Genomic DNA, 72,089 nt, shown 5'->3' with positions numbered 1-72,089 from the left:
GTGATAAAGAGCTAGTCGTAAATGGTTACGTCGATGCAAGCTTTGACACTGATCCGGACGATTCTAAATCGCAAACCGGATACGTATTTTTATTAAACGGTGGAGCTGTAAGTTGGTGCAGTTCTAAACAAAGCGTCGTGGCGGGATCTACATGTGAAGCGGAGTACATAGCTGCTTCGGAAGCAGCAAATGAAGGAGTCTGGATGAAGGAGTTCATTTCCGATCTAGGTGTTATACCTAGTGCATCAGGACCAATGAAGATCTTCTGTGACAATACTGGTGCAATTGCCTTGGCAAAGGAATCCAGATTTCACAAGAGGACCAACCACATCAAGAGACGCTTCAATTCCATTCGGGACCAAGTCCAAGTGGGAGACATAGAGATTTGCAAGGTACATACGGATCTGAATGTTGCAGACCCGTTGACTAAGCCTCTCTCACGAGCAAAACATGATCAGCACCAAGACTCCATGGGTGTTAGAATCATTACTATGTCATCTAGATTATTGACTCTAGTGCAAGTGGGAGACTGAAGGAAATATGCCCTAGAGGCAGTTATTATTTATTTCCTCATATCATGATAAATGTTTATTATTCATGCTAGAATTGTATTAACCGGAAACATGATACATGTGTGAATACATAGACAAACATAGTGTCACTAGTATGCCTCTACTTGACTAGCTCATTGATCAAAGATGGTTATGTTTCCTGACCATAGACATGTGTTGTCATTTGATTAATGGGATCACATCATTAGGAGAATGATGTGATTGACTTGACCCATTCCGTTAGCTTAGCACTTGATCGTTTAGTAAGTTGCTATTGCTTTCTTCATGACTTATACAAAGTTCCTACAACTATGAGATTGTGCAACTCCCGTTTACGGAGGAACACTTTGTGTGCTACCAAACGTCACAACGTAACTGGGTGATTATAAAGGTGCTCTACAGGTGTCTCCAAAGGTACATGTTGAGTTGGCATAATTCGAGATTAGGTTTTGTCACTCCGATTGTCGGAGAGGTATCTCTGGGCCCTCTCGGTAATACTCATCACTTAAGCCTTGCAAGCATTGTAACTAATGAGTTAGTTACGAAATGATGTATTACGGAACGAGTAAAGAGACTTGCCGGTAACGAGATTGAACTAGGTATTGGATACCGACGATCGAATCTCGGGCAAGTAACATACCGATGACAAAGGGAACAACGTATGTTGTTATGCGGTTTGACCGATAAAGATCTTCGTAGAATATGTAGGAACCAATATGAACATCCAGGTTCCACTATTGGTTATTGACCGAGAATAGTTCTAGGTCATGTCTACATAGTTCTCGAACCCGTAGGGTCCGCACGCTTAACGTTACGATGACAGTTTTATTATGAGTTTATAAGTTTTGATGTACCGAAGTTTGTTCGGAGTCCCAGATGTGATCACGGACATGACGAGGAGTCTCGAAATGGCCGAGACATAAAGATTGATATATTGGACGACTATATTCGGACACTGGAAGTGTTCCGGGTGATTTCGGAGAAAACCGGAGTGCCGGAGGGTTACCGGAACCCCCCCGGGAGAAGTTAATGGGCCACATGGGCCTTAGTGGAAAAAGAGAGGGGCGGCCAGGGTGGGCCACGCGCCCCCTCTCCCTCTGATCCGAATTGGACTAAGAGGGGGGGCGCCCCCCTCTTTCCTTCCCCCTCTCCCCCTTCCTTTCCCCCTCCTAGTAGGAGTAGGAAAGGGGGAGTCCTACTCCTACTAGGAGGAGGACTCCTCCTCCTTGGCGCGCCCACAAGGGCCATCCGGCCTCCCCCCTTGCTCCTTTATATACGGGGGCAGGGGGCACCCTAGAGACACACAAGTTGATCTACGGATCGTTCCTTAGCCATGTGCGGTGCCCCCCTCCACCATATTCCACCTCGGTCATACCGTCGCGGAGTTTAGGCGAAGCCCTGCGCCGGTAGAACATCATCATCGTCACCACGCCGTCGTGCTGACGGAACTCATCCCCGACGCTTTGCTGGATTGGAGCCCGGGGAATGTCATCGAGCTGGACGTGTGCTGAACACGGAGGTGCCGTACGTTCGGTGCTTGGATCGGTCGGATCATGAAGACGTACGACTACATCAACCGCGTTGTCATAACGCTTCCGCTTAACAGTCTACGAGGGTACGTAGACAACACTCTCCCCTCTCGTTGCTATGCCATCGCCATGATCTTGCGTGTGCGTAGGATTTTTTTTGAAATTACTACATTCCCCAACCAAACTTTCAAGTGGGCCTTCCAGCAATGGATGTTTGCAATGAATAATGAGCATCCGTTGAACATTAGGACTGATCAAGACCAGGCAATGGCTACAACCATCTCAATGGTATTTCCAGATTCAACACACAGATGTTGCAAGTGGCACGTCTTCCGGGTTGCAAGGACAAAACTAGGGAAGATGCTGGGCAAGGATGAGCCTTTTGCAGAAGCATTCTATGGTTGCATTAATGGTTCAGATGTCGTTGAGGAGTTTGAAGAACGGTGGAAGCAGATGGTTGAGTTATTTGGTGTGGCTGATAAGAAACACCTCAAAAATATGTGGAACAGCAGGGAGATGTGGGCTCCTGTGTACTTTAGGAATAAGTTCTTCCCATTCACAGGAACAACCGGGCGCTCCAAGGGCCTGAATTCCTACTTCAAGACTTTAAATCATCATGGAGACTCGGTTTGGACATTTGTGCAACAGTTTGAGCTTTGCCAAGAGCTAATGCTTGATCGTGAAGACAATGCTGGCTTCATCAATGAAGCGACGAGGCCGCCACTCTGGGCCAAGTAAGTCCAAAGTCATGTAGCATTTTTTTAGTTTTCCAGTACAATTTGGTTGCAGCATTTCTTTGAAACATATGTAGCAATTCTTATTGATGTTGGAAGCTTTTTTTTGGAGTTACAACATTGAAAAGCAGGCTGCAGATTTCTATACCAGAGAGGTATTTTCCAAGTTTCAAAAACTATTGGCTAAATCAACAGGCTATGGGCTGCAATACCAGCTGCAAGGGAATGTCATTTGGTTTCGCCTTGTTGCAAATGTTAGCATCAACCCTAGAGTGTGCATGGTGTGTGTTGCCCCTGAAGATCAGACGTACATGTGTAGCTACAACATGTTTGAGATGTGTGGGCTGATCTGCCCACATATCATCCGTGTCATGGTGCACCTGGACGTGCAAACGATACCTGCGAATTACATGCTTCCAAGATGGTCTAAGAGAGCAACCGACCTTGCTCCTGAACCGGGCGATGGGCATAGAGCTATGCATTTCGGCGTCCCCATGACAAACACCCTAAAGTTTAACTCTCTCTGCCGGAAGTTTGGGAAACTCGCTTCTGATGCATGCTTCAATGATGAAGCTTATAGTTTTGTCTTTGGGCTAATTGACCAGGGCAGTGTTGGGGTTGCTGCAATAAAAGCTAGAGCGACCAATGGGGTTGCAGGAGACGAAGAAGCCCAAGGTCATGCATCAAATGAACAAGTCTCAGGGGGTCCAAGTATAGGGCAGCAGGATCCACCCCCCGTAGGACTACGAAACCCACCAAATTTAAAGTCAGCAAAGAAGGGGAGGCCAAAAGAAAAAGAGAAGCGAAGGAAGCCACTAGTTGAGCTTCGAGAAGATGAAATGAAGAAGAAAGCAAAGAAGGACGCAGCGAAAATGAAGAAAGCTCCAAAGCCAAGGGAAAAGAAGACTCCATGCAAATATTGCGAAGATGAGGATCACAACGTGAAGAACAACCAACTCCTTGCCACTTTTCTTGCTGCGAGTGTGAGCGCGAAAGCTCCAGGTGTCGGCCCAATCCTTACACTTTAGGATGTTTCATGACGAAAAAAATGATGAATTACCTTGTAACACCCCATGACTTATGATAAAAAGTTGTGTTGTATAGTTGTGAATTTTTTTATTGTGGGATTGCAACATATTACTACATGCGTGGTTTGAAAAAGCAGAATGTTGGTTTCTAGTATGATGGTGCCAACTTCTAATTTTTTTGTAAAATAGTACTCAATGGTTGTTGTTACCACATCTTGATCCATTTTTAAAAAAGAAACATGATTTAAGCTTTTGAAAAGCATGGTTGCAGCTTTTGAAAAACATGTTTGAAGCTTTAAGGAAACATGGTTGCAGCTTTGGAAAAACATGGTTGAATCTTCTTGAAAACATGTTTTAAAGCTTTCTGAAAAGCATGGTTGCAACATTTTAAAAACATGGTTGAAGCTTCTGTAAACATGGTTGAAGCTTGTAGGAAACATGGTTGAAGCTTTTGGAAAACATGGTTGTATCTTTTTGAAAATATGGTTGCAGCTTTTAGGAAACATGGTTGAAGCTTTTTCGAACAATGGTTGAAGCTTTTTTAAACATCGTTGAAGCAAAATAACAAGTTTGAAAAGGAAAAGCCTTGAATGATTTAAAGTGTTGATTTTGCTATGCAGCAAGAGTTGGGAAAGGAAGCTTATTTACATTATGCTTCCAGCAAAAATATTGTAGGGATGTAGCTAATTTGCAGGTAAAATGTATATTTTGGCCCTGCAACAAATCTAACAGAAGGTTGTAGCTATTTTCTGTTAGCTTCCAACAATTTGGGTGTGACAATGCAGCATCCACATATTGTTTTCATGAAAAAGGTTTCGAGGGGAAAAATGCACAGAGATTCCCTTGAAACTTCGATGGATGAAGCTCAGAACCAACAAAACAATAAACAATTGTCAATGCATGATCATGTTGGCAAGCAGAAGAACACATCCATTAAAAACAGAAGAAGTGCTTCATCCAAAAGATCAAGTTATCATCGGTTTACATACCAAAAGAACACATATGTTTACCGAAGGTATCATCAGTTTACATATGAACGTGCACTACTCTAATCCTATCAGAATGCTACCACCTCATACATGATTCTAGACCTAACGAAAGAAATGAGCTTGTTCATCTTGAACCCTCCAGCAAATTAAGCCGCCAACTCTTCCCTGAATGCCCGCTCCATTGGGGCATTGTTCATTGGGTGAATGCAGAGGTTGTGCGCCACATCCATGCGGTATCGCGCCATGTCTTCCTATAAAAATGAATGCAAAAAGTAAGCAAGTATGATATTAATTATTCTTGTGTTGCATGAGTATTGAAAACAAAGAAATTAGATTGCAACAAAATGACAAGAAAAATAAAATGTGTACCTGCTTGAACTCTCTCATTGACTTCCCATCATAGTTCTCCACATATTTGAGCCCGAAAAGGCCACAATCACATCTGTAAGATAAAAAAAGTTCTTCTTCATAGTTCCCATGCATAGTTGAAACAACAAAATGTTGAAATGGAACACATGATTGAAGCAAAATTCAAAAAGAAAACTCACAGGGTATCTTGCTTTGGGTAATCCTCTAGGTCAACACAGGCGAAGGATCCAACATGACATTGAATTCGTTGTACTCTTGTGCGAGGGCTGCAAAGTTTGTGATCTACCACCAAAAAACACACACAAAGTTTGAAAAAGTAGGATGAGGTGTGTGAAGATGACAACAGGGCATTTATGTTGATGAATCAAAGGGAAAACATAAATTAAAAAAAAAGAGCATGAGCCTACCAGGTTATTGGCCTGCTTCTTCAAAGGAGATTGTTTTCCTTTTGAATGGATTGAGTCAAATACATTCCACTGCTTGTATAGCAAGATTGTGCAAACAATTATCCAATGCTTTTCATGAACAATTGTGAAAAAAGCTAGAAAAAACAAAAGAAAGGCAAAAAAGGTACTCAGAACATGTAAAAAATGTTACAGCCTAGTAGGTATGAACATATGCTTTCCAATGTTGTAACTACAAAAAAAAGCTTCCAACATCAATTAGAATTGCTACATATGTTTCAAAGAGATGTTGTCAACATCAATAAGAATTGCTACATATGTTTCGAAAGAAATGCTACATCATTGGATCATATTTTGAAAGTATTTGTGGTGTGAAACAAAAGTAGGCTCTCGGGAAACTTACGAGGTCATATTTTTGAACCTTGAACTTTGTCACAGCCCTTTCAAGCTCGGATATGAGTTTTGCTGGTTGGAAGGTTGATGGGTCTTGTTTTAGTAGGATCTACTTGAAAGATACAACAAAATGGTAAGTGTGTGTTGCAACAAAAAATGTGAAGAAAAAAGGAATGAAGCATTGCTTGTTTTTGCAAAAACTTACCCCCGCGTGGACTGAGAACATGTATTTCTTCAGATTCGTACCACTTGCTGCACGGGATGCGAGGTTGTTCATCTCGATATGTAGGGACATAACCTCATCATTCATATCCCCACGAGGCTTGAAGCATACAAGGAATTTCTTGTATCCAACGTAAAATCCACCTATATTGATGAAAGGTGTCCTGTCACCATAGATGCAATAGAATGAATCATTTGTTTCGAGCAGAAAAAAAATAAAAAACAGAAAGCAAAAAGAGATAGGGCTTAGGTAGCTCACACTTGTTCATTGGCTTGTGATCTCCTCAATGGTTTCCCATGCTTTACATACTTCTCATACGTAGCTGCAGCTGCATCGACCTTTTGCTTCTTGGCCTTGGTATTTTTTATGGTTGGAACTTTGGCCATCCTCTTCTTCCTAGTGTTCTTGTCATGTGTGCTAGGGCCACTGCTTGCATCAACAAATTGCTCTTCTGTAGCGACCATCTTAGGAGCTGTAGCAAGCAATAAATGGATGAGTTTGCAAGGGATTGTACAAAAGAGAATTTGCTGCAATCACACAAACTGCTAAAAAATGACATGGAGAAAAACAAAAAGAAATGATGCAGGAGGAAGTAGGCATACTTGGGCTGTCATCATCGCCTGAAACAGGGAACATGGGGATGTTTTAAAAGATGGGGCTGACTGTGCTCTTCTTGATTGTAGGCTCATATGTGCAATGCATCATCTCGTAGTCTTCGGAGCCCTTTGGGAACAACTCAAAGGATGGTTCGTCGTCCCAAATGTCGGCTGTCGCACTCCTGGGTGCATCATAGAAGAGTGGGGGGCTGTGAGGTGAGACGTTGCCTTCCATCTCGAAACTCACTCTTTGTTGCTCACGAGTTTCAGCAGCCTCGGTTGCAACTTGTAGGTTCAATCCGGTGACTTCATCCTTGTTAATGCTAGGTGTTGTACCTTCAACTTGAGCTTGAGCACCAATGCCAGCATTTGCAGCTTTAGCATCATTCTCTTTTCCGTGACATTCGTCCATGATAGGTGCTTCAAAGGGAAGTTGGGCTCACTGGTAGCTGTGATGGCGTCTCCAACATCATGAAGGAGAGCAGCCATCCGGTTGCACTGCAATCCCTTTAAACATTTTCCAAACTTGCCTACTACATCATCCACCTCCACCGCAAAAATACCCTTGTGCTTGTTGTACAACATTTGAACTGAGTTGGTACCTACAAGAAGGCAAGTGTTGAACATTTTAGTCATATGTATGGATGTAAAAAAACACAAATGTGGGTGTAGCACATTAGAGGTATGGATGAAGCGAGAAAACAAGTAGGTATGCTGCTAGACATATGGATGTAGGTAGCAAATTAATGATATGGATGTAGCAAAACTATGACATGGATGAAGCAAAAACAGAATGTAGTTGTAGCACACTAGACATATGGATGTAGCAAAAAAGCCTAGTAGGTATGAACTTAAACCACATATGAAGCAAAAACAGAACATGGTTGTAGCACATCAAAATGAAGGATGCGGCAAAATAAATATACACTTGCAACTGGGTATAATAAATAATGTGAAGCCAAAGGTAAATAGGAAATGAATACAATGAAAAAGATAATGTACCCTTAGATCTTGCATGCTAGGGAATGATTGTTGCAGCCAATCATTAAACGATGATGATAGGTGTGGTTCAACATCAACATTTTGTTGAGCCTCGTTTGATTGAGAGTCCTTTGATTGAATTTCAGCACCTTGAATTTGGCTTCCTTGGCCACTAGTTCCTTGGCTACTAGGTGCTTCAGCACCAACTCCCTGCTCACTGGCTGCTTCAGCACCAACTTCCTGTCCCACAAGTTGTGCTGCATAGGGGGTGTCGTGGAATTGTCACGTCAGATGTCCTAGTGAATGGACTTAGTCATGGAGCCATCGCAACTAGGAAGCTTAAAGGAGTTAATCGGGACAAAGGACACGGGATTTATACTGGTTCGGCCCCTTATAGTGAAGGTAAAAGCCTACGATCTAGTTTTGAGTGGGATTGGTTATGTCTCAATTACCAGGGAGCGAATCCGCTTGACCTAGTTCTCGATCTGATGTTACTTTCCTTGAACCGCCGCTGAGTCGTCCCTTTATATACAGAGGTCGACACACAACGGCTCTCAGAGTTCCGGCCGACTCATAAACAGTGTCCGGTTCGGTCTCTCTCTATTCCTGCCTTTACAATACAAGTTATATACACATGGAGGTTTATCTCTACAGGCCTTAAGTCGCCTTTGGGCTTTGGGCCCTTAATTGAAACACCATCTTCAAGCTTTGTCTTGGGCTTCATGAATCGTCATAGGTATAACCCGGCCCCTCCTGGGCAGGTCATACCTAATAGTTATATCCTCAACATTAGGCCCTAGATTGATTTGAGCTGGTTCATGTCAATCTTCAACATTTCATAAAATCTTCTGCTCTTCATTACGCAAGGATTTGTAACCCGCCATGACGTCATCCTCTAGATCTATGGTAACCCGCCATGACGTCATCTGTCTTTAATTCACACTTTGTCCAAAGTATCTCAATGGATCCTTATCTTAATGACCATCCCAAGAATCGAGGCGTCCTAATAGATGGATAACCATATTTTCGGCATCCTCGTTTTTCGCGCCCACTTAAGAGTCTTTCCTTATAAATAGGCCCGTCTGGTCTTTCCTCATTCTTCTCCTTTCCAGCATCTTCTTCCTCTCGCAACCCTTCTGTCGCTCGAGCTCTGCCACCGCCGCCGCAGCGCACCTTGTCTTCCTCAACCTCGGCCGCTGCATCAACCTGAGTCGATCCAGAGAACAGCGGCGACCTTCTGCAGTAGATCTGCAGCTGTAAGTTCCTACTTTCCCGCACCTTAGATCTGCATTAGGGTTTCTACCTGTTCTTCGTGTTCCTCACTGTTTCTTCGTAGTTCCTCCACTTCAGCCTCTTTTGATCCAAAAGTAATATAGAACTAATGTGGCAGTTGTTTTGCGTCCATTTTTTATACTAGCGGATCCCTTTTTTCTATAAAGAGGCCTCATTAGAACTCGCGAACTCATCTGTACTAGTTTTTTAGGTCTAGAATATTTTCTTTTCTTGAACAGTTGTTGATCCAAAATAATAGCTGCAACCTGTGAAACTTGTTTGTGTAACACTTAGGCAAAAACTATATTTTGTTAGATCCACCTAGCCATGGCGACTCTTACCACCGGCTTAAAATTTTAATGATCAATTGATAATCTTAACCACTCACGGCGGTTTAGATAACTTGACTGCTCATGGAACTCATGGCGGCTTAAATAACTTGACATAATTAGCCACATACCATTAGGCCCCTTTATAAGGCGCCATCTTGAATATACACTGTAATGCTTCTCTCTGGCTTATTTGAACAAGAAATTTTACTCTTTGTTAGCCTTCCTTCACAATGCCGCTCAAACAACCCACTTCATGCAATTGGGTCAAGTCCATCGTCATAGACAGTATGCTTGAAGACTTTGTGAAGACTGGCTATCTGCCAAAGAAGGAAGTCATGTCATATCGTGCTCCTGACCCCATCGAAGAAAAACCTCAACCCAAAGAGGGGGAGGTCATCGTCTTTACTGACCATATGAACCGGGGTTTTTCACCACCCGGCTCAAAATTCTTCAGAGACGTCCTGCACTTTTTTGACCTCCATCCTCAAGACATTGGACCCAACTCCGTGTATAATATTTGCAATTTTCAAGTGTTCAGCGAGGTCTATCTTGGAGAAGAGCCCAACCTACTACTCTTCAGAGAGTTATTTTATTTGAACCGCCAGAATGAATGTGCCAATGGACCTAGCTTGGAGCTTGTCGGGGTTTCAATTCAACGACGAAGAGACATCATTTTTCCGTATGCGAATCCATCAAGTCACCCCAAAGATTGGAAGCAGACATAGTTCTATTGTCAAGACACTTCTCCGGCTGATGAGAACCCTCTGCCCGGTTTTTGTGCTCTGCGTCTTGACTCCAATCATCCGCTTCCTGATAAGGTGAAAACCGCCGAACGCCAGACGCTCGCCCCCTCCATGGCTAAAATCAAGGCTCTTTGGGGGAATGGGCTAAATGGTATCGACTTGGTCCGGGTTTGTCTTGCCTGGCGGGTCATTCCATTGAGTCGCTGCTCCGGTCTGATGTGCACTTACACGGGAAAGAAGAATGACCCTCTGCGGCACAACTCTGATGATTTACCTGACCACATCATTGATGACATGACAAAGTCACTTTTGAATGAAAGCCTGGCAGATTGCGGTAAGGTGGGCTTAAGCCCCTTCCGCGAAGCTAACCAGGCTCCAGCGATAAGCCGCCAACCTGAATAAATTACCTTCATCCTTTGATGTTTTGTCTGTACTCAAACGTTTGCTGATTTTCGTAGGCTGATGATAAATTCTGGAAGGCTAAGTATGATCATGAGGCTGCGAAGAGAGCCAGGAAGGCCAAAAGAGCCGCCAGGAAAGAGGCCGCGAAGAAAAGAGGGAAAAAGTCTAGCACTTCTGAGTTGTTTCAACTGGAGGACTCTTCTGAGTCAGAGGTAGCCCTTGACTCTCTTGGCTCATTTTTAATCATCTTATTGATACCGATTATAATCAGGATGACATGGGAACGAGTCATGGGGTAGATGAAGAGGTAACATTATTTCCTCCGACTCAGAGCCTTTGCCAAGGCAAAAAGTCCGAAGAGTAACCTGGAAAGTAAGTTTCACATCCCTTAGCTTATCAAGATCCTCAATTTCTTTTGAAGCGACAAATTCATGAGAGCCGGAGGCAGACCCGGACCAGCAAAAACGCGGAACTCTCCTCTGGCTTACCAAATACACCAAAGAAGCACCGGAACGAGGTCACTTCCCATTTAAATCCCTTTTATCCTTTGGTGGGTCTCACTCGTCAACCACTCAACTCTTCTGACTCGAATTAACAGGAAACTTCACCTTCTTCCGGCGACTCAATCCAGTCCAACTTGCCGGCTTTCAAGACCGCTCTAGGGTAATGATGACTTACTTATCCTGTATTCATTTCAATTCTTTATATTTGTACTGATCTTTTGATCTTATGCAGCGGAAAAGCAAAACCCAACAAAAAGTCAAAGAAAAACAAGCCGGCCAAAGAGCCGATCTTCAAAGAGCCGGAATATGGGACGGCCGCGCCTGAGGCCTCTGTTCATGAGATGCCACCTGAACCAGCTCATGACACGCCAACGCCAACCGCTGACCCGCCTGCCGAGCAAGCCGTCGATGGCTCTGAAAACCCGGAAATCTCTAGCCCGGCCAAGACAGACGATCCCCAAGACACTGATGTTGAGATTAGCAAGACCGGTTACATTGAGCCGAGGAGGCCTACTGTGCTGGCCAAGTGTTCTGCCAAGGAGGAGCACCTGGAACGCCGCAAGGTCAGGTTTGATGTTGCTAATTATACTCACATGAGTATTGGGGAAGTTTTTTCTGGCTATCTTAGCCAAGTACACAGCAGCCGTGACGTCGAGATTGATATGGTGAAGCAAATGCACCCGAAGTTTGAGGTATACTCTCTTCCCTTCATTAAATTATCCTCACTATGCTAGCCCCGAAGTCTATTGCTTATGATGAATATGTCGTAGACTTAGAACATATATGTAAGCATTAGTAATATCCTTTGGCCAAACCTGTAAAAATGCGGCTTAATTCGTAGTCCCCAAGGGCTGGTTTAATCAACATGAATAAGCCGGTCCTTCGCCTGCTGGTGTAGAATAGAGTACTTGTGTAGATTGAACAACAATATGCATTAGCCCCCAAGTGCCAAGTACTCTTGCTTGCAAGGTGCTTGGGACTTACTCTCAGGAATCACCACTTAGACGAAATTATTTGGTAGACATTAGCCCCCAAGTGCCATGTGTTGTTGCTTGCAAAAAGGCTTGGGACTTAACATTGTATGCTAACAGTCATGATTTTGACCCGATATTTGTACATGCCACCTCCACTCAACTTCAATCAGAAGTGTCTGACTTGAAGAACCGCCTGGAAGCACAGGAGACTGAAACCCAAATAGCCAACTCCAAATTTGAATTCAGTGTATCTGAACAAGAGCAACTGGAAAAAGACTTTGAAGCAGAGAAAAAGGCCTGGGCTGAAGAGAAAATCGCCTTGACCAGCCGAGCTGAGAAGGTAGAGGTGGCTCTTGAAGAGGTGACTGCCGAATTATCCGGCTTAAAATGCCATGTATCTTAGATGGTCTCAGCAATCTTTGGTAAGTCGCCCTACAAGTGTCAAATATTTGAATCGATCTAGAGATCATATGAATTGTCATTAACTCACCTGACATTGTTATGTAGGCCCAGGAGTTCAAATCCTAACCAAGACATGCTGATAAAGCTGAAGGCGGTTTACACGCTGGTGGAACAACTCTACACCCGGTCTCAGCGTGCCTTAGCCACAGTGGCCCTGTCAAATGAAGTCCCCACACTCCTAGTGGATGTGTTGAAGAAGCTTTTTGTGCTGCCCCAGCGATTTACTGAACTAAGGCGATCGTTTGTAAGAGCCGGAGCCGTAGCCGCCTTAAGCCGGGGCAAAGCTTGGCTACCGGAATTATACCCGGCCGACATTGCCATTGGGTATCCAAGCCTTAAAGAGGATGGCTCGCCATTTGAACAGGAGGACTTCGCCACTTGTGTGAAGGAAATACGCCCTGTGGCCACACTGATTGCTGATGAGGCGGATCTCACCAGGTACCAGCCGGGTTATGACGCGGAGAACCGGAGGATTCCAAGGCCACATTATGTAGTGACCAGCCTGATCCCACCAATCCGTAAGCATACCTTCGCCCCTGAAGTTGATCCGGCCAGACTAATCCACCATTTTTAAGAAGTTGCTCCCCACTTTTTTCTATTCTCTCGTCATGCACACTGTCTACATCAGCGGATTGCCACATCATTTTTCAGTTTCCAAAATCACCCAAACACTCTTATTACCACTCTTATTACCCTGCAGTCTCGGTGTTGAAGAAAAGACCTGCTTTCCGCACGGGCACGGCCGCTGGCCCTCGATCCACCCACCTCCAGCCCAGCGCTGGTGCTCACCCCTCGGGAAAAAACCCTTCCGGAAATCCAGCCCTCTCCCTAATCAACTCACATGGCATTTATGATTCCCAACGCAGACCCTTCGCATCTTCCCCACGAAACAGATTCAACTTCCTCTTCATCTTCTCCAACCTTCATCAAATCCCACTATATTATTTTTGCAACTGAGACGGATAGGTTTTCTTCTCCCTCCATCAAATCCCACTACTCTGGTGGCGATTCAGTTGCTCTTCCATCTGTTATTTATGTTCGCTCACATGCGCGCAATTTGCCAGGGTGTGGCAGTGAGCGATGGTGAGAGGCGATCCTCCTCGGCGATGAGGTACCCAGGCGGCCGTCCCTGCCCTGTCTTCGGCTTTCCTATCGTAGGTGCCCCCGCCATGGAAGAACAGCGGCTTGCGGAGGATGCAGCCGTGCCGGGATCGGCCCGGCCACCCTCGGCGAGTACCTCACAGTCTCCCCACGCCTATGGTCAGACTCTGCTCGAAGCTCCCTCATGTCCTTGCTCTGCTCCGGACCGTCCTAGCGATGGCCGCCTCGGATGCATCAGACACGGCCATCCCCTGCGCGGCCGAGTTCCAGCGTGATCGGGAAGGAGGAGCTCCCTCATGTCGTTGCTGTGCTCTGGGCCCTCATTGTGGTGGCGGCCTCGGACGCGCCTCATGCGGCAATCACCACCGCGCCTGATGTGACCCTTTTCAATCCCATCCCCCCTCCCCAACTAAATTAGTCAAACCTTTTATTGTTCATAGTATTACTGATCCAGATCATCTCCTCACGGCGTGGCCATGAATCCCATTAATTAAATAATGGACGACATGGCTTATTCTTCTTCTTTCATGTAACTGTGCATGTTTATACTGAACTCGCCAGAACTCCCATTGTCTAAGTCTGTGCAGTCCCATCAACAGTTGATAGCTTTGGTAAAACTCCAAGTATGTGTATTGATTATTCAGAGTTTCGTTCTAGTATAGTTTCCTTTTTGGACAAAAACGTTTGGTTAGTTTCAGAGTATTAGCAGTTTGTGAGTAAATTTGTTGTGTTTTGTCAACCAGTATGTGAATCATGCTTCTCACCACACTCAGTCATGAATCTGTATTACTAACCACGACATTTACCAATCAGATGTCTCTTACAACATGGTAGTTAAGCCCACTTCCTTCTTATTACCAAATAGGACATTTGCACACAACGTTTCTATGTTTTATCTGTTAATATTAAAAACATTGTAACATAGTTCTGCTGCAACACGTACCATGTTCCTGATCTCTCCATTCTCACACTTCCTCTACTCTGTTGCTTCTTTACTATATCATGCACTTGGCCTGTTGAATATGTTTGTCTTGCCTACCTTGAGCATGTTCAGAGATGGGTCGATGTTTCTGTCATGAGACACACCTGCTGTGTGTTACTCCCTCCGTTATTCCATTAGTTGATTACAGGTTTCTAATAAATATTTTTATTGAGGCCCTCTGTTCGTAAGACTGCACAAAATGGACATCCCAGAAAGTTCTTTATAGGGTCATGCTATTCGACCAGTCCCCTTGACCAGCCCCAGTGCAGCTGCTAAGAACTACTGTAGGCATATGCAACTTAACAGGGTTAGTTAGGTTCTTGAAGCCACCTAAAATCTTTAGTCCCGCGGTATGCATGATATCTATTTGATTTATCTACAACTCATTTGAGAATCACGTTGGTATCAATCAGACCTATACCTCTTAACATGATGTTCACTAACTCAACAGCCAATGGAATAATTCAGATAATCTTTGCAAGCACCAAATTTGACATTTATCCGTAATCATAAGCTTTTGTCGTTCCCATCTATTAGGGACTATCTTTGAAATCAATGACATTGTGGGATTTATTTTGGCATGAAGGGCATGTCGACAAAGTCATAGAGACGGGCACGCTTATGATCCAATTTAGAATTTGTGTTATCGAGGAGGAAGGATCCTTCTACTAGCATTTAGATTTGAGAAGATGTTCTTGAGAAAAGTCGACAACCAATTTTCATTTTTACTACTATTTTCTTAGTTACATGTATAAAACTGAGTAATAGCTTCTTGGAGTTTGAAAGAAGAAATCATATTTATGCACTTTATCTTTCTTTTCTGTGATATACTTTGTTCTACTTTATTATGCCTTCTGCTGGCTGCTGCAGATGCTAAAAATGCATATTGTTGCCGATTCTTGGTCGCAGTCATTGCCACACACGTGGGATCTTTAGGAAATTTCATAAGCTATCTCGAAAAAAAACGAAAACAAGGATCTTTAGGAAATTTCCACTACATCCTAACCTCATTTTTGGTACAATTAATTCATACAAATTTCTTAAGCAATGTTGAGGTATTGTAATATTATATCCAATTATTATCATCTTATTGACTAGCATGTTACTTGAAAAATATGTAATAAATTTCCGCAGCAACGCGCGGGGTATCATCTAGTTGATGATGAAGCTGAATTTGAAGCTTTGAATGGTATTGACTGGGCATCATTAACCTTCCAGGACAGGGAACAGGGCGAAGAAGCGGAGAGGGCTAACCCGGAAGCTTCAGGTCAACAAGTGAATTGATCCGCCGGGCGGCTCATATTTGTAGCCTGCCGAAAAACAACTTAATCATTTGGACTCGGGGAGTCATGCAATAGGGTAGAAATGACTTTGCTTTGTCGTGACGTCGTGCACATTTTGATGCTCAACAATGTTAAGCCGCCATCTTATATTCACCCCTTTTTGTACATATCATCTGTTTTCCTTATGCTTAAGAAAGTCTTTGACCTGCCCTGCACACAGAAATAGATGACAAGAAACCCTTGGCGACTTACCGTAGGGCGGGTCATAATATCTTCACATATAACCTCTAATATGGAACAAAGAGTCACAGATAAGCCTGTTATGAAATATAGCTTTGAAACACAACCATAATATCATACCTGTGATCTTTGAACTTGTACTGCCGGTTTATGTGACCCGAACAGTAAGGGTGATAACCCAATCTTTGGAAACCAACACTTCCAAATATATGATGATTGTCATATGTTGGCGACTTATCGTCCAAAACTAAGCCGGGTTAACCACACTTACACTTAGATCTTTGAACAAAAAAGTCTCAAGACAAAACAAAGGTTGCTTTCAAACAAAACTTAAACCAAATAGAAAGAAAAAAAATCAAGGCTTCTGATTCGAATACGATCAGTAAACCGTTCCAAAGGGGTTAAGCTAGGATTCAAATACGATCATGTAGCCCCCAGTGGCTTTGGCGTTGCGTCGATCAAGAGGGTACCGACAGCTATGTTCTCTTTGGTTCGAATACGACCTATGTTTGAACAGGAAGCCCCCAAATGACCTTGAGAGTTTTTTAACGACTCTGATTCGAATATGATCAAAGTCAGACCCAAAAGGGGTTAAGCTATGATTCAAATACGATCAAGAAGCCCCCCTAGTGAGTTTGGCAGTGTGCCGATCAAGAGGGTACTGACAGCTATGTTCTCTTTGGTTCGAATACGACCTATGTTTGAACAGGAAGCCCCCTAGTGATCATGAGGTTGAACGGCTAGATTCGAATACGATCATGAGCCGGACCAAGAGGGTTAAGCGAGGTTCGAATACGACTAGCCCCCAATTGGTCATTTGAAATGACGATGATGAAGACATATGATTATTGAAGATGAAAAGGGACAGAGGTCCTTCTTTATTACTTATCATAATATATACATCGTCAAAATATGTACATCATGAGAGCCGGTGGCTCAAGTGTAGTAAGGCCGAAGGTGAGCGATATTCCACGGCCGGTGGGCTCTTCCTCCGACTTACGTGAGTCTTTGTGCTCTCAAACATCGATAAGGTAGTATGACCCGTTGTTCAAGTTCCTGCTGACCACAAAGGGCCCTTCCCAAGGTGGGGTAACTTGTGTGCATCAGTTTGATCCTGGATGAGCTGGAGCACCAAATCACCTTCTTGAAAGGTTCTGGACTTAAACCCGCGGCTGTGATAACAGCGTAGGTCCTGTTGGTAAATCGCCGAGCGGGCTGCTGCCAAGTCACGCTTTTCATCTAACAGTTAAAGTGCATCCTGACGAGCTTGTTCGTTATTAGCTTCAACGTAAGCCGCCACACAGGGCGAGTCATGACGGATGTCACTAGGTAGAACCGCCTCTGCTCCATAAACCATGAAGAAAGGTGTGTAACCCGTAGACCTGTTGGGGGTAGTATTGATGCTCGATATCACATAAGGTAACTCCTCGACCCAACAACCCGGCATTCGTTGCAAAGGAACCAAAAGCCGGGGCTTGATGCCTTTCAAGATTTCCTGATTGGTTCTTTCAGCTTGACCATTGGATTGGCGGTGAGCTACTGATGAAACATCAAGTTGAATATGCTCACGTTGACTAAACTCCTCCATGGCGCCTTTGGACAGATTAGTACCGTTGTCAGTTATAATGTTGTGTGGAAAGCCAAAACGAAAGAACACCTTTTTCATGAATTGAACCGCCGTGGCTGCATCACACGTACTAACTGGCTCTGCCTCAACCCACTTTGTGAATTTGTCAACCACCACCAATAGGTGGGTCTTTTTATCTTTGGACCTTTTGAAAGGCCCAACCATGTCGAGCCCCCAGACTGCAAACGGCCAAGTAATTGGAATCATCCTCAACTCTCGAGCTGGCACGTGAGCACGTCTTGAGAACTTCTCAGAACTGTCACATTTACTGACCAGATCCTCCGCATCAGCGTGAGCCGTCAGCCAATAAAACCCATGGCGAAAAGCCTTGGCAACAAGGGACTTTGAACCAGCATGATGGCCACAATCTTCTTCATGAATCTCACGAAGAATTTATTGACCTTCCTCAGGAGAGACACAACGCTGAAACGCCCCGGTGACACTACAGTGATGCAACTCGCCATTAGCAATTGTCATTGACTTAGACCGCCGGGTTATCTGCCTCGCCAAAGTCTCATCCTCGGGCAACTCGCCCCGGGTCATGTAAGCCAAATATGGCACTGTCCAATCTGGGATGACGTGAAGAGCCGCCACCAATTGCGCTTTCGGGTCAGGAACAACCAAGTCTTCCTCTGTTGGAAATTTGACAGAAGGGTTATGCAGAATATCCAAGAAGGTATTAGGTGGCACCGGCTTACGCCGAGACCCCAGCCGACTTAAAGCATCAGCTGCCTCATTCTTTCTGCGATCAATGTGCTCCACTTGGTAACCCTTGAAGTGTCCAGCAATGGCATCCACCTCACGCGATAAGCCGCCATGAGGGGATCCTTGGAATCCCAGTTGCCTGATACTTGTTGAGCCACCAAATCTGAGTCGCCAAAGCACCTTACTCGGCTTAAGCTCATCTCCTTAGCCATCCGAAGACCATGGAGCAAGGCCTCATACTCAGTTGCATTGTTAGTACAGGGAAACATCAACCTTAACACATAACAAAATTTGTCACCTCGAGGGGAAGCTAAAACAACTCCAGCCCCCGAGCCCTCCAATTGCCTGGACCATCAAAGTGGATAGTCCAATATGTGTTGTCCGGCTTCTCTTGAGGCATCTGCGGCTCTGTCCAATCATTGATGAAGTCCACCAGTGCTTGAGACTTGATAGCAGCGCGTGGCACATATTTTAAACCATGAGGCCCAAGTTCAATGGCCCACTTGGCGACTCGTCCTGTGATTTCTCTGTTTTGAATGATATCTCCCAAAGGAGAAGAACTGACCACAGTGATGGGATGACCCAGGAAATATTGCTTAAGCTTCCGGCTTGCCATGAATACCCCATAAACGAGCTTCTGCCAATGTGGATATCTTTCCTTGGACTCAATAAGCACCTCACTGATGTAGTAAACCGGCCGTTGAACCGGATGCTCTTTGCTAGCCTCCTTGCGCTCCACCACAATGGCCACACTGACGGCATATGTGTTAGCAACCACATATAACAATAATGGCTCCTTATCAATGGGAGCAGCAAGGACTAGCGGCTCAGCTAGCTGCCTCTTCAAATCTTCAAAGGCAGCGTTAGCAGCATCACTCCAAACAAAGTCGTCTGTCTTCTTCATCATCTGATACAACGGTATGGCCTTCTCACCTAACCGGCTTATGAACCGGCTTAAAGCGGCAATACAACCTGCCAAACGCTGAACATCATTGATACACGCCGGCTTAGCCAAAGAGGTGATTGCCTTGATCTTCTCCGGGTTAGCCTCAATGCCTTTGTTAGAAACCAGAAAACCCAAAAGCTTGCCTGCTGGCACACCAAAAACGCACTTGGCCGGGTTAAGCATCATCTTGTAGACCCGAAGATTATCAAAGGTTCCCTTCATATCATCTATCAAGGTCTCCTTCTCTCTGGACTTTACCACAATGTCGTCCACATAAGCATGAACATTGTGCCCAATCTGATTGTGAAGACAGTTTTGCACACATCTCTGGTAAGTCGCCTGGGCGCTCTTGAGCCCGAAAGGCATAGCCACATAGCAGAAGGCTCCAAACGGAGTAATAAAAGCCGTCTTCTCCTGGTCCTTAACTGCCATCTTGATCTGATGATAACCAGAATAAGCATCCAAAAAGCTCAAGCGCTCGCAACCCGCCGTAGCATCAATGATTTGATCAATACAAGGGAGAGCAAAAGGATCAGCCGGACTAGGCTTGTTCAAGTCCGTGTAATCCACGCACATACGCCAGGTGCCATTCTTCTTAAGCACGAGCACCGGGTTAGCTAGCCACTCTGGATCAATATTGAGAGTGTGCTCAGCGAGTTCTCTCGGTACACCCGGCATGTCAGACGGTTTCCATGCAAAGATGTCCCGGTTCTCACCGATGAACTCGATGAGCGCGCTTTCCTATTTGGGATCCAGATTAGCACTGATACTAAACTGCTTAGATGAGTCACCTGGAACAAAATCAACAAGCTTGGTATCATCGGCCGACTTAAACTTCATCACCGGCTCATGTTCTGTGGTTGGCTTCTTTAAAGACGTCATGTCCGACGGATCAACATTGTCCTTGTAAAACTTCAACTCCTCAGTTGCACAAACAGATTCAGCGTAAGCAGCATCACCTTCCTCACATTCCAGGGCTATCTTCCGACTCCCATGTGTTGTGATGGTGCCCTTATGAGCCTACATCTTGAGCTGCAGATAAACATAACACGGCCATGCCATGTATTTTGCATAAGCCGGCTGAGGGAGTCCTAGACTAGGGGGTGCCCAGATAGCCGAACTATTATCATTGGCTGGACTCCAAGATTATGAAGATACAAGATTGAAGACTTCGTCCCGTGTCCGGATGGGACTTTCCTTGCGTGGAAGGCAAGCTTGGCAATACGGATATGTAGATCTCCTACCATTGTAACCGACTCTGTGTAACCCTAGCCCTCTCCGGTGTCTATGTAAACCGAAGGGTTTTTAGTCCGTAGGACGAACAACAATCATACCATAGGCTAGCTTCTAGGGTTTAGCCTCCTTGATCTCGTGGTAGATCTACTCTTGTACTACCCATATCATCAATATCAATCAAGCAGGAGTAGGGTTTTACCTCCACCGTGAGGGCCCGAACCCGGGTAAAAACATCGTGTCCCTTGTCTCCTGTTACCATCCGCCTAGACACACAGTTCGGGACCCCCTACCCGAGATCCTCCGGTTTTGACACCGGCATTGGTGCTTTCATTGAGAGTTCCTCTGTGTCGTCGCTCATAGGCCCGATGGCTCCTTCAATCATCAACAACAACGCGGTCCAGGGTGAGACTTTTCTCCCTGGACAGATCTTCCTATTCGGCGGCTTTGCATTGCGGGCCAATTCGCTTGGCCATCTGGAGCAGATCGAAAGCTACGCCCCTGGCCATTAGGTCAGATTTGGAAGTTTGAATTATATGGCTGACATCCGCGGAGACTTGATCTTCGACGGATTTGAGCCACAGCCTAGCGCGCCGCACTGTCACGATGGGCATGATTTAGCTCTGCTTCCGGACAGTGCCCTGGAGGCCGCACAAGAGTCCGCTCCGACCCTTAACTCGGAGCCGACTGCGCCGATCAAGGATGGGTGGCTAGACACCGCCTCGGGGGCTGCTACCTATACGACGATGGAGCCGAATACCGACCCTGTCCCTTGCGAAGCTCATGACTCCGAGGTTCCGGACTCCTCGCCGGACTCCAAACCTCCCGCGCCCCTACCAATCGAATCCGAATGGGCGCGGATCATGGAGTTCACCGTTGCGGACATCTTTCAGCACTCGCCTTTTGGCGACATCCTGAATTCGCTAAAGTATCTCTCTTTATCAGGAGAGCCCTGGCCGGATCACGGTCAGGATGGTTGGGATGCGGACGGCGAAGAAATTCAAAACCCACTGTCGGTGTCAAAACCGGCGGATCTCGGGTAGGGGGTCCCGAACTGTGCGTCTAGGCGGATGGTAACAGGAGACAAGGGACACGATGTTTTTACCCAGGTTCGGGCCCTCTCGATGGAGGTAAAACCCTACTCCTGCTTGATTGATATTGATGGTATGGGTAGTACAAGAGTGGATCTACCACGAGATCAAGGAGGCTAAACCCTAGAAGCTAGCCTATGGTATGATTGTTGTAATGGTTGTGTGTCCTACGGACTAAAACCCTCCGGTTTATATAGACACCGGAGAGGGCTAGGGTTACACAGAGTCGGCTACAATGGTAGGAGATCTACATATCCGTATCGCCAAGCTTGCCTTCCACGCCAAGGAAAGTCCCATCCGGACACGGGACGAAGTCTTCAATCTTGTATCTTCATAGTCTTGGAGTCCGGCTGACGATGATAGTCCGGCTATCCGGACACCCCCTAGTCCAGGACTCCCTCAGTAGCCCCTGAACCAGGCTTCAATGATGATGAGTTCAGCGCCCACATTGTTCGGCATTGCAAGGCGGGTTCCTCCTCCGAATTAATCATAGAAGATTGTGAACACCAGGATAGTGTCCGGCTCTGCAAAATAAATTCCACATTCTATCGTAGAGAGAATAATATGTACACAAGTTCAATCTGTTGACGTATTCTGTGGCATGACGTCATACCACCACCAAGCCTTTACTTGAATCGTTTTTTATCATACCACCTCAGCGCGTTTAGCGAAGCGGTTTCCTTGGCACGTCTTGTCGAAGCAGAGATCGTGTTCCCCTTATTCCGGGATTCCCATCAATACGGACGTGGGTAACCCAACCGCGCCATTGATGGTGGCGCTTGGGAGATAAGCGAGTTTTACCAGGCCGGTGGGGACGCATAGTTTTCGTCCGCCCATATATAAGGGGATAAGGATCCACCTTTTTACCTACACCTTCTTCCTCCTTTGCTTATCCATCTCCGCGCACTCGAGCTCCAGCTCCCAAGTCCGCACCTCTCGTCTCGACCTTCTCCAGTCATGTCCGGAGCGGGAGGCAAGTGGTTGGCCTCCTCCGTTATGGAGGGGCACATCGAAAAGCTGCGCGGTGCCGGATACCTTTCCAGCGACATCGTGCACCGGCTGCCCGACGAGGGGCAGCTCATCCCCACCCCCAGGCCCCATGAGAGGGTCGTATTCCTTCCCCACTTCCTCCGCGGACTGGGCTTCCCGTTGCATCCCTTTGTCCGAGGGCTCATGTATTACTATGGCCTGGACTTCCACGATCTGGCGCCAAACTTCATCCTCAACATCTCAGCGTTTATCATCGTGTGCGAGGCCTTCCTCTGCATCCGGCCCCACTTTGGCTTGTGGCTAAAGACCTTCAATGTCAAGCCGAAGGTAGTGAAGGGCGTCCAAGCGGAGTGCGGAGGCGCCATGGTGGGCGAAATGCCCAACGCCACCTGGCTCGAGGGGGCCTACGTGGAGTCCGTCAAGGGGTGGCAATCGGGGTGGTTCTACATCACCGTGCCACGTGACCCTAAATGGGCAGCGGCCCCTGAGTTCAGATCTGGTATCCCTATGCAGCTCACCTCCTGGAAAGAGAAGGGCTTGCTATGGGGCAGTTCGGAGGAGCTGACAGGACTCCAGTCCTGTCTCCAGACCTTGGTGAACAAGAAGCTTAGGCTTGTCAATGTGATCCAGGTCATACTCGTCCGCCGGATTCTCCCCTGCCAACAGCGGGCCTTCAATTTGTGGGAGTTCGATCCGGCATAGCATCGGACCCTGAGCGGGCTCTTCGACATGACGTACGAAGCTGCCTGGAGGGTGCTGTTCAAGGGAGGAGAAGCCCCCGCATCCGCGACGGAAGACCGCGGATTCAGCACCAAGCGCCCGGCCGGCGAGGTAAGCTTTGTTATCCTCTATGGGACACTTATTTTCTCTCATAGTTTAATTCTATGTGGGATCTAAAACTCCCAATGCCTTTGACAGGACAGGCAGAGGACGTCCGGACAGGTAGACTGTCCGGCTCCCCTTCCCGAAGACCCAGCAGACACCCGTTTGACGGGGCTGCTGGTTCCGGCCCTTTACATGGTGCCGGAAAAGAAGGCCAAGAAGAAGGCCACGGGAACCCGAAGGAGTTCCCGGCGCCAGGTGATATCGGACTCATCGTCTGATGGCTCCGAGGCGGACTCCTCCCCCGATGACGAGGAGGAGAAAGAGGACTCTCCCCAGGAGGAGGGAGAGAGGAAGAGGAAGGCTTCCCCAACAGGGGAGGCCGAAGGGTCCAAGAGGGGAAGGACCCTCCCTCCGGACAGCTCTGCCAACGCCAACGTTGGTGACGAAGGGTGGCCCTCTAGGGCCAAGCCTCCGGCAAGATCGTAAGTATCCGGATTCCTGAATGATTTATAATTTCTCTTTTGTGTCACGTAGTGTCCTTCTAATGCTGCACACTACCTGGCTCCATCGGATGTAGATTCCATTCCGACTGCCTCCACCCCTCGCGACACCGAGGACGCCGAGGTGGGATCCCAGGAGGGGACCCATCAGGAGGAGGCTCCGGAGGTGCCACAAGGCAGCCTCCCGGACTTTGCGCCGGACTCCATGCCGGAACCTGCAGTGGTTCCGGAGTCCGGCAGGCGGCCCCTTCGTAAGAAGGGCAAGACCGTGACACCGGCAGCCTCCGTCCAACCGGAGGCACCGGACAACTTGTTGGAGGCGCTCAACGGCGCTTCCATCAAGGAAGAACACCGCACTATCATGAGTGCGGTGATTCAAAAGGTTCAGCTCGCCAAGAGCGGGCTGACCGAAGCCCGCAGCAGCCTTCTAACAGGCTTTGAGGTAAGAAGTTTTAAAATATGTAATGTAATACCGCATAGACAGTAGCCCCTGATGCTCGGTTCGGTGTTCGGAAAGAAAAACCGGATTGAGGATCTAAAAAAGATATACGCAGGAGTGCTAAAAATTATGTCAATATGGGTTTGCAGGCTGCGCTGCTGACCTCTGCCGCACTGACTGCGGAGATCGATGTTTTGAAGCAGAACCTCGAGCGGTCCGAGAACGAGCTCGGCCTTGCCAAGAAGCAGCTCGAGGACAAAGAAGGTGAGTAACACCGCATTAAATTTGTACCTTACAGAAAAGGATTTTGGTTGCAATAGAAATAACAAGGATAACGTGGGTACTGCAGGGGCCACGAACGAGGTGGCGACCCTGAAGGAGGCAGTGTCCGCGGCCGAACGCAACACGGCCGTGGAACGAGCAGAGCGAGAGAAGCAGGAGGCGCGGGTTGCGGAGGTGCGGCAAGAGCTCCAGGCTCTCATGGAAAAGCATGAGAGTTTGGAGCGTGACTCAAAGACTCGAGAGTCCGAGCTTGCCTCGGCTCTTGAAAGTGCCAAAGCCGCTAAGGCCGAGGCCCATAAGGCCCTCCAGGAGATTGAGGCGGTGAAGAAAATAGCGGCGGGTAAGGCATTTTTCATGCAAAGCAAGCATGTGAATGTAAATTACCTGTTACTTACCCGAATTCGGAGCTCTCCAGGGGCGTTTGCAGATCTGCCTAGCAGCGTGTCCGATGCTGCCGCATTCTACCGGGCTGAGGAGGGGAGCTCAATGAAGAAGGTCTTCTCGTCTCAGTACGCTGAGGCCGGACATCCAGTGCCCCCTAGCGACCAGCAGAAGCAGCTGGTCGAGCTCCACAAGGTAGCCGAGCAGGCCATGAAGGGCCTCATAGTTCGGCTGTGGCCTGGAGAGGCCATGCCTGGGAGCTACTTCGGCCTCGTGCGGCGGTTGGTGGATGCGTGCCCCTGGGTGGAAGTCATCAAGCGCTCCGCCTGCATTGAAGGTGCCCGTCGGGCCCTTGCCCGCGCAAAGGTGCATTGGGGCAGGCTGGATGCGGAGAGGCTTATCACGGATGCGCCGCCGGCGGGCAAGGAGTATCGTATGCCCGAAATGTACTATAAGAGTGTCCTGAAGGGTGCCCGCAAGATTGCGGATGAGTGCCCCAAAGATGTAATTTTTGAATAGACTCGCATTGTGTTATCCTATGCGCTGAAAACTTTGTTCATATGCGCTAAGCAATGCTTGTTAATTTAAAATATTACATTCTGTGCGGCCGTTTATCAAATCTGAGAGATGGCAAGTCGTCGACTTCAGCCCCCATGCCACGAGTGCTAGGGTGTTCGGGATAAACTTGAGCGCTCTTGTTCCCATTTTTGGGTCCATCTAGGGAGGCGCTCAACACAAGGAACAAGGCAACCGGACTTATAATGCTTGAACACTCTCACTTAGCCATAGAATTCTATAATTTTAAATTTCGGCGAAGCCCCTAGTGTTCGGAAGACCGAATTCGGGGCGCTATCCACGCCTTGGCCGGACACAGCCGGTTCCTCGCTCTAAGCGGCATAAGTCTTTAGGGACTCGAAAATACCTCTCGAACAGCGACCAGCTCTCGCCTTATCATGACGGTCAGTTTTAGCTTTCTCCACTGAGGCGCTCGCCCAGCTCAACCGGGGCGCAATCGCAGTGGTTCTCCCAGTGCTACCTTAGCCGATAGAACGGAACGTAAGGTACCAAAACATGGGAGCCGGGCAAACCCAACTATTGACCCAAGACATGATTCGGAGCCGATGCATATAGTGCTATAAGTTCAGGTGCCGCACTTGTGAAAGTGTTCGGACTTGCCACACCATAATGCGGGGAACCTAAGCCCCTGGTGTATTCGGTCGTACCAAAGTGTACGGATGCAAGATGTCATAGATGAACATATAATAAAAAGAAAGGAATGCAATTATAAACAGAAAGTGATGCATTGTTTATTCCAGTAATTCTGCTATGAGTGCAGAACGATACAAATGGTGCGGTAATCAAGGGTTTGGACTATTTAATCATGTCCCCCTCCAGGGGTAGGCTGCGGACTGGTGTATTTAACAAATTTAATGCTCATAATGGAGACCACCTGAGTGTTCGTCGTAGCCTTTGTCCCTCCCTAGCTGTTGCATCGTGAGTTCGGCAGGTTTACCACCGGACAGGGCCTCTGGTGAACGGAGTCCTGTGGAAAAAAATAAAAAAGAGGAAAAAAGAGTGACACACTTGGGAGCCCCTGGTGTGGTTAAGCCGCTCTCTGGGCCTGTCGTGGTCATGCCCCTCCCCCTATGCCCATGGTATCTTCAGAGCGTAATGATGTACGCGAGGAGCTGGTCTTGCAATCATGCAAGGGCTGGGGTTGGGGCCGCATTGCTACGCGTGCTCGGAACATGCCAGGTGGTCTTGATTGATGTTACTCCGGGCGCGTTTGGCCATGTCCGGTCGTTTAACGGCCGGACTCGAAAATTGCCTTAAAAGGCTGCTCTGTACTTCTGCCGCGAGAGCCGCTGTGTGTTCCTCCGTTCGGAGGGAGCGTTCAGTGTTTCCGTTGACCGTGATGACTCCACGAGGGCCTGGCATCTTGAGCTTGAGGTATGCATAATGCGGCACCGCGTTGAACTTTGCAAACGCGGTTCGTCCGAGCAGAGCGTGATAGCCGCTCCGGAACGGGACTATGTTGAAGATTAACTCCTCGCTTCGGAAATTATCCGGGGATCCGAAGACCACTTCCAGTGTGACTGAGCCTGTACAATTGGCCTCCACACCTGGTATGATGCCTTTGAAGGTCGTCTTTGTAGGTTTAATCCTTGAGGGGTCTATGCCCATCTTGCGCACTGTATCCTGATAAAGCAGGTTCAGGCTGCTGCCGTCGTCCATCAGGACTCTAGTGAGGTGGAATCCATCCACGATTGGGTCTAAAACCAATGCGGCAAATCCGCCATGGCGGATACTGGTGGGGTGGTCCCTTCGATCGAAAGTGATCGGGCAAGAGGACCATGGATTGAACTTCGGGGTGACTGGCTCCATCGCATATACGTCCCTAAGTGCACGCTTCCGCTCCCTCTTGGGTATGTGGGTTGCGTATATCATGTTTACCGTCCGCACTTGTGGGGGGAAACCCTTCTGTCCTCTACTGTTCGGCGATCGAGTCTCCTCCTCGTCGTCGCTGTGCAGCCCCTTGTCATTGTTTTCCGCAATTAATTTGCCTGCCTGCTTGAATACCCAACAATCCCTGTTGGTGTGGTTAGATGGCTTTTCGGGTGTGCCATTTATCTGGCAAGAGCGGTCGAGTATTCGGTCCAAATTGGATGGACCCGGAGTGGTCCTTTTGAATGGCTTCTTCTGCTGACCGGGTTTAGAGCCTCTGAATCCGGCGTTGACTGCCGTATCCTCAGTGTTATCGCCGTTAACGCGGCGTTTGTTTTTGTTGCGACGCGACCTGCCATTGCGGTCCTTGTTGTTCGGACTGCCATAATCCTTGCTGTCCCAGCTGTCCTCCCCCGCACAGAAGCGGGTCATAAGTGATGTGAGGGCTGCCATGGATTTCGGCTTTTCCTGTCCTAGGTGCCGGGCCAGCCACTCGTCGCGGATGTTATGTTTGAAGGCTGCGAGGGCCTCTGCATCCGAACATTCAACGATTTGATTTTTCTTTGTTAGGAACCGTGTCCAGAACTGTCTGGCCGATTCGTCTGGCTGCTGAATTATGTGGCTTAGGTCATCAGCGTCTGGTGGTCGCACATATGTGCCCTGGAAGTTGTCGAGGAATGCGACTTCCAGGTCCTCCCAACATCCAATTGACTCTGCGGGCAAGCTGTTAAGCCAATGCCGAGCTGGTCCTTTAAGCTTGAGTAGGAGATACTTGATGGCATGGAGATCGTCGCCGCGGGCCATGTGGATATGAAGGAGATAGTCTTCGATCCAAACCGCAGGGTTTGTTGTGCCATCATAGGATTCGATTTTCACGGGTTTAAACCCTTCAGGGATTTGATGATCCATTACTTCGTCTGTGAAGCATAGTGGGTGTGCGGCACCTCTATATTGAGCAATATCACGACGTAGCTCAAGAGAGCGTTGTCTGCTGTGTTCGGCCCGGCCGGAGTTACTGTATCCGGCGCGACGGTAGTCGTCGTGGGTCGTGGGGCGCCCACGTGATCCGTAGATGGATCTGGATTGTCTTGCCTTGTCCTCCAATATGTCCCGCAAGTCCAGCGCATTTCCCCGTGGCTTCGCGCTTTTCGAGCAGTGCCGGGGTACGGTTCTGGCGGAGGGCCTAGATGCCTCTCTGTCGCGGCCACGAGGTGGTCGGTCTGCCGTATTGTGCGCTGGTGATAAAGGTTTGTATGCTTCCTCCTCTAGTCGGGGGAGCAACTTGCGTTTTGGGTAGCTTTTGGAGGGGCGTTCGAGTTCATACTCTTCAGCCGCGAGGACCTCGGTCCATCTGTCGGCCAGCAGGTCTTGGTCAGCTCGAAGCTGTTGCTGCTTTTTCTTTAGGCTGCTCGCCGTGGCCATCAGCTTGTGTTTAAAACACTCTTGTTTGACGGGATCCTCGGGCACGACAAATTCGTCGTCGTTGAGGCTTGCCTCATCTCCGGAGGGAGGCATGTAATTGTCATCCTCTATCGCCTCGTCTGCCGCTCTCTTGAGGGATGGCTTCTCCGTCCTCTTGTGCTGAATCTTGCTGGAGGGGGTTGTCTTCGGCACTCTCTGGGGTGTTATTATCTCCGGTACCGGAGTCTGCATTCTTGCTGTGGCGGGATTTAGAGCGGCGCCGCTGACGTCGGCGCTTGGGCTGTTTCTTAGAGGAATCTACCTCCGCTGCTTCTTCGCCGTCCCCATCCTTTGGGGTGTCCACCATGTATATGTCGTATGACGAGGTGGTCTTCCAGTGCCCTGTAGGCGCTGGTTCTTGATCGTCTCCGACATCGTCGTCCATACCGTCGATGTCTTCGGAGTCGTAGTCTAGCATGTCGGTTAGATCGTCGACAGTGGCTACAAAGTGGGTGGTGGGTGGGCTTTGAATTTCTTCGTCGTCCGCATCCCAACCATCCTGACCGCAGTCCGGCAAGGGCTCTCCCGATAACGAGAGATGCTTTAGCGAGTTCAGGATGTCGCCAAAGGGCAAGTGCTGAAAGATGTCCGCAGCGGTGAACTCCATGATCGGCGCCCAATCGGATTCGATTGGTAGGGGCGCAGGAGGTTCGGAGTCCGGCAAGGAGTTCGGCACCTCGGAGTCACGAGCTTTATAAGGGACAAGGTCAGTATTCGGCTCCATCGCCGTAGAGGTTGCAGCTCCCGAGGCAGTGTCCAGCCACCGGTCCTCGATCTGCGCGGTCGGCTCCAAGCTATGGGTCGGAGCGGATTCGTGTGCGGCCTCCAAGGTACTGTCCGACGGCAGAGCTAGATCATGCCCATCGTGACAGTACGGCACGCTCGGCTGTGGCTCGAATCCATCAAAGATCAAGTCTCCGCGGATGTCGGCCGTGAAGTTTAGGCTTCCAAATCTGACCTGATGGCCAGGGGCGTAGCTTTCGATCTGCTCCAGATGGCCAAGTGAATTGGCCCACAGTGCAAAGCCGCCGAACACGAAGATCTGTCCGGGGAGAAAAGTCTCACCCTGGACGGTGTTGTTGTCGATTGAATAAGCCATCAAGCCTATCGGTGACGACACAGAGGAACTCTCAATGAAAGCACCAATATCGGTGCCCAAACCGGCAGATCTCGGGTAGGGGGTCCCGAACTTTGCATCTAGGCCGATGGTAACAGGAGACAAGGGACACGATGTTTTTACCCAGGTTCGGGCCCTCTCGATGGAGGTGAAACCCTACTCCTGCTTGATTGATATTGATGATATGGGTAGTACAAGAGTGGATCTACAACGAGATCAAGGAGGCTAAACCCTAGAAGCTAGCCTATGGTATGATTGTTGTAATGGTTGTGTGTCCTACGGACTAAAACCCTCCGGTTTATATAGACACCGGAGAGGGCTAGGGTTACACAGAGTCAGCTACAATGGTAGGAGATCTACATATCCGTATCACCAAGCTTGCCTTCCACGCCAAGGAAAGTCCCATCCGGACACGGGACGAAGTCTTAAATCTTGTATCTTCATAGTCTTGGAGTCCGACTGACGATGATAGTCCGGCTATCCGGACACCCCCTAGTCCAGGACTCCCTCACCCACCCACCACCCACTTTGTAGCCATTGTCGACGACCTAACCGACATGCTAGACTTTGACTCCGAAGACATCGACGGTATGGACGACGATGCCGGAGACGACCAAGAACCAGCGCCTACGGGACACTGGAAAGCCACCTCGTCATACGCATATACATGGTGGACATCCCAAAGGATGAGAATGGCGATGGAACAGCGGAGGAAGACCCCTCCAAGAAACAGCCTAAGCACCGGCGTCAGCGGCGCTGCTCTAAATCCCGCCACAGCAAGAATGGAGATTCCAGCACCGGAGACAATAACACCCCGGACAGTGCCGAAGACAACCCCCTCCAGCAAGATTCAGCATAGGAGGATGGAGAAGCCAGCCCTCATGAGAGAGTGGTAGACAAAGAGGTAGAGGACGATAATTATATGCCTCCCTCCGGAGACGAGGCAAGCCTCGACGACGACGAATTCGTCGTGCCTGAGGATCCCGTCGAACAAGAGCGTTTTAAATGCAGGCTCATGGCCATGGCCAGCAGCCTCAAGAAAAAGCAGCAACAGCTTAGAGCTGATCAAGATTTGCTAGCCGACAGATGGACCGAAGTCCTTGCGGCCGAAGAGTACGAACTCAAACGCCCCTCCAAAAGCTACCCCAAACGCAAGCTGCTGCCCCAATTAGAGGATGAAGCATATGAACCTACATCACCAGCGCATAATACGGCCGACCGGCCACCTCGTGGCCGCGACAGAGAAGCCTCTAGGCCCTCCACTAAAGCCGTACCCCGGCATCGCTCAAAAAGTACAAAGCCACGGGGGAATGCGCCAGACTTGCGAGACATATTGGAGGATAAGGCAAGACAATCAACATCGATCTACGGATCGCGTGGGCGCCCCACGATACGCAACGACAACCGTCACGCCGGATACAACAACTCCGACCGGGCCGAACACAGCAGACAAAGCTCGCTTGAGCTACGTCGTGATATAGCCCAATACAGAGGCGCCGCACACCCACTATGCTTCACAGATGAAGTAATGGATCATCAAATCCCTGAAGGGTTCAAACCCGTGAACATTGAATCCTACGAGGGCACAACAGATCCCGCGGTTTGGATCGAAGACTATCTCCTTCATATCCACATGGCCCATGGTGATGATCTTCACGCCGTCAAATACCTCCCACTCAAGCTTAAAGGACCAGCTCGGCATTGGCTTAAAAGCTTGCCAGCAGAATCAATTGGGTGTTGGGAGGACCTAGAAGCCGCATTCCTTGATAACTTCCAGGGCACATATGTGCGACCACCAGACGCCGATGACCTAAGCCACATCATTCAGTAGCCAGACAAATCGGCCAGACAATTCTGGACACGGTTCTTAACCAAGAAAAATCAAATCGTTGACTGTCCGGATGCAGAGGCCCTTGCAGCCTTCAGGCACAACATCCGCGATGAGTGGCTTGCCTGGCACCTAGGATAGGAAAAGCCGAAATCCATGGCAGCCGTCACATCACTCATGACCCGCTTTTGTGCGGGAGAAGACAGCTGGCTAGCCCGCAGTAACAATCTCAACAAAAATTCTGGCAGTCCAGATACCAAGGATAGCAATGGCAGGTCGCGTCGCAATAAGCACAAACGCCGCATTAACGGCGACAATACTAAAGATACGACAGTCAACGCCGGATTCAAAGGCTCCAAACCCGGTCAGCGGAAAAAGCCATTTAAAAGAACTACCCCGGGTTCGTCCAATTTGGACCAAATACTCGACCGCTCGTGCCAGATACACGACACCCCCGAAAAGCCAGCTAATCACACCAACAGGGACTGTTGGGTATTCAAGCAGGCAGGCAAGTTAATTGCCGAAAACAATGACAAGGGGCTGCATAGCGATGACGAGGAAGAGACTCGACCGCCGAACAATAGAGGACAGAAGGGTTTCCCCCCACAAGTGCGGACGGTGAACATGATATACACAACCCACATACCAAAACGGAGCGGAAGCGTGCGCTTAGGGACATATACGTGATGGAGCCAGTCGCCCCAAAGTTCAATCCATGGTCCTCCTGCACGATCACTTTTGATCGAAGGGACCACCCCACCAGCATCCGCCACGGCCGGATTCGCCACATTGGTTCTAGACCCAATCGTCGACGGATTTCACCTCACTAGAGTCCTGATGGACGGTGGCAGTAGCCTGAACCTGCTATATCAGGATATGGTGCGCAAGATGGGCATAGACCCCTCAAGGATTAAACCCACTAAGGCGACCTTCAAAGGCGTCATACCAGGTGTAGAGGCCAACTGTACAGGCTCAGTTACACTTGAAGTGGTCTTCGGATCCCCGGATAACTTCCGAAGCGAGGAGTTAATCTTCGACATAGTCCCATTCCGCAGTCTCTATCATGCACTGCTCGGACGAACCACATTTGCAAAGTTCAATGCGGTGCCGCACTACGCATACCACAAACTCAAGATGCCGGGCCCTCGAGGAGTCATCACAGTCAACGGAAACACTGAATGCTCTCTCCGAACGGAGGAGCATACAGCGGCTCTCGCGGCGGAAATATAGAGTAGCCTCTTAAGGCAATTCTTGAGTCTAGCTGTTAAGCAACCGGACACCGTCAAGCGCGCCCGGAGTAACCTACAGCAAGACCACCTAGCACGTTCCGAGCACGCGTAGCAATGCAGCCCCAACCCCAGCCCTCGCAAAGTTGCAAGACCTGTACTACGCGTACATCACTACGCTCTGGAGATACCATGGGCATAGGGGGAGGGGCACGACCACGGCAGGCCCAGAGTGTGGTTTAACCACACCAGGGGCTCCCAAACGTGTCATTCTTTTTTTTTCTTTTTTTCTTATCATCAGGACTCCGTTTACCAGAAGCCCTGCCCGACAGTAGGCCCACCGAACCCACGATACACCAGCTAGGGAAGCAGCAAAGCTATGACGAGTATCCAGGTGGTCTCCATTACGAGCATTATACCTGTTTTATACACCATTCCGCAGCTTGCCCCCGGAGGGGGACATGTTAAATTGTCCCATCCCTCGCTTATCGCACTATTTGTATCGTTCTGCATTCATGGCAGTAGTTTTTTGAATAAACAATGCATCGCTTTTTGCCTACCATTGCATTCCTTTTTTTATATATACATATGTTCACTTATGACATGTTGCATCCGTACACTCTGGTACGGCTAAATACACCAGGGGCTCAAGTTCCCCATATTATGGTGTGATAAGTCCGAACACTTCCACAAGTGCGGCACCCCGAACTTATAGCATTATATGCATCGGCTCTGAATCATGTCTTGGATCAATAGTTGGGTTTGCCCGGCTCCCATGTTTTGGTACCTTACGTTCCGTTATATCGACTAAGGTAGCGCTGGGAGAACCACTGCGATTGTGCCCCAGTTGAGCTGGGTGAGCACCTCAGTGGAGAAAGCTAAAACTGACCATCATGATAGGGCAAGAGCCGGTCGCTATTCGAGAGGTTTTTTCGAGTCCCTAAAGACTTATGCCGCTTAGAGCGAGGAACCGGCTTTGTCCGGCCCAGGCGTGGATAGCGCCCCGAATTCAGCCTTCTGAACATAAGGGGCTTCGCCGAAATTTAAAATTATAGAATTCTACGACTAAGTGAGAGTGTTCAAGCATTATAAGTCTGGTTGCCTCGTTCGTTGTGTTGAGCGCCTCCCTAGAAGGACCCAAAAATGGGAACAAGAGCGCTCAAGTTTATCCCGAACACCCTAGCACTCGTGGCATTGGGGCTGAAGCCAACGACTTGCCATCTCTCAGATTTGATAAACGGCCACACAGAAGGTAATATTTTAAATTAACAAGCGTTGCTTAGCGCATATGAACAAAGTTTTCAGCGCACAGGATAACAAAATGCGAGTCTACTCAAAAATTACATCTTTGGAGCACTCACCCGCAATAATGTGGGCACCCTTCAGGACACCCTTATAATACATCTCGGGCGTGCGATACTCCTTGCCCGGCGGTGGCGCGTCCGTCACAAGCTTCTCAGCGTCCATCCTGCCCCAGTGCACTTTAGCACAGGCAAGGGCCCGACGGGCACCTTCAATGCAGGCGTAGTGCTTGATGACTTCAACCCATGGACAAGCATCCACCAGCCGCCGCACCAGGCCGAAGTAGCTCCCAGGCATGGCCTCTTTGGGCCACAGCCGAACTATGAGGCCCTTCATGGCCTGTTCAGCCACCTTGTGGAGCTCGACCAGCTGCTTCAGCTGGTCGCTAAGGGGCACAGGATGTCCGGCCTCAGCATACTGAGACCAGAACACCTTCTCCGTCGAGCTCCCCTCCTCGGCTCTGTAGAAAGCTGCAGCATCGGACACGCTACGGGGCAGATCTACGAACGCTCCTGGAGAGCTCCGAATTTGGGTAAGTAACATGTAATTCACTTTTACATGCTTGCTTTGCATGAAGAATGCCTTACCCGCCGCTATCTTCTTTAATGCCTCGATTTCCTGGAGGGCCTTGTGGGCTTCGGCCTTAGCGTCTTTGGCACTCTCAAGAGCCGACGCAAGCTCGGACTCTCGAGTCTTCGAGTCACGCTCCAAACTCTCGTGTTTTTCCACGAGAGCCTGGAGCTCTTGCCGTACCTCCGCCACCCGTGCCTCCTGCTTCTCTCGCTCGGCACGTTCCACGGCCACATTGCGTTCGGCCGCGGACACCGCCTCCTTCAGGGACGCCACCTCGTTCGTAGCCCCTGGAGTACCCATGTTATCCTTGTCATTCTTCTTGCAACCAAATCCTTTTCTGTAAGGTACAACTTTAATAAGGTGGTACTCACCTTCCTTGTCCTCGAGCTGCTTCTTGGCACGGCCGAGCTCGCTCTCGGACCGCTCGAGGCTCTGCTTCAAGGCATTGACCTCCGCAGTCAGTGCGGCAGAGGTCAGCAGCGCAACCTGCATTCCCATATTGACATATTTTTGTTAAGACTCCTGCGTATATCTTTCTAGATCCTCAGTCCGGCTTTTCTTTCCGAACACCGAACCGAGCATCAGGGGCTACTGTCTATGCGGTACTATTTTACATATCTTAAAAATCCTTACCTCAAAGCCTATTAGAAGGCTGCTGCAGGCTTCGGTCAGCCCGCTCTTGGCAAGCTGAACCTTCTGAATCACCGCACTCATGACAGTGCGGTGTTCCTCGTTGATGGAAGCGCTGTCGAGCGCCTCCAGTAAGTTATCCGGCGCCTCCGGTTGGACGGAGGCCGCCGGCGTCATAGTCTTGCCCTTCTTACGAAGGGGCCGCCCGCCGGACTTCGGAACCACTGAAGGTTCCGGTGCGGAGTCCGGTCCAATGTCCGGGAGGTTGCCCTGCGGCACCTCCGGGGCTTCCTCCTCCTGATGGGCCCCCTTCTGGGATCCCACCTCGGCGTCATCAACGTCACGGGGGGAGGAGGCGGTCGGAAGTGAAGTGCTATTCACATCCGACGTACCCAAGGACCCACTCGACAAAGCGGGGAGATCGTCCTTGGGCGGACTGCAGGGTTGTATGCGGCGTTAAAAGACGCTATGCGACAAAAAGAAAAATTATGAGTTATTCAGGAGTCCGGACACTTACGATCTCGCCAGGGGCTTGGCCCTTGAGGGCCACTCCTCGCCGCCGTCGGCGGCGTTGGTGGAACAGTCCGGGGGGAGGGTCCTCCCTTTCTTGGACCCTTCGGCCTCCCCCGTTGGGGAAGCCTTCCTCTTCTTCTCTCCCCCCGCTGGGGGAGAGGCCCCTTTCTTCTCCTCCTCGTCTTCGTGGGAGGAGTCCGCCTCGGAGTCATCGGACGATGAGTCCGATAACACCTGGCAGCGAGAACTCCTCCGAGTTCCCGTGGCCTTCTTCTTGGCCTTCTTCTCCGGCACCACGTAAGGCGCCGGAACCAGCAGCCCTGTCAAACATGCATCCGCTGGGTCTTCTGGAAGGGGGGTCGGACAGTTAACCTGTCCGGACGTCTTCTGCCAGGCCTGTTAAAGGTATTGGGAGTTTAGATCCCACATAGAGTCAAACTATGAAAAACAAGTGTCCCATAAAGGATAACATAACTTACCTCGCCAGCTGGACGCTGCGAGCTAAATCTGCGATCTTCGGTAGCTGATGCGGGAGCCTCGGCGCCCTTGAACAACATCCTCTAGGCCTCTTTGTACGTAGTGTCGAAGAGCCCGCTCAAGGTCTGGTGCTGTGCTGGATCGAACTCCCACAAGTTGAAGTCCCGCTGTTGGCAGGGGAGAATCCGGCGGATGAGCATGACCTGGATTACTTTGACAAGCTTGAGCTTCTTGTTCACCAGGGTTTGGACACAGGATTGGAGCCCGGTCAGCTCTTCCGAATTGCCCCACAACAGGCCCTTCTCTTTCCAGGAGGTGAGCCGTGTGGCGATGCCAGATCTGGATTCGAGGGCCGCTGCCCATTCGGGGTCACGCGGCTCGGTGATGTAGAACCACCCCGATTGCCACCCTTTGATGGTTTCCACGAAGGAGCCCTTGAGCCAGGTGACGTTGGGCATCTTGCCCACCATGGCGCCTCCGCACTCCGCTTGGCTGCCCCCACTATCTTCGGCTTGACATTAAAAGTATTTAGCCATAAGCCAAAATGGGGCTGGATGCAGAGGAAGGCCTCGCACACGATGATAAATGCCGAGATGTTGAGGATGAAATTCGGGGCCAGATCATGGAAATCCAGGCCATAGTAGAACATGAGCCCCCGGACAAAGGGGTGGAGTGGGAAGCCTAGTCCGCGGAGGAAATGGAGAAGGAAAACCACCCTCTCATGGGGCCCGGGGGTGGGGATGATCTGCCCCTCATCGGGGAGCCGGTGCGCGATATCGCTGGACAAATATCCGGCCTTGCGCAGCTTCTTGATGTGCCCCTCCGTAACGGAGGAGGCCATCCACTTGCCTCCCGCTCCGGACATGGTTGGAGAAGGTTGAGGTGAGATGTGCGGGCTTGGGCGCTGGAGCGTGAGTGCGCGGAGATGGATAAGCAAAGGAGGAAGAGGGCATAGGTGAAAAGGTGGATCCTTATCCCCTTAAATATGGGCGGACGAAGCTATGCGTCCCCACCAGCCCGGTAAAACTCGCTTATCTCCCAAGCGCCGCAATCAATGGCGCGGTTGGGTTAACCACGTCCGTATTGATGAGAATCCTGGAATAAGGGGACACGATCTCTGCTTTGATAAGACGTGCCAAGGAAACCGCTTCGCTAAACGTGCTGAGGTGGAACAATAAAAACAGTAAAGGCTTGGCCGTGGCGTGACGTCATGCCACGAAATACGTCAGTAGATTAAAGTTGTGTGAATATTATTCTCTCTACAGTGGTATGTGGAATTTATTTTGCAGAGCCGGACACTATCCTGGTGTTCACAATCTTCTATGAATTATTCGGAGGAGGAACCCGCCTTGCAATGCAGAAGACAATATGCGCGCCGGACTCGTCGTCATTGAAGCCTGGTTCAGGGGCTACTGAGGGAGTCCTGGACTAGGGGGTGTCCAGATAGCCGAACTATCATCATTGGCTGGACTCCAAGATTATGAAGATACAAGATTGAAGACTTCGTCCCGTGTCCGAATGGGACTTTCCTTGGCGTGGAAGGCAAGCTTGGCGATACGGATATGTAGATCTCCTACCATTGTAACCGACTCTGTGTAACCCTAGCCCTCTCCGGTGTCTATATAAACCGGAGGGTTTTTAGTCCGTAGGACGAACAACAATCATACCATAGGCTAGCTTCTAGGGTTTAGCCTCCTTGATCTCGTGGTAGATCTACTCTTGTACTACCCATATCATCAATATCAATCAAGCAGGAGTAGGGTTTTACCTCCACCGTGAGGGCCCGAACCTGGGTAAAAACATCGTGTCCCTTGTCTCCTGTTACCATCCGCCTAGACGCACAGTTCGGGACCCCCTACCCGAGATCCGCCGGTTTTGACACCGACACCGGCCGTCCAAACAGAGCGTGATATGGGCTTTTGATTTTGACCACCTCAAAAGTTAACTTCTTAGCTCTAGAATCATGCTCATCTCCAAAGGCCACTTCCAGCTCAATCTTACCCACTGGGTATGCCAACTTACTAGGCACCACTCCGTGGAAAACAGTATTGGGCTTCTTAAGATTTTTATCAGTCAACCCCATGTGACGGAAAGTCTCATAATATAGGATGTTGATGCTACTGCCTCCATCCATGAGTACCTTAGTGAATTTATATCCACCAACCTGAGGTGCTACCACCAAGGCCAAATGACCCAGATTGTCAACCCAGGGAGGGTGATCTTCCCTACTCCATAGAATAGGCTGCTCGGACCATCTCAAATAAAGAGGAACTGCTGGCTCAACAACGTTCACAACCCTCTTATGAAGCTTCTGGACCCGTTTGCACAAACTGGTGGTAAACACATAATACTGTCCACTATTCAGCTGCTTTGGATTACTCTGATATCCAGATTGCTGCTGCTGCTGACCTCCCTGGCCAGATTGCTGAATATAACCACCTTGATTACCTTGAGAACCTTGAAAATTGGAATTTGAACCGCCGCCCTGGCCATGAAAACCGCCGCCACCTGAGCCGCCACCCGGCCCATGATTGTTGTCAAACATGTTAGAGTTCTTGAAAGCCTTCATGATCATATAGTCCTTCCATAAGTGAGTGGCGGGTTTCTGCGGAGTACCGTGCCTTGGACGGGGCTCATTTAGCAACTGCTCAAGAGTGGGACTTGACCCGCCGGACCGAGGTGGTGGTCTTCCCTTACATCGTTGATTGTTGCCCTGCACATTGGTGTTAGCCACAAACTCCGAGCTACCATTAGCCTTACGTTTATTATTACCTCCTTGATTTGCTAGGTTATGCTGAGGACCCTTGGCGTTGCCGTTCTTCTTTCCCTTCCCTACCTTCTCATCGTCAGACTCGGGATCCTTGGTACTATCAGAGTCGGCATACTTGACTAGAGCCGCCATCAACTGGCGCATGTCATTACAATCACGCTTGAGCCGCCCCAGCTTCATCTTCATAGGCGTAAAACGGAAATTTTTCTCCAACATTAAGACTGCAGAGCCGGCATCCATCTTATCAGACAAATGTATTACGACCTTGACGCAGCGTACCCAATGGGTCATGGACTCGCCCTCCTCTTTCTTGCAATTAGTCATATCCACAATTGACATAGGCTGTTTGCATGTATCTTTGAAGTTCTGAATAAACCGGGCTTTTAACTCTGCCCATGAACCGATGGAATTACGGGGCAGCCCCTTCAACCAAGTGCGGGCCGTTCCATCCAACATCATGGTGAAGTACTTAACCATTGTAGTGTCACTGACTTCCAGTAGCTCCATGGACATCTCATAGCTTTCAATCCATGCCCTAGGCTGTAAGTCGGCCATGTAATTAGGCACCTTTCGAGGCCCCTTGAAATCCTTGGGCAAACGCTCATTGCGCAGAGCCGGCAGCAAACAAGGAACACCTCCAGTCCTAGTGGTCACGCCTGCCTCAACAGAAGTCGTCGGGTAAACCGAAAAAGGCTGGTAAGCCACCCGCTGAGCCGCCTGCTGAGCCGCCCGCTCAACCTCTTGGTGTATCCTGTCTTGACCAACTAAGTTAGGAGCTCCATCGCACGTCGGGTCATGCCCGCCTGGCTGGTCACGGCGCCGGGCGTTGCTTGAAACGACCGCCGAATCCATGTGCCTGCTATAACTCGGGCTCCGGCTTGGGCGAGGGGTTGAATGAATCCTGTCTCAGCTGTAAGAGTATGCCTCCTGCTGCGCCAAAGCCGTCTGAAGAAGTTCTCTGACCCTTCGTGTTTCAACCGCCGTCGGAGAGTCGCCATCCACCGGGAGAGCCGCCAATCATGCTGCCACGGCGATCATGTTCTCTAAAGGGTTAGAATAATGACTCAGTGGTGTTGGAACATATTGAGGTGGAGTAGCATTCAGACGAGGAGGTTCCATCACCCGTGGCTGAACCGGCGTCCCAGCCCCGGGCGTCCCAACCCGGTTTACCTCCGGCAGGTTACTGGGCCCTGCACCGGGTGTACGGAAGAGGTTTCGAGGGTCATAAACCGGAGGCAGACGGGATTGAGTCTTCTGGTACCTTCTCCTCATGAGCTCATTTGACGCGTTCTGGTCCATCATGAGCTAGAAAGCCTGCGACTGAATCCGCTGAGCTTGAGCGTCTAGAGCCGCCCGCTCTGCGGTCATCCTGATGTCTTCCACCGCCAGGTCTTCCTTAGCTTGCACTATATCTTGCTTTAACTACGCCACTTCCGCATCATGTTGAGCTTGATCCGCTGGGTTGACCATGACAGTTAGTAGAGTTGTCATCTTATCCGTGAGATCCATCAGCACCTGAGCCGATGGGGGCTGCCGCTGACCCGGAGGTTATTGCTGCCGCAGCCGTAGAGTTTTGAACGGGTTGCGTGCCAGCCATGAAGATCCCAACTTTTCTAGGCGGTTCAAAGGGGTCCGGAATACTGTTGCCATCGGAACAGCCCCTAAGCCTGCCGTCTTGCAATTGATACAACGAATCCGTCTCACCTGTGGATGACTCACCATCAGAGTTGATGGCTGTCTCACCACCAGATATAGATCCTTCAGAGAGTCCCCCTCCATGGATGCATCCCACAAAGGCACGCTTCACGGCAGGCTGAGCCCGGGCGGGTCTCGCACGCTAAGCCATCTCGACGATGTCGGTGCAGATGTCCGGCTCAGGTCCTGGCTCGCCAATCTTGCCAATGAAGACGTGGATTCCGCCGAAGGGGACCCGGTACCCGTATTCAATTGAGGCGGCATCGGGGCCCCAGCCTGCATCGTCGATGTAGAGCTTGCCGCGATGACTCTTAGTCATCTGGCCCACATCATATCCCTTGAGCCCTTCGAAGCTGCCCTTTAAGAACTCAAATCCACCGTGCGCTGGCTCCACGGTGGGCGCCAACTGTCGTGGAATTGTCACGTCAGATGTCCTAGTGAAAGGACTTAGTCATGGAGCCATCGCAACTAGGAAGCTTAAAGGGGTTAATTGGGACAAAGGACACGAGATTTATACTGGTTCGGCCCCTTACAGTGAAGGTAAAAGCCTACGATCCAGTTTTGAGTGGGATTGCTTATGTCTTGATTACCAGGGAGCGAATCCGCTTGACCTAGTTCTCGATCTGATGTTACTTGCCTTGAACCGCCGCCGAATCGTCCCTTTATATACAGAGGTCGACGCCCAGCGGCTCTCAGAGTCCCGGCCGGCTCATAAACAGTGTCTGGTTCGGTCTCTCTCTATTCCTGCCTTACAATACAAGTTACATACACATGGCAGTTTATCTCTACAGGCCTTAAGTCACCTTTGGGCTTTGGGCCCTTAACTGAACCGCCATCTTCAAGCTTTGTCTTGGGCTTCATGAATCGTCATAGATATAACCCGGCCCCTCCTGGGCAGGTCATACCTAATAGTTATATCCCCAACAGGGGGTGTTGCACAAACTCCGAATCTAGGAAAACAAAACATGAGTGGCGGAAATAAGAAGGCTGCCATAACCTAATTGGAAAAGCAAAGATTTCTACATGCAAATTCAGTGAGCAAAAAATAGGGGGGTGTTAATACCCCATTAGCAAAGGAAAATACATAGGCGGGATGTATCAAAATTACTTGGGTGTGTTTCCCATAGAAAGGTTGGACAAGAGTGAGCTTGTTCTTGTCAACTTTATCCAACCAATCAAAATCCTTTTGACAAACTAAATGTATCCTCGGCACAGAATAATCAATAGCATGCTCATTTGGGAGGCCGACCGGGATATCAACATGATCCATGTATATGATCTACATAGAATAAAAGGACATTAGCCTACAAAAAACATAAATGTGAGCTATAGAAAATGTATAGAAGGTTTCATGCAACAAAGAAAAAAGATGGAGGTATTTCATAATGTTGTGTTGCATACCGCTAACATGGGAAGGCATGAAGCGATCTGGAACTCTTTTTCTGTGTTTGCTTGCATCCTCTTCTTCTCTTGAAAGATTCCAACCTCCTCCATCGCTCGTGCCAACAAGTGCTCATCCCAAGCGAATTCATGCACCAAAGACATATCTTCCAGGGAAGCTAGATACTCGAGATTCACCATATTGCCCGTGCCCGAGCACAAAACTGTTGCCAACGCAAGGAGTGCCCAAGTCCTATTTATCATAACCACGTCCTCCTCACTGCAACTAGTGAGCAACTTGACAACATGGGTGATTGGAGCTCTGTTCCCCTCCTTGTAGATGCTGCGAAGATCATGTTCATCACTCTTCTTAAGAAGCTTCACGGGTCTATCACCGGATGGCACGTTGAAAATCCTTTTCACCATAAGCTTGCTGAAGGTGATAGATTTGTTCTTGTGTTTGAACTCAGAGAGTATGTGATTCATGTTCATCGCAACAAACTCAATGAGCTCATGGGGCACCTTGAAAGACCGGATGTCCAACAAGTCTCCAAACGGTCCCTCCCTTATGATTCTCTGTTTTTCCGGTGATACTTGCTTCCCAATCTCGGCCAGCCTTTTTGAGTTAAACCTTGACTTAAAGCCACATAGATTGCCTTTCTTCTTATTCTTCTTCTTAGCCTTCTTACTCTCCTCATTGTCACCAGAGGTGCGTGCAACATCTACAAAAAGGAAAATGTATAAGCACACATAAAAAAATATACATCATCAGTTGGACAGTGCTTAATTTAAGCTACTAACACCACTTCAAAAAGCTACTAACACCACTGAAAAAAGCTACTAACGACCACAATGTTGCATTCTGAACTTATCACAGGCCACAACATTTTGCATCTAAAAACTGGTTTGGGCACACAACTGCAACCGTCGAACAGGCAAGCTCCAAACCACTTGTGAAAAAAGCTACATACCAGCTTAAAGACAAAAATGTTTCTGTCTGTTACTTATATGAAAAATGTTACATATATGTTTCTATTTGTTACTTATATGAACTATTAAGTGAAAATGTTTCTGTTTGTTACTTTCGAGCTGGGCTGCTCACTTTGTTTGTTGTGATTGGGCTGGGTCATTTAGTTTTTATTTGTGGGCCTGGACTACATAGAAAAAGACAAAAAAACTTGTTTCCTACTCTGCTTTATGAACTATACTTTTTGAGTAGTTGTGATGAACAGAAGCTGTCAAGCAAACAAACAGAAAGTGTGAGGCTCTAACAAAAAAAGTGCTCTGCTTCAAAACCAGTTTAAAGTTGTTTCACACAAGAGCAAAAAGTACATTCACCAGTGATGAAAAATTTCATATACAGAAAAACATGCATAAATTAACTCTGTACAGAAAAGGCACCAGTTTCATCATTTCTATTTTCAAGTATTCATATACAAAAAACATCATAAAATCACCTCACTAAAACCAATGAAATAAAACACAACCTTGTTCAACTGTATGCATCAGTTAGCTCAAACATCGAAAAAATAGAAGCAGTGGCATCCTCATGTCACCAAAAACATACATACAACATGGAATGGGTCAGGGCACCATATATGTTTCAAAAACTGGCATTAGGAATTCCGTAGCTACATCAGATTTGTTACTTATATGAACTATCATAGTCGTTCAATCGAGTATGCAGGACACATGGACTGTGAACCAAGAGAAAAATAAGTTGTGGGAAATGGGCAGGAGAGCTGAATTCTGCTCTATGCAGTGGCACACGGGAAGCCCCTGCCCCGACCCCTCCAGCGGCGGTGGCCATTGTCACAACCTAACATATGTGCGAGAACAACAAATCACGTAGTTCGTGGAGGAACAAAAAATCCTAATCCCAAACCCACCAGAAGCATAAAAATCCACCACCCCCGCCCCCTCCCTCGGCCTGCGGGAACACCACCCCGCCCATTCCCTTGACCCACGGGAAGACCACCCCATCCCCGTCCGCGCTGGCGCCGGCGGCGGCCCGCGGGAACACGGCACGACAACCCCCGCAACATAACCCCGCGAGAGACAACAACGATAGGGAGCCGACATTGACGGGAACACCACCCCGCCACCTCCCTCGACCCGCGGGAACACCACCCTGCCGCCTCCCTTGACCCGCGGGAACACCACCCCGTCCCCGTCCGCGCCGGCGCCGGCGGCGGCCCGCGGGAACACAAACGGCTCGCCCACACCATAACCCTTCCTACCCCTAAATCCAATGGGGGAGGGGGAGACAACACAACGAAAGGGAGAGCACGAGGGAAGAGTTACCATCCGGGGGTGCCATAGATCGCTGGAGAATCGAGATCCGCCCTAGGCCGCCGCCGCCGCTCTTGATCTCCAGGCGCCAACAAGCCCGTCGCCCGCCGGTCGCCCTGCCTCCTCACATCGAAATGACCCCCCGTGCAGTTGCAGCAAAAACACGGGAAGGGATAACCCGTGCGCGTTTAAAAAAACACGGGTCTGGTAACACGTGGCGCAAACAGCGTCCTTGGATCAAAAGAGATCCAACGCACGGAGCGCGACTGGCGCAACGGTTTGGCCGGCGCCTCGGCCACAAACACTTCCCATATAAAAATAGGGTTGCGCCTGTAGGCCGCCGCCGACACAAGTCTCCGTATGATTCGAGGAAAAGTTTTGAGCGTGAGCCGACAGCGGTCCATAAGCGTATACCACATTAGTAGATTAGTCAGAGCAAGGAGTCAACAATATCATCATGTCTCAGGGTTTTTTACAATCGAAAATCGATGGGAGAGCACTGCTAATATTAAATCACCGCCGGTCTAAATCAGATACGGTTTCGCTGGCTAACACAAGGTGATCTTATGCTTTGAAGAAAAAAGTCCGTGACCAGATCAGTTCCCGATAAGCAGGTAGAACAAGCATGCCATCAGGCCTTCACGTGTTATGATCAACCGAAAATAAACAAAGGACGGGCGTGGATTCTCTACGATGACCACGACCTGCATAAGGAACCAAAACGGCATAGGTTGACCCGCCTCGTTTCTCCTTTGAGCCTTAGGCTGCGCGATGAGCCGTTTCGACTCCAAGCCACCTCGCTGCACGCTGCCGCTAGTAGGCCTCTTCTGCTAAACCGCCACTTCTGTTGTCGCTGCTCCGCCACCACGAGTCACCACTGCCGTGGTCTCCACCGTGATCTCTGCCGGCGTCTCTGCCCCTCGCTGCCGAGCCGCCCTGTCGCAATCTCCGAGTCACCCCCGCCGTGCCCCGAGCCGGCCCTCTACTGCAGTTACCACCGTGAGACAAGCTGCCTCGCCGCCTCGCTGTTGCCTCCGAGATTAAGCTACCACACTCGGCCGCCGGGTTGCCCTCACGCCTCTTCTGCCGTGGCCGGCATCGCGATTTCTTCGTGGCCGCCATTAAGTCGCCCACTGGCTGTGACCAGGCCCGGTCAGCCTCCGCCTTGACCCGTCGCGGCTCCGTCTAGTTGACTCTGCCTCTTGTACCCTTGCCTCGGAACTTGGTCGCGTACCCGTGCTGTCTCCGCTGCCGTGGATAGCACCAGCCACCTCCGCGCCTCCAGCTGCCTTAAGTCGCCGACCGCCGTCTCGCGTGGAGAGCCGTTGTAGCTGACCCGACGGCCCTAACTTTGGCTTCTACCATGCGTGGCTGCGGCCTGAGCTGCCGGATCTCACCTGTCGTCCGCCTCTCCCTCTGCTGGGAGAGCCACCCCGTCAGCCGCGGGTACAACGCTATCCTTTGCGAGATGCTGACAAGCTGCCGCCTCTCCGGTTGTTGCCATGCTCCGGGTCATCCCTGCGGTTGCAAACCAGCCTTCCTCTGCGCCTTCACCACGGCCGGTTCTGGACCCCGCGCGGCCGTGCGCCTCCACAGCCGCGGGCTCCCACGACCTCGTGCTAGAACCCCGGGCCGTCACCTCTGAGCCGCCTCTCTAAGCGACCGTCGTCTTCGCCCACTTCGCCGCTGCCTTGGGCCGCCCCGGTCGAGCCACAACCGCCATGGCCTCGCCTTCAACGCTCCGAACTGCCGCGTTGTCAAGCCACCCCCTGCCTCAGCTCCAGCCACGGGTCGCCTCGTCCTAGTCGACTGTGCTAAATCGCTGCTGTCGCTCATCCATGAGCCGCCGGAGGGCCATTGACCCGCCACTTGGCCAGGGCATGCCTGACCCGCTGAGCCATTCTGCTCTATGTCGGTTCAGCCCGTGCCTCCCTCAGCTGCAGTTGGCTTCACGGCCCCTCTCTGCGGCCAGCCGCCGCACCTAAGTCACCTCTGTTGAGCCGCCACGGTCTCCTCTGCTGCTGCGGTTTCATCTGCGAGCCGCCGGCCTCTTCCGAGTCGCCGATTCCAAGAACCCGCCATCGGCCAACGACGTTGCTTCTGTGACCCCGCGGTTGAGCTGCCCTCGTTGATCTGGCCGGTCACTTCAGATTGCCTTGAGCAGGCTTCCGCCCATGGCGACTCTGGTACTTTGGCCGCCCCTCGATTCAGCCACACCCTGGCCTCCTGCGCCACCACATGCCGTCTCCGCCTCGGACTCGCCGGGCCACGCGCGCTCCACATCGCCTGCGGATCCCTCTGCTTCTGACCCGCCATCGTGGACTCGTTCCACCGCCACTGTTTCAATCGCTGCGCTTCGGGCCCGTTTTCGAGCCGCCTTCTACCAGCGCTATGGCCATGACTACACCCCGGGCCGCCCGCATGAGCCCGGACTATTTCTGCCACAAAGCGCCTCTGCCGCCTTCATCGCTCCACCATTGCGAGTCTGCAACAGCCACTGCTTAGCCACGCCTCCGCTGCCTCCTCCGTCGGTTGCGCCTCGCCTCTTCTACCGCAGTGGCCGAGCCGCCAAACGGCCGAGTCACCGCTCAAGAGTCGCCCTCACGACGTACCAGCCGCCATGGCCTCGCCTTCATCGCTCCGAGTCACCTGACTCCGGTTCCGCATTGTTACCGCGTGCTCGCCGGCTCGTTTCCAAGCCGCCTCCAAGGTTTGGCCTTGAGCCGCCACCCGAGAGCCTCCCCATACCTCTACGTCTTCCTGCATCGATTCGCCGTTGTCCTAGGGCACCGTCCCTCGCCGCCTTGTCACGCTGCGCGGAGCTGCCGCCGCCTCATCGCTCTACTCCCACGTTGCCTCTGAAGCCGTCATGTCCACTATGATCTCGTGCTATCCCATGAGAGCAGATGCAGTGGCAAGCTATCTACTGTATGTTAGAACAAACTCCACTGCAACTACGGGTGTGCACGAGAACAGGCTTTCAGCGCCCGCAAGCTTAGTCTGGCGAAACTGGAAAAAGAATGAATGCCTACGAGTACGGAGTGCGAGCCGGTGACATCTGCATTGGTGTCTGCGCATAATATGTTGCTCGACAGATACATGTGCAAGTCGCCGCCCTTGCTACGTCAACACAACTCGGCTGACTCGCCCGTGTGCACGGCTTATTGTGCCTGCGATTGACTTGCCCGTCCGCGCTGGCTCACAACGCCGTAGCCGGCTCACCCGTGATTGATTTCAGCTTCACCGTGATCATCAACTTTGCGGTGGATAATTACTGGCCTGGCATATCAGGTGAAATCCATCCAGTATATTTTATATTACATATTATTTTCTTTAAAAAAGTGATTACTTTGGCTTGCAAGTTCTTCAATGCAGGATTCAAACTGGTCTATATCACGGTCAACTATGGAGAATCTTAAGCCAACTCATTGAGTTGCCTTAAAGACTCGGGGGCTACATGGACATAGCTCAATAAATGTCACCAGTTTAAAGGCCATCCGGAAAAATTCCGGCTCAAGAAGAATTTATCTCTCGCAAAGCTCGAGTTCTCAGGAAAAATTAAAGGGACAAAAGAGAGTCTGTTGCAAAGCATAGCTCAAACATAGGTACCCTGTTCCAAAGACCAATTGGGGCTGATCGTATTCGAATCTAGCTTAACCCCTTTTGGTCCGACTTTGATCGTATTCAAATCAGAGTCGTTAAAAAATCTCAAGGTCATTTGGGGGCTTCCTGTTCAAACATAGGTCGTATTCGAACCAAAGAAAACATAGATGTCGGTACCCTCTTGATCGGCACAATGCCAAACCCACTTGGGGGCTTCTTGATCGTATTCGAATCATAGCTTAACCCCTTTTGGGCCCGACTTTGATCGTATTCGAATCAGAGTCGTTAAAAAACTCTCAAGGTCATTTGGGGGCTTCGTGTTCAAACATAGGTCGTATTCGAACCAAAGAGAACATAGCTGTCGATACCCTCTTGATCGGCGCAACGCCAAAACCACTAGGGGCCTTCATGATCGTATTCGAATCCTAGCTTAACCCCTTTTTGGTCCGGCTTATTGATCGTATTCGAATCGGAAGCCTCAATTTTTCTCTTTGTTTGGCTTAAGTTTTTTGAAAACAGTCTTTTGGGTTTGTCTTGAGACATTTTGCTCATGTCAGAAGCATATATGTGGTTTTGATTAACCCGGCTTGACTTTGGATGATAAGTCGCCAGCATATGACAATCAGAAATATTTGGATCTTTTGGCTTCTAAAGATTGGGTTATCACCCTTATTGCACAGGTATCCTAAACCGGCAGTACGATTCAATATCGCAGGAACCGGTTTTCCAAACCGGATTATATTATTCAAATCTTTAATAGCTAACATGGCTGGATTTTTATTATGGTTATCAATAGCCAATATTATGATGGAGGTCTTCAAAGTCGCTTCAGCGCAATGGTTATTATTTTATTAATAGACATGATTTATTTTTACAATGGAGGGAATAGTCCCAAGTCACTGCAGGCTTACGACCCAGCACTTGGGGGCTACATTATTCAAATTGAGATTACATCAAATATGCAAGTCCCATGTCACTGCCAGCATGCACCATGGCACTTGGGGGCTAATGTAAAGTCATTTTTTGATCAACTTATTGAAGACCCGACTCATCCCATTATAATGCGCCGGCCCTTGGGGGCTACCAATTGCTCCTGTCAAAAATTCAAGGTACACAAGCCTCAACCCATTATATTGAAAGATCCACTACTAAGTTGGTAGAGTACAAAGCTCTTAACCTTATGGACGTGGGTTCAAGCCCCATGGTGGAGATTACATCATATGATGTTATTATCAATGAATTATATAGAAAGTCCCGGCTCAGTATTATCTTACTGACCCGGCCCTTGGGGGCTACACGTTGCTGCTCAAGTCTACATGATCATATTTACAAAGTCCCTGCTCATTATTGCATAATGACCCGGCCCTTGGGGGCTGATACGTCTCTAACATATCTATAATTTATGAAGCATTCATGCTATTTTATTACCTTTTTTGAATGATTATGGGCTTTATTATACACTTTTATATTACTTTTGGGACTAACCTATTAACCGGAGGCCCAGCCATATTGCTGTTTTATTGCCTGTTTCAGTATTTCGAAGAAAAGGAATATCAAACGAAGTCCAAACGGAATGAAACCTTCGGCAACGTTATTTTTGGGAAGAATATGATCCTGGAGACTTGGAGTTCACGTCAGAAGATCCCCGAGGACTCCACGAGATAGGAGGGTGCCCCCCCCTACAGGGTGCGCCCCCCTGTCTCGTGGGCCCCTCGAGCACCTCCCGACCGACTTCTTTCGCCTATATAATCCTACGTACCCTAAAACCATAAAATATCAAGATAGATCGGGAGTTCCGCCGCCGCAAGCCTCTGTAGCCACTAAAAACCTCGCCGGAGTCTGTTCCGACACCCTGTCGGAGGGGGAACCCATCACTGGTGGCCATCTTCATCATCCCGGCACTATCCATGACAAGGAGGGAGTAGTTCACCCTCGGGGCTGAGGGTATGTACCAGTAGCTATTTGTTTGATCTCTCTCTCTCTCGTGTTCTCTCTATGGCACGATCTTGATGTATCGCGAGCTTTGCTATTATAGTTGGATCTTATGATGATTCTCCCCCTCTTACTCTCTTGTGATGAATTGAGTTTCCCTCTTGAAGTTATCTTATCGGATTGAGTCTTTGATTTGAGAACACTTGATGTATGTCTTGCCGTGTTTATCTGTTGTGACAATGGGATATCACGTGCCACTTGATGTATGTTTTGGTGACCAACTTGCGGGTTCCGCCCATGAACCTATGCATAGGGCTTGGCACACATTTTCTTGACTCTCCAGTAGAAAATTTGGGGCACTCTTTGAAGTACTTTTATGTTGGTTGGATGAATCTGAGATTGTCTAATGCATATCGTATAATCATGCCCACGGATACTTGAGGTGACAATGGAGTATCTAGGTGACATTAGGGTTTTGGTTGATTTGTATCTTAAGGTGTTATTCTAGTACGAACTCTTGAATAGATTGATCCGAAAGAATAACTTTGAGGTGGTTTCGTACCCTACCATAATCTCTACATTTGTTCTCCGCTATTAGTGGCTTTGGAGTGACTCTTTGTTGCATGTTGAGGGATTGTTATATGATCTATCTATGTTATTATTGTTGAGAGAACTTGCACTAGTGAAAGTATGAACCCTAGGCCTTGTTTCCTATCATTGCAATACCGTTTACACTCACTTTTATCATTAGTTACCTTGCTGTTTTTATATTTTCAGATTACAAAAACCTTTATCTACTATCCATATTGCACTTCTATCACCATCTCTTCGCCGAACTAGTGCATCTATACAATTTGCCATTGTATTGGGTGTGTTGGGGACACAAGAGACTCTTTGTTATTTGGTTGCAGGGTTGCCTGAGAGAGACCATCTTCATCCTACGCCTCCCACGGATTGATAAACCTTAGGTCATCCACTTGAGGGAAATTTGCTACTGTCCTACAAACCTGTGCACTTGCAGGCCCAACAACGTCTACAAGAAGAAGGTTGTGTAGTAGACATCAAGCTCTTTTCTGGCGCCGTTGCCGGGGAGGTGAGTGCTTGAAGGTATATCTTTAGATCTTGCAATCGAATCTTTTTTTCTTGTTTCTATCACTAGTTTAGTTTATAAAAGAAAAACTACAAAAAAAATGGAGTTAAGTTTGTCGCATACGCTTCGTTTTTTTAATATCTTTCGTGAGTTTGATGGAAAGGAAAATTATGCTCAAGTGCTAGAAGAAGAGTGCATTAAAATGCTTGGTACTAGTTATTTGAATGATGAGCATGATTGCAATGTTGTTAGTATAAACTCCTTGAATATCCATAGTATTAATGATGATTGCTCTAGTCATGATGAACATATCTCTTATGAGCATGTCAACTTTTGTGGAGTGCATGTTTGCATGAACACACCAAATAGAGAAGATATTTATTGCAAGAGGCATAAGCATTTAGAAACTAAATGGTTGCAAGAAAGGCTAGATGTGAGTGCTGAAAATTTAAAATTCCTTTGTCGTACTTGTGAACTTTGCAATGAACGTGGTCATTTACATCTCCAATGCAAATTATTTCATGACCGAATCGTGTCCAAAAAAGATTTCCCTTGCATATTATAATGAACTTAGTTTGCTTTTGGGTTATGAAGAGTTGAAACGTTTAACTAAGCCTATTCCAGAATTTAATCTTAAGCATTTCCTTGATATTGATCTAGAAAAGATTTATATGTTTTGTGCGGAGAATTGCATTGAAAATACTTATATTGCCAATTACCTAAAGAAAAGAAAGCAAATAGAAGATGATGAGAATACTAATGAAAGGGAAGAGACTTCCCAATATCCTCCTATTATTTCCTATGATGAATCAGGTAACGAGGAGGAGCTTCCTATTCAACCAATCTCGTCAATAAGGAGCACAAAGAGGAAGGTTGAACCCACACATAATGTGAAAAAGAAAAGGAAAAGAAGGGGCAACAAAGGTAAAAAGGTATCCCTCCCAAATGATGTTGCTCCTACTACTCATTGTGATGATGATAATTGCTATACTATTGGTGCAATCCATATTTTTAATGATGAGAGTGATTATGCTTATGATATGAAAAGGCTCAAGCTTGGGGAAGCTATGTTTGATGAGGATGAAATATTTGAGAATATATTTGCTGAAATTAATGTTTGTCCCAAGCTTGGGGATGCTATGTTTAATGAAGATGATATTTTTAGCATCCCAAGTTTTGATATGCAAAGTTGTTATGATGATAGCATGCCTCCTACGTATGATGATTATATTGAGGAAAGTGGGTTTGGAAGAGTGTCAGCTTTAGGAAGTAGTGATCCCACTATTTTGGAGGATTTTGAATTTTATTGTGATGAGAACGAAAGTGGATTTGGAAGAGTGTCAACTTTATTTAGTGATTCCACTATCTTGGGAGAGGTTTCAATCGATTATGATGAGAACGAAGTTGCTACTTATGATGATTATTGTGATGAAACTTATGCTATAAAAAGTAGCGATGATTATATTTACAAATCTTGTCATGATTATGATTACCCTTTTTCTGAACATTACTCTTTTAATGTGGAAACAATTTTTAGTGTTCAAGTCTCTTATGATACTCCCACTATTCCGAATGAGAAGAATTTTGCTTATGTGGAGAGTAGTAAAAATTCTATGCTTGTAGATCATGAAAAGAATGCTTTAGGTGCTGGTTATATTGTTGAATTCATTCATGATGCTACTGAAAATTATTATGAGGGAGGAACTTATGCTTGTAGGAATTGCAATAATATCAAGTTTCCTTTCTATGTGTTGAAAATCTTGAAGCTATGCTTGTTTTACCTTCCTACGCTAGTTGATTATTGTTCCCATAAGTTGTTTGCTCACAAAATCCCTATGCATAGGAAGTGGGTTAGACTTAAATGTGCTAGTCATATGCTTCATGATGCTCCCGTTATGTTTCAATTCTTATCTTTTATGTGAGCATCATTGTCATCATCATGCCTAGCTAGAAAGGCATTAAAGAAAAGCACTTGTTGGGAGACAACCCAATATCTATCCTTACTGTTTTTGTGTGTTCACATGATTATGCTACTGTAGCAATCATGTTTTATAGCTTCTGTTTCAATAAAGTGCCAAGTAAGACCTTTAGGATAGCTTACGGTGATAGTTGTGTTGATCCTGCTGAAAATCAGAAACTTTTGCACACAGTAAATTAATTTTGCTAATTCACAGAAACGTGATTTTGATCTGATTCTTTTTGCTATGGATTGGTACACGAATTGGTTAGGATTTCCTAATTTGGTAGAATGTTTGGAGTTCCAGAAGTATACGTTTGATACAGATTACTACAGACTGTTCTGTTTCTGACAGATTCTGTTTTCTATGTGTTGTTTGCTTATTTTGATGCATCTATGGCTAGTATTAAGTGGTATGAACCATAGAGAAGTTAGAATGCAGTAGATATTACATCAATATGAATTTAGAATGACTTCATTACAGTACCTAAGTGGTTGTTTTACTTTCTTATACTAACGGAGCTTACGAGTTTTCTGTTGAGTTTTGTGTTGTGAAGTTTTCAAGTTTTGGGTAAAGATTCGATGGACTATGGAATAAGGAGTGGAAAGAACCTAATATTGGGGATGCCCAAGGCACCCCAAGGTAATATTCAAGGACAACCAAGAGCCTAAGCTTGGGGATGCCCCGGAAGGCATCCCCTCTTTCGTCTTCGTTCATCGGTAACTTTACTTGGAGCTATATTTTTGTTCACCACATGATATGTGTTTTGCTTGGAGCGTCATTTTATTTTGTTAGCTTTTGCTTGATGTTATTTAGAATAATGTTTTGCATCTTTAGTTTCAATAAAAAAGTCAAGGATAGCCTTTGACATGCTTATTTTGCTAGTATATATGTTGCTGTTTGAAAACAGAAAGTTTACCGCTGTTGCAAAAATCCCCTAGAAAAGTCAGAGCATGCTATAATGATGAAACCTTTTGCATAATGAGATCTGATAAATTTACTACAGTGGGAATTTTATTTCATAATTTTTGGAGTTAGGGAAGTTTTGATACTCTTGCATTCTTTACAGACTGTACTGTTTTGGCAGATTGCTGTTATGTTTGCATTGTTTGCATATGTTTGCTTGTTTAATGATTCTATTTGAGGATAGGAGTATTAAATATGCAGAGGCATTTAGTATGCAATGTTGAACAATAATTTTAATGATTTGCCACAGTACAAAATGATAAGGTTTTGCATTGGTTTATACTGACCTATCTCACGAGTTCTTGCTGAGTTTGGTGTCGATGAAGCTTTTCATAAAAAGAGAAACCATGATATGAGAGGAATTAAGGAGACACAAAAATTCAAGCTTGGGGATGCCCAAGGCACCCCAAGATAATATTTCAAGAAGTCTCAAGCATCTAAGCTTGGGGATGCCCCGGTAGGCATCCCACATTTCTTCTTCAACAACTATCGGTTAGTATCGGTTGAGCCTAAGTTTTTGCTTCTTCACATGAGTTGTGCTATCCTTGCAATGTCATTTTATTTTGTTTTGCTTGCTGTTTGAATACAATACCAAGATCTGAAATTCTTAAATGAGAGAGAGTCTTCATATAGTTACATAATTATTTAGCTACTCATTTATCTTCACTTGTATCTTTTTGGAGTAGTTTGTCATTTACTCGTGTGCTTAACTTATATCTTAAGAGTAAATTGTTGAATGAGTTAAATGTCATAAATCTGGAATTATATATGTCTCATTTGCTTACCCCATAGGGAGTAATGACTTCACATCTAAGAAGTAGAGGTTGTAAATTTATTGAAGGTTAGCAAGCATTGTATTGGTCATTTGAACAATTTCATGAAAGAATATTGAAGGAAGAGAGATTTCACATATAAATACACTATCCTGGACATCTTTTATAATTGGGAGCACTCATTAAGTATGACATGCTAAAGAGTTGATGTTGGACAAGGAAGACAACGTAATGGTTTATGTTTTCCGACATCTTAGTTAAAGTATATTGTCATGGATCATTCAAACATGTTGAGCTTGCCTTTCCCCCTCATGCTAGCCAAAATTCCTTGCACCAAGTAGAGATACTACTTGTGCTTCCAAATATCCTTAAACCCAGTTTTGCCATGAGAGTCCACCATACCTACCTATGGATTGAGTAAGATCCTTCAAGTAAGTTGTCATCGGTGCAAGCAATAAAAATTGCTCTCTAAATATGCATGACTTATTAGTGCTGAGAAAATAAGCTTTGTACGATCTTGTTATGGAAGCAATAAAAGCGACGGACTGCATAATAAAGGTCCATATACAAGGGGAAATATAAAGTGACGTTCTTTCACATTAAGATTTTGTGCATCCAACCCTAAAAGCGCATGACAACCTCTGCTTCCCTCTGCGAAGGGCCTATCTTTTACTTTATGCAAGAGTCAAGGTGATCTTCACCTTTCCCTTTTTCATTTTATCCTTTGGCAAGCACTTTGTGTTGGGGTGATCCTGATATATATATCCAATTGGATGTAAGTTAGCATGAACTATTATTGTTGACATCACCCAAAGGTGAATACGTTGGGGGGCAACACTATAAGCCCCTATCTTTCTCACTGTCCGATTGAAACTCCATAACCATTAGTATTGCGTGAGTGTTAGCAATTGTAGAAGACTATATGATAGTTGAGTATGTGGAGTTTGCTATTCCTGAAAATAAGATGAACTGCAATTGTTTGATGACTGAGAATGAAGTTTGCTAGTTTTCAAAAAGTTTACGGTCTATGCTTTGACATGTGAATTGCTTGTTACTTTATCGTGAGAAGTTTTATGAGATGAACTATTGTTATGACATATTATCATGCTAGAAAAGGTGATTGAAATTATCATTGATCAAACTTGTGCACCTTCTAGCATTCACACTTCATAAATTCTTTCTTTATCATTTACCTACTCGAGGACGAGTAGGAATTAAGCTTGGGGATGCTGATACGTCTACAACGTATCTATAATTTATGAAGCATTCATGCTATTTTATTATCTGTTTTGAATGATTACGGGCTTTATTATACAATTTTATATTACTTTTGGGACTAACCTATTAACCAGAGGCCCAGCCCATATTGCTGTTTTATTGCCTGTTTCAGTATTTCGAAGAAAAGGAATATCAAACGGAGTCAAAACGGAATGAAACCTTCGACAACGTTATTTTTGGGAAGAATATAATCCTCTAGACTTGGAGTTCACGTCAGAAGATCCCCGAGGACTCCACGAGATAGGAGGGCGCGCCCTCCCCCCTACAGGGCGCGCCCCCTGTCTCGTGTGCCCCTCGAGCACCTCCTGACCGACTTCTTTCGCCTATATAAGCCTACGTACCCTAAAACCATAAAATATCAAGATAGATCGGGAGTTCCACTGCCGCAAGCCTCTGTAGCCACCAAAAACCTCTTGGGAGTCCGTTCCGGCACCCTGCCGGAGGGGGAACCCATCACCAGTGGCCATCTTCATCATCCCGGCGCTATCCATGACGAGGAGGGAGTAGTTCACCCTCGGGGCTGAGGGTATGTACCAGTAGCTATGTGTTTGATCTCTCTCTCTCTCTCTCGTGTTCTCTCTATGGCACGATCTTGATGTATCGCGAGCTTTGCTATTATAGTTGGATCTTATGATGTTTCTCCCCCTCTACTCTCTTGTGATGAATTGAGTTTCCCTCTTGAAGTTATCTTATCGGATTGAGTCTTTGATTTGAGAACACTTGATGTATGTCTTGCCGTGTTTATCTGTGGTGACAATGGGATATCACGTGCCACTTGATATATGTTTTGGTGACCAACTTGCGGGTTCCGCCCATGAACCTATGCATAGGGGTTGGCACACGTTTTCTTGACTCTCCAGTAGAAACTTTGGGGCACTCTTTGAAGTACTTTTATGTTGGTTGGATGAATCTGAGATTGTGTGATGCATATCGTATAATCATGCCCACGGATACTTGAGGTGACAATGGAGTATCTAGGTGACATTAGGGTTTTGGTTGATTTGTATCTTAAGGTGTTATTCTAGTACAAACTCTTGAATAGATTGATCCGAAAGAATAACTTTGAGGTGGTTTCGTACCCTACCATAATCTCTACGTTTGTTCTCCGCTATTAGTGGCTTTGGAGTGACTCTTTGTTGCATGTTGAGGGATTGTTATATGATCTATCTATGTTATTATTGTTGAGAGAACTTGCACTAGTGAAAGTATGAACTCTAGGTCTTGTTTCCTATCATTGCAATACCGTTTACGCTCACTTTTATCATTAGTTACCTTGCTGTTTTTATATTTTCAGATTACAAAAACCTTTATCTACTATCCATATTGCACTTGTATCACCATCTCTTCGCCGAACTAGTGCACTTATACAATTTGCCATTGTATTGGGTGTGTTGGGGACACAAGAGACTCTTTGTTATTTGGTTGCAGGGTTGCTTGAGAGAGACCATCTTCATCCTACGCCTCCCACGGATTGATAAACCTTAGGTCATTCACTTGAGGGAAATTTGCTTCTGTCCTACAAACATGTGCACTTGCAGGCCCAACAATGTCTACAAGAAGAAGGTTGTGTAGTAGACATCAGGGGCTACAAGTGATATGAATATAATGGAGATCTACATCTTCAAGCCGGCTGAAAATCAGATGAGTATTTCAAGGCCAATATTCTTCACAATATTTTTCTGTGAGAAACCAATGTCAGCAAATTGATTATGAAGCTGGTGTATTGACCCGGACTTCCCACAAGAAGGAAATGGCAAGGACTTAAGGATGAGCAGGTGTCGGCTTACAAGAGTTCTTAACCCAGAGCATAATCTGTCAAAATTGTTCTTGTGTTTGTTTTACAGGATCAGCTTAACATGGATGGATCCAAATTAAACCGGGGGCTAATGTTGGGGATATACGCCGCGGTGTGACCCGGCCGGAGATATGACCCGGCTGGGACTTGATGTTTCATTGGTGACCCGGCAGACTATAAGCCGGCGGGAACAGTAAGCAGGTTAAGCCGGCAGACACAATCATGTAAGCCGGCAGACATAGTCAAGCATTGTAAGCCGGCAGACACAGTCATGTAAGCCGGATAGTTAAGCCAGACAGTTAAGCCAGGCAGTTAAGCCAGATTGTAAACCAGATTGTAAGCGGGATTGTAAACCGGCTTACGTTAAGAAGCCCAAGACGTTAAGAAGCCAATGGTGAGAAGCCCATGGTAAGACATCAAAATAGGTTAAGTTCTAAGCCGAGTTTGACTCTGCATGCATCTGATGTTTACTACAGAACCTTCTTCTTGTAGACGTTGTTGGGCCTCCAAGGGCAGAGGTTTGTAGGACACTAGCAAATTTCCCTCAAGTGGATGACCTAAGGTTTATCAATCTTTGGGAGGCGTAGGATGAAGATGGTCTCTCTCAAGCAACCCTGCAACCAAATAACAAAGAGTCTCTTGTGTCCCCAACACACCCAATACAATGGTAAATTGTATAGGTGCATTGAATCGACGAAGAGATGGTGATACAAGTGCAATATGGATGGTAGATATAGGTTTTTGTAATCTGAAATTATAAAAACAGCAAGGTAACTAATGATAAAAGTGAGCGTAAATGGTATTGCAATGCTAGGAAACAAGGCCTAAGGTTCATACTTTCACTAGTGCAAGTTCTCTCAACAATGATAACATAACTGGATCATATAACTATCCCTCAACATGCAACAAAGAGTCACTCCAAAGTCACTAATAGCGGAGAACAAACGAAGAGATTATTGTAGGGTACGAAACCACCTCAAAGTTATCCTTTCTGATCGATCTATTCAAGAGTCTGTAGTAAAATAACACGAAGCTATTATTTCCATTCGATTGTAACATCCCAAATTTCCAATTTGGCATGTTATATATAGATCATCCATGCATATCATATTTTATTGCTTTTCGTTTGCATTCCCCAAGATCCTAAGCAACTCAAGGACCTTCGGAGAGAGTTGGGGATTTTCTAATTTTCATATTTGAAATTTTTATCAAATAGTGAAGACGAGGATTTGATTTTAATTAATTTTCTCTCCGGAAAATATTTCATTTTAAAATATTAAATGAGGGGAGATAATATGACTTCTCCAAAATAATTGAAATATCGGAGGAAAAATATTAAAATCACTTTTGGATTTTATTTGAGCTTATTCGGGATTTTTATTTGCCCTAGAAAAATGTTGCATGTTTTAAAATTGCATTTTAGGGGCCAAGAAAAGTTCATCTTGTTCTAAATATTTTATTTAGACGGAGAAAACCTGTTTTGGAATTTTTAGATTTTATTTATTTTTCTAGGAATTTTTCTGTCAGCGGAATGTTATAAAAAAAACTCGCGCCCGACTGGGCCGAAGGCCCAGCCTAGCAGGCCCGCCCAGCCGCCAGCCGCCGCCGCCTCCCCGCGCGCGCCGCCGTGCATGGCACGGACGCCGAGGGAGTCCGAGCCGGACTCCACCCGGGCGCCCCTTCCCCAAGCCGCCCCGCCCCGCCCCCTATATATGCCGCCGCCCCGCCGCCACACCACCACCTCCGCCACCACCCGCCACTCGCCGCCGCCGTCGGAGCCCGTCCCGAGCCCCGATCCGCCGCCGCCCGAGACGCCGCAGCCGCCCCGCGCCGCCGCCGCCTCCCGCCGCCACCCCGCAGCCACCCCAAGCCCCGCCGCCCCTCGCCGAACCCGCCGGAGCCGCCCGCCCCGCCGGACGAGCCTCGCCGGAGGTACCCACCCTCGCCGCCGGTTTTTTTTCAGAAAACCCTTCGTTTTTAGAAACCCTAGTTCGTTTTTTTAGATCGGTTTTTCCGGTTTATTTACTTAGCAAACGTCCGTTCGTCCGTTCGTTCTAATGAACGCGTTCACCGTTTAGTTTCTGCTAACGAACGTTCGTTCGTTTAGCCGTTCGTCGTTTTTCTTTTATCGGATTTATTCCGCGATTATTCTGATCGCGATTTCTGATCCGATATTCAAACTTGTTTATCTTTTCGCTCGTTTATCGGAATCAGGTGATTCAAGCGCCTGTAGTTTCATCTCGAAACCCTCTTTCCGAATAATCAACTCAAACAAGATTTTTCTTCTGTAAAATTTGACTTAAATCCAGATTAGTAAAACGAAGTTGTTTCTTCTGCCGTTTGAGTTTCATTGCTTCGTTTGATTTGATTCTTTTTGCAAACCGGAGTTCTTAAGTTGAACTCTCCGGTCAAACTCTTTTATTTGGAGTTCTACTTGTGCATCTCTGATTGTTGCTTATGTATGTTATTGTTTGCTTGCGCTAGAATTCCTGGAGTGCGAAGCGTGTTACTACGAGTCTCTAGGATTTCCGGATCGTCAGCAAGGCAAGTAACACATTGATCATACTCTTTTCATACCCAGTTTTTATGCATTAGATTCAATCCTAAAACATTGCATGATTAGGATGCTTTAACTTGTGGGTTGGGAAGTAGTTGCTGAGGTAGAACCTATTACCCTGTTTATTATCAAACCCTTGGGAGTTACTTCTACGTTATGCTTATATTGCCATGCTATGCTCGTAGACGTGGATTGGGTTTGAGTCATATCCATGACAGATGTGAGATTGTTAATTAATGGTTTACTTAAGGTGGCAACTTTAATACACATCTGGGTGGATTGAGGCACCTGGGGTATCCAGTGATTGCCTGTTTTATTTTTGGAAATCCCGGGGTTACCATGTGATTCTCCTATGGACCGCCACCCAGGCTCAAAGGGAACTGAGTCTATTCATGCTAGAAACTTCCGTGTGCAGCCGCAAGCTATTATGGGCTCTAGCATAGTTGAGTAAGTTGTGTGAAGCTCTCGAAGAGGTGGATCAGCAGGTAGTGGGTTTGTAGGTTTGGTATGGTCTGCCCGGAGTAGAGAGTTAATGCTTCTGAAAGACTGTGTCTCGGTCATCCGTCTCTCAAACACCATGTAGTGCGAGAAATCAACGGAGGCGATCGAGTCTTGTGGGGAAAAGTGCGCAAACCTCTGCAGAGTGTACAATCTAATCATGGTTAGCCGTGTCCCCGGTTATGGACAATTCTGAGTATCTAGTACTTGAGTATTCGCATGTATCTCAACACTCTTAATTAATATTGCTTGGGTTGTTAACTATTTTAATTGGGATCATTGAGTTGGGGTTACCTTCTCAAATGATGTTTCAACCACCATGATAGTTAAATTAAAACTGATTCCTTTGAAGTAGGGAAAAATTGGCTTTTCGCAAAACTGTAACCATAGAGCTTTCCACCAGCCAAATATGCATGTAGTGGTAGCATTATTCTTTCATTGCTCTTTTGTGTTACATTGCCAGCATATTCCATGTGCTGACCCGTTCTCGGGCTGCAACGTATTATGTTGCAGACTTTTCAGACGAAGAGTAAGGTTCGTAGGTCGTTGCCGTGCAGCTCAGCTATGCCGTTGGAGTTGATGGACTCACTTTATCTTCCAAGCCTTCCGCTGTTATCGCATTAGATGGCCTTAAGCCATATTATTGTAATAAGTTCTCTTTTGAGACATTCGATGTAATAAGTGTGTGATTGCTACTCTGTTATAAATCCTTCGAAGTACTGTGTGGTGTCAGCATTACTGATCCAGGGATGACACCTGAGCACAGAGACTTGACCATCTGAGGTCGGGTCGCTACAAGATGGTATCAGAGCACACGCTGAGTGTAGGACACGACCACTAAGATAAACCATAGGTCACACTTCTCTTCTCATTTCTGACTCCTCTTCTTTTCCACTCTTTAGGATGAAGGAGATGAAGACCAAGTTTGCACAGCCGGATGAAGACACACCTTTTGGACGCCACTTGAAGGAAGTCACTAGGTACTTGAATATTGGAATACCAAGCTTCACTGGGACGTACAACGCCACTCTACCGGAAGAAGAGCGCTGGATGATTCAAGTACGAGTTCCAGGAAGAACGTTCTCGCCAAATTCTAAACCCATAGAGTTTTCTTTCGAAGCACCCACTTGGAGCCTTGGCAAGAGTATGGCAGCTCACATTACCATGGGACGCATTGGAGAAATCTACAACAAGGAACTTGAGGATACCACCTATCAAATATGTGGGCGCCGAGATGAACAGTGGGAGATGATCAGCACCAGGAAGGATAGATCTGTCGCAGCCTTTATCCAGGAGCAAAACCAACACATTCGACGTCAGGAGAACCAGATGTGCGCAGACATGATCGAGTTGAAGAAGGCGAAGACTAGGATCATCGAGCTGGAGGAAGAACTTAAGTCCACACGCGATGGATATGAGAAGGAAATCAAGACCCTATTGGAGAAGAATGACGACCTAGTTGAGAAGATCGGAATTTTCATGGGAGGACCAGTTTCGAGAGAAGACCTCATTCGTCCGGACAACTACATCATCATCGACGACACCGACTCAGATTCAAGTGATGATGACTACGAAGATGAAGCTGGAGCAGACATCATGGAGTCTTCCACCGATCAAAATTTCTAGATGACCACCATATGATAATAGTATTTCCCCCATGTAACTAGTAGTAGTGAGCACTTTTGCGATAGTCCTAGACCGTTTTGTATGCCCTTGCTTGATTGATTGAATGAAATGCTTGTGTTTGCCTCATATACATATGGGTAGTGTTTCTCCCCTAGATCTTTTTCTATTCTATTCTCTTCCATCTAAACCCATCAGATGCCTCCGAGGAGAGACCCCGATTTTGTTTTCCCACCGGAGATCACCCAGTTGATCCAGCAGCAGAATGCCTTGATGCAATTGCTAGTTCAGAACCAGGGCAATGCCAATAACAACAATGCCAACAACAACCCGCCGCCAGTGGATAACCTCGCCCGTTTCTTAAGGTTACAGCCGCCGGTGTTCTCCAGTAGCATCGAGCCAATAGTAGCAGATGATTGGCTACGTCGTATTGGAAGGGAGTTAACCACCGCAGGATGCACAGATGCTGAGAAGGTGCGTTTTGCCGCACACCAACTGGATGGACCTGCAGCAGCATGGTGGGAGAATTTCACAGCCACCTATCCTATCGACACTGTCACATGGGCTCAGTTTCAGCAGGCTTTTCGCACTGCCCATGTCTCGACTGGAGCTATGCAGATGAAGAAGCGTGAGTTTCGCAACCTACGCCAGGGGAACCGTACTGTTGGCCAGTACGTGGATGAGTTTAGCAAGTTATCACGTTATGCCCCTGATGATGTGGCCACAGATGCCGCGAAGCAGGAGAAGTTTATGGAAGGGCTGAATGATGAGATGAGCATGCAGTTGATGGTAGCAACCTTCAACAACTACCAGGAGTTGGTAGATAAGGCCCTAATGATTGAAGGGAAGCAGCAGCAGATTGATAATCGTAAGAGGAAGTATGGACAAGGGAAATACAACTCAGGAGCTCACCAGAAGCCCCGCTTAACCCCGAACTCGGGAGGACTTGTTCATAACCATGGAGGTCATAACCATGCTGGAGGAGGATCGCATAACCATAATGGTGCGAAGAGCGGGAATGGGAATGGAGCCAACAATAACCAGAATCGCTCTAACCCATCTACACCCGCAAAGAGGGACTTAAGCCAAGTTGTTTGCTACAAGTGCGGGAAGACAAGGCACTATGCCAATGACTGCTCTGAAGGGAAGAATGGGAATGGAAATGGGAGCGCAGGGAAGAAGCCCAATCCATTCAACAAAGGACAAGTGAACCACGTTAACCTGGAGGAGGTTGAAGAGCAGCCGGACGCGGTAATAGGTAAGTTTTTGGTTCAGTCATTTACCGCAATTGTTCTTTTCGATACTGGTGCATCGCATTCATACATATCAAGGGGATTTGTGGAAAAGTTTAAGTTACCAACCCAAACCCTTAGGACACCCCTCTTAGTGAGCTCGCCAGGATCAGAGTACATGGCTAGCAGATGGTGCACCCAGATACCCCTAATCATTGGCACACATGTATTTCCGTCTGACCTAATTATCTTGGAGTCGCAAGGATTGGATGTGATATTAGGTATGGACTGGATGTCAAAGTATGGAGGAAGTATTGACTGTGCTAGTAAGTCAATTTATCTTACTACCCCGGAGGGAAAAAGGATTAAGTATGTATCTAGGCATGTGCCTAGGAGGAGCCAAGTAAACACCCTCACGGGAGTTGTACAGGAGGAAGTACCTATAGTAAAGGATTTTCCGGATGTTTTCCCCGAAGAGTTACCAGGTATGCCACCGGATAGAGACATCGAGTTTTTGATAGAGCTATTGCCAGGAACAGGGCCAATATCCAAGAGACCCTATCAGATGCCAGCAAATGACCTGGAGGAAATTAAGAAGCAGATTAAGGAGTTGTTGGAGAAAGGTTACATTCGTAGAAGCTCGTCACCTTGGGGAGCCCCAGTACTTTTGGTGGAGAAGAAGGATAAATCCCTGAGGATGGTTGTTGATTACCGAGCTCTGAATGAAGTAACGATAAAGAACAAGTATCCCTTACCGATGATTAATGATCTGTTTGATCAGTTACAAGGAGCTAAGGTGTTTTCAAAGATTGATCTACGATCGGGATACCATCGGTTGAAGATCCGAGAGCAGGATATACCCAAGACAGCGTTTACCACACGGTATGGATTATATGAGTATACGGTCATGTCATTTGGACTGACTAACGCCCCTGCCTATTTCATGAGTATGATGAACAAGGTGTTCATGGAGTATTTGGACAAGTTTGTTGTGGTATTCATTGATGATATTATGATATACTCGAAGAACGAAGAGGAGCACGCGGAACACTTGCGTTTGGTTCTCGAGAAACTCAGGGAACACCAGTTGTACGCCAAATTCAGCAAGTGCGAGTTTTGGTTGAAGGAAGTTGGATTTCTTGGGCATGTTATATCCGGAGAGGGTATAGCAGTGGATCCCAGTAAGGTTCAGTCGGTCACTGAATGGTTGGCACCCACTTCAGTTGACGAGATCCGCAGTTTTCTTGGACTGGCAGGATATTATCGAAGGTTCATTGAGAATTTTTCCAAGATTGCTAAACCAATGACTGAATTGTTAAAGAAGGATACTAAGTTCAAATGGAAGGAGGAGTGCGAGACAAGTTTTCAAGAGTTGAAGGAGCGATTGACTACAACCCCAGTGCTGACCTTGCCAGATATACATAAGGAGTTTCAAGTGTATTGTGACGCCTCTCGCTTGGGACTTGGATGTGTGCTTATGCAGGAAGGAAAAGTTGTTTCGTATGCCTCACGACAACTGAAGCCACACGAGTTGAACTATGCCACGCATGATTTGGAGTTAGCAGCCGTAGTGCATCCGCTAAAGACTTGGAGACATTATCTTATTGGAAACCGTTGTGATGTGTACACGGATCATAAGAGCTTGAAGTACATTCTCACACAGAAGGAGTTAAACCTCAGACAGAGGAGATGGTTGGAACTTATAAAGGATTACGATATGAAGCTACACTATCATCCAGGAAAGGCCAATGACGTAGCAGACGCTTTGAGCCGGAAGAGTTATGCTAATATTCTTGTGAGCAAGGGAATGCCGAAGGAGTTAGCTACAGAGATCATGGAACTTCGATTGGAGATTGTTCCAAGAGGTTATCTTGCAGCAATGGAAGTTCAGTCGATGCTGTTGGACAAGATTTGAGAAGCTCAGAAGGAAGACAAAGAGATTGCTGAGATAAGAGAGAGGATGGGCGAAGGTAAAGCCAAAGGTTTTCGCGAGGATGAGCACGATACCTTGTGGTTTGAGGACCGAATTTATGTGCCCAACAATTCGGAGATCAGAAAGTTGATACTTCAGGAGGCCCGTGACTCACCATACTCGATTCACCCCGGAAACACCAAGATGTATCTGGACTTGAAGGAACGTTTCTGGTGGACTGGAATGAAGAAGGATATTGCCAAATATGTAGCCGTATGTGATGTATGTCAGAGAGTGAAGGCAGAACATCAGAAGCCAGCAGGACTGTTACAGGCCTATGCCAATACCCGAATGGAAGTGGGACAAACTTGGTATGGACTTTATTACCGGATTACCCAGAACCAAGGCAGGATATGATTCTATATGGGTAGTTGTGGATCGATTGACTAAGGTAGCTCACTTCATCCTGGTGAAAACAACGTATACAAGTGCAAAGTTGGCCAAGATATATATGACCAGGACCGTATGTTTACATGGAGTTCCGAGGAGCATCGTATCAGATAGAGGAACCCAGTTTACTTCAAAGTTTTGGCATCAGCTACACCAGACTTTGGGTACCCGATTGGAGTTCAGTACAGCTTTTCACCCGCAGACAGATGTGCAGACAGAGAGAGTCAATCAGATTCTGGAGGACATGTTGAGAGCCTGTGCGCTAGATTATGGATCTAGTTGGGATGACAATTTTCCGTACGCAGAGTTTTCTTATAACAACAGTTACCAGGCCAGTTTGAAGATGGCACCATTCTAAGCTCTGTATGGACGCAGATGTAGAACGCCCTTGATGTGGGACAAGGTAGGAGACCGTCAGTTGTTTGGACCAGATTTGATCAAGGAATCAGAGGAGAAGGTTAAACTGATCAGAGACAGATTAAAGATTGCTCAGTCCAGATAGAAGAGTTACGCAGATTCAAAACGCAAGGAAGTAACCTATGAAATTGGAGACAGAGCCTATCTACGAGTATCACCCTTGAGGGGAGTAAAACGTTTTGGAGTTAAGGGAAAGTTAGCCCCGAGATTTGTAGGGCCGTATCATATTTTGGAACGGATGGGAGAAGTTGCCTACAAGCTGGAGTTACCAGAAGGATTGTCGGGAGTTCACGATGTGTTTCACGTATCACAGCTGAAGAAGTGCCATGCTGAGATGGCCGATATACTGTTGAATGATACAGTACCTTTGGAGGCGATTCAGCTGGATAACAACCTGACCTATGAGGAGAAGCCAGTAAGGATTCTTGAGTTTGATAGCCGAGTGACTCGCAACAAGGTGATCAAGTTTTGCAAAATTCAGTGGAGTCATCATACTGAGGAGGAAGCCACCTGGGAGCGAGAAGAGGATATTCGCAAGGACCATCCGCACCTATTTTCTAGCCAACCCGAATCTCGAGGGCGAGATTCATCTTAAGGGGGGTAGGTTTGTAACATCCCAAATTTCCAATTTGGCATGTTATACATAGATCATCCATGCATATCATATTTTATTGCTTTTCGTTTGCATTCCTCGAGATCCTAAGCAACTCAAGGACCTTCGGAGAGAGTTGGGGATTTTCTAATTTTCATATTTGAAATTTTTATCAAATAGTGAAGACGAGGATTTGTTTTAAATTAATTTTCTCTCCGAAAAATATTTCATTTTAAAATATTAAATGAGGGGAGATAATATGACTTCTCCAAATAATTGAAATATCGGAGGAAAAATTTTAAAATTATTTTTGGATTTTATTTGAGCTTATTCGGGATTTTTATTTGCCCTAGAAAAATGTTGCATGTTTTAAAATTGCATTTTAGGGGCCAAGAAAAGTTCATCTTGTTCTAAATATTTTATTTAGACGGAGAAAACTTGTTTTGGAATTTTTAGATTTTATTTATTTTTCTAGGAATTTTTCTGTCGGCGGAATGTTTAAAAAAAACTCGCGCCCGACTCGGCCGAAGGGCCAGCCGAGCAGGCTGGCCCAGCCGCCAGCCGCCACCGCCTCCCCGCGCGCGCCGCCGTGCGTGGCACGAACGCCGAGGGAGTCCGAGCCGGACTCCACCCGGGCGCCCCCTTCCCCAAGCCGCCCCGCCCCGCCCCCTATATATGCCGCCGCCCCGCCGCCACACCACCACCTCGCCACCACCCGCCACTCGCCGCCACCGTCGAAGCCCGTCCCGAGCCCTGATCCGCCGCCCCGAGACGCCGCCGCCGCCCCGCGCCGCCGCCTCCCGCCGCCACCCCGCAAGCCATCCCAAGCCCCGCCGCCTCTCGCCGAACCCGCCGGAGCCGCCCGGCCCCGCCGGACGAGCCTCGCCGGAGGTACCCACCCTCGCCGCCGGTTTTTCTCAAAAAACCCTTCGGGTTTTTTTAGAAAACCCTAGTTCATTTTTTTTAGATCGGTTTATTTTCCCCGGTTTATTTACTTAGCGAACGTCCGTTCGTCCGTTCGTTCTAACGAACATGTTCACCGTTTAGTTTCTGCTAACGAACGTTCGTTCGTTTAGCCGTTCGTCATTTTTCTTTTATCGGATTTATTCCGCGATTATTCTGATCGCGATTTCTGATCCGATATTCAAACTTGTTTATCTTTTCGCTTGTTTATCGGAATCAGGCGATTCAAGCGCCTGGAGTTTCATCTCGAAACCCTCTTTCCGAATAATCAACTCAAACAAGATTTTTCTTCTGTAAAATTTGACTTAGATCCAGATTAGTAAAACGAAGTTGTTTCTTCTGCCGTTTGAGTTTCGTTGCTTCGTTTGATTTGATTCTTTTTGCAAACCGGAGTTCTTAAGTTGAACTCTCCGGTTAAACTCTTTTATTTGGAGTTCTACTTGTGCATCTTTGATTGTTGCTTATGTATGTTATTGTTTGCTTGCGCTAGAATTCCCGGAGTGCGAAGCGTGTTACTACGAGTCTCTAGGATTCCCGGATCGTCAGCAAGGCAAGTAACACATTGATCATACTCTTTTCATACCCAGTTTTTATGCATTAGTTTCAATCCTCAAACATTGCATGATTAGGATGCTTTAACTTGTGGGTTGGGAAGTAGTTGCTGAGGTAGAACCTATTACCCTGTTTATTATCAAACCCTTGGGAGTTACTTCTACGTTATGCTTATATTGCCATGCTATGCTCGTAGACGTGGATTGGGTTTGAGTCATATCCATGACAGATGTGAGATTGTTAATTAATGGTTTACTTAAGGTGGCAACTTTAATACACATCTGGGTGGATTGAGGCACCTGGGGTATCCAGTGATTGCCTATTTTATTTTTGGAAATCCTGGGGTTACCGTGTGATTCTCCTATGGACCGCCACCCAGGCTCAAAGGGAACTGAGTCTATTCATGCTAGAAACTTCCGTGTGCAGCCGCAAGCTATTATGGGCTCTAGCATAGTTGAGTAAGTTGTGTGAAGCTCTCGAAGAGGTGGATCAGCAGGTAGTGGGTTTGTAGGTTTGGTATGGTCTGCCCGGAGTAGAGAGTTAATGCTTCTGAAAGACTGTGTCTCGGTCATCCGTCTCTCAAACACCATGTAGTGCGAGAAATCAATGGAGGTGATCTAGTCTTGTGGGGAAAAGTGCGCAAACCTCTGCAGAGTGTACAATCTAATCATGGTTAGCCGTGTCCCCGGTTATGGACAATTCTGAGTATCTAGTACTTGAGTATTCGCATGTATCTCAACACTCTTAATTAATATTGCTTGGGTTGTTAACTATTTTAATTGGGATCATTGAGTTGGGGTTACCTTCTCAAATGATGTTTCAACCACCATGATAGTTAAATTAAAATTGATTCCTTTGAAGTAGGGAAAAATTGGCTTTTCGCAAAACTATAACCATAGAGCTTTCCACCAGCCAAATATGCATGTAGTGGTAGCATTACTCTGTCATTGCTCTTTTGTGTTACATTGCCAGCATATTCCATGTGCTGACCCGTTCTCGGGCTGCAACGTATTATGTTGCAGACTTCTTAGACGAAGAGCAAGGTTCGTAGATCGTTGCCGTGCAGCTCAGCTATGCTGTTGGAGTTGATGGACTCACTTTATCTTCCAAGCCTTCCGCTGTTATCGCATTAGATGGCCTTAAGCCATATTATTGTAATAAGTTCTCTTTTGAGACATTCGATGTAATAAGTGTGTGATTGCTACTCTGTTATAAATCCTTCGAAGTACTGTGTGGTGTCAGCATTACTGATCCAGGGATGACACCTGAGCACAGAGACTTGACCATCTGAGGTCGGGTCGCTACATCGATATATCATAGAGTTCGTACTAGAATAACACCTTAAGACACAAATCAACCAAAACCCTAATGTCACCTAGATACTCCAATGTCACCTCAAGTATCCGTGGGTATGATTAGACGATATGCATCACACAATCTCAGATTCATCTATTCAACCAACACAAAGTACTTCAAAGAGTTTCCCAAAGTTTCTACCGAAGAGTCAAGACGAAAACATGTGCCAACCCCTATGCATAAGTTCATTGAACCCGCAAGTTGATCACCAAAACATACATCAAGTGAATCAATAGAATACCCCATTGTCACCACGGGTATCCCAGGCAAGACATACATTAAGTGTTCTCAAATCCTTAAAGACTCAATCCGATAAGATAACTTCAAAGGGAAAACTCAATCCATTACAAGAGAGGAGAGGGGGAGAAACATCATAAGATCCAACTATAATAGCAAAGCTCGCGATACATCAAGATCGTACCACCTCAAGAACATGAGATAGAGAGAGATCAAACACATAGCTATTGGTACATACCCTCAGCCCCGAGGGTGAACTACTCCCTCCTCATCATGGAGAGCGCCTGGGTGATGAAGATGGCCACCGGTGAGGGATCCCCCCTCCGGCAGGGTGCCGGAACAGGGTCCCGATTGGTTTTTGGTGGCTACAGAGGCTTACGGCGGCGGAACACCTGATCTATTGTGTTTTTCAATGTTTTTTGGGTATGTGGACATATATAGGCAAAAGAAGTCTGTCAGGGGAGCCACGAGGGGCCCACGAGGGTGGGGGCGCGCCCAGGGGGGTAGTGCACGCCTCCCTGCCTCGTGGCTTCCTCATTGCTTCCCTTACGTGCACTCCAAGTCTCCTGAGTTCTTCCGTTCCAAAAATAACTCTCCCGAAGGTTTCATTCCGTTTGGACTCCCTTTGATATTCCTTTTCTTCGAAACATTGAAATAGGCAAGAAAACAACAATTTGGGATGGGCCTCCGGTTAATAGGTTAGTCCCAAAAATAATATAGAAGTGTATAATAAAGCCCATAAACATCCAAAATAGGTAATATAATAGCATGGAATAATCAAAAATTATAGATACGTTGGAGACGTATCATAACTCGTCCCTTCATCTTATATAAGGAGGGGCGGGGCACCCCAAGAGGGGGGCAAGAAAATAATCGTTAAGGCTAGACACAACTAGAGGAGAGCCGAATTTACGGCGTCTCCCTCATGAGCATAATGAGACCTAGCCACAAACACCATGTAGGACTATTACCGGATGATGTTTCCCGGGGCCCGAAGCTGTCTAAATCCTTGTCTTGTGTGTTGCGTCTCTCGTTCCGATCAACCCCTCTCAAGCTACCACATAGATGCGTTGGCCTCACGACTAAGTCCTTACACTAGGACATGTGTCGTGACAATTCCACGACAACATCCCATAGGAATCATTTTTTCTCCTTTTTAAATATTCGTACTGCCTCTAAACGGATTAATGATAGACCGACGCGTGTAATTCTGGTGAGGTTCCGTGGTAGCCGCTGGTTGGGTATGCAGCGATTTATTTCCTGATTCTTTTGGTCTATCTCCTAGCAGGCCATATTTGATGCTTTCTCCATGGTTGATTTGCGTGTGATTTATGTCCATACATGGTGGCATCTCTTATTTTCTGCATGTGCCATTTGATTTGAGTTTTCGAGTATGTACTTGCCGTTTGAATGGTTGTTTCTAGAGTGATCGGCTACGCTCTATAAATTGATGGGTGAGGAGATCAGGAACGCACAAACAGGAAGA

Source organism: Triticum aestivum, chromosome 3B (genome assembly GCF_018294505.1).
Source record: "Triticum aestivum cultivar Chinese Spring chromosome 3B, IWGSC CS RefSeq v2.1, whole genome shotgun sequence".
Taxonomy (NCBI): Eukaryota; Viridiplantae; Streptophyta; class Magnoliopsida; order Poales; family Poaceae; genus Triticum; species Triticum aestivum.
Note: the sequence above shows the minus strand (reverse complement) of the source record.